General features: G+C 46.5%; 1 protein-coding gene across 2 annotated transcripts; it reads right to left on the minus strand.

Annotated features, from left to right (window-relative positions):
- Positions 1-17,653: 17,653 nt before the first annotated feature.
- PYGO2 (pygopus family PHD finger 2) lies at positions 17,654-38,151 on the minus strand. Of its 2 annotated transcripts, none has more exons than XM_078647543.1 (3): positions 37,964-38,151; positions 25,454-25,530; positions 17,654-21,659 (listed from the first exon to the last, which is right to left on the minus strand). In XM_078647543.1, the coding sequence occupies exons 1-3, from the start codon at positions 38,019-38,021 to the stop codon at positions 20,607-20,609; spliced, it is 1,188 nt and encodes a 395-aa protein (XP_078503669.1). In that variant the 5' UTR covers positions 38,022-38,151; the 3' UTR covers positions 17,654-20,606. The 2 variants fall into 2 exon arrangements, with proteins under 2 accessions (XP_078503669.1, XP_078503670.1); XM_078647544.1 differs by having other exon boundaries at positions 25,481-25,530; positions 37,964-38,150.
- Positions 38,152-72,089: the final 33,938 nt, after the last annotated feature.

Below are 72,089 nucleotides of genomic sequence, written 5' to 3' on the forward strand. Positions count from 1 at the left end.
CTGCCAGTAGGTAATATATATATATATATATATATATATTATATATATATATACACACACACACACATATATATATATATATATACTCACGAAAAACAGCAAGCATTAGCATAGCCAATTGGTCTTACCTTTGGGACTTTATAAGTGTTTAGCCAGAGCTATTGGCTTTGGCAATGTTTGTAAGCAATGTTGTAGAGCACATTGTGGCTGCTGTGCAGCATGTTGAAAAGTTATAATAAAAAAGTGTTATAAGAATTTTGCAACCCTATATATAACCAAGAAGACATTATGTACTAACGAGCGGCCCTTTACATAAAAATGTCTTCTCTTTTTTTGGTACTTGCAATGCTGGTAACTTTTTCCTGCCTGTTCAAAATAGATATACAATACCCCCACGGATAAGAAGAGACTCCCATCTCACATAACCATATACAAATGTAAAAATGCCCCACCCCAAACATATCTGCACAAACTCTGGGTTGCTGGCAACTCAGAGCGGGGAACACTGATGCAGGACTCAGCCTTTGAATGCAAAGAGACCTTTGTGAAACAACAATGCTTGGACCGCTCAATAAGTACTTAAGAAAAGATAATCGACAAGTCCATCCCCAGAACTGAGGAAACAACTCACTAGAAGTAGAGAAAGAGTGATTAAATACTTTGTTCGCATCCAAAGCAGAAGACCATTTTTTTAATAAAAAATGATGCCATTATGATTTGTAGTGTTAAGTTTTAATGGGATAACCCACTTAAAACTTCCCAACCTGGGTCATTATGCAGTACAATGATAGGATGGTCGCGGTAGCAATAGCTTAAACAAAAGAATATATATACCACTGTGCATTGGGGAAATACCGAGCTCAATTACGTTTTTTTAGTCACGGTTGTCGAAAAATTAGGTGACAAAATCCTCTCATATACGGGAATGAATCCTGACCGTATCTCATAGACGGCCTAGCGGCTCTAAAGTATTTGAGCCGCCAGGCCGTCTATGAGATAGGATAGGTCAGGATTCATTCCTGTATATGAGAGGATTTTTCACCTCATTTTTCGACAACCGTGACTAAAAACTGTCATTGAGCTCCATATTTCCCCAATGCACAGCCTCTGCGCTGTTCCCCAAGTGCTCTCCTTCAGCCTTGTCCTGAAGAAGACCCCCAACGTGAGAACCAAATTCACCCTCAAACCATAGGGGTCGAAACGTTGATACCATACCACCTTTATACAAGCTCTCACAAAAAAGACAATTAATTTGTACCTTCGAGCTATGAATACTATCAGGAACAATTGACCTGTGTTAGGCTGAAAAGGTTTTTTCTGATGAAGAAATTATGTGTGTATGTCACTACACCTTTTCCTTGTCCCTCATTCACAGATCCATCACCACTTACCCAACGTTCCTCTTTTTCACCCCTCACTCAAAGAGCACTGTAAATAATGTATGTATTTCACTGCAATTGTGATTAGAGCAACTGTGTTGCCAACCAAGTAATTTTTTGGATTTAAAAAGCATTCGATGCCTCTCAATCTTTTGAAATGAAATTAGATTTGAGCATCACAGAAAAGAAAAAGTGGTGTATATATTCTTTTGTTTACGCTATTGCTACTGCGGCCATCCTATCATTATGATTTGGAGAGCTGGTGTGACGAGCGATAGTAGGTTACGCTGTATTTACTCTCATATATGTCATGTAATAGTGATAAATGCAAAACGTTCATTTATGAGATCTTGTTCTGAATTGTTTCCTTGAAACCGTACTTGATCAGATATTACTATTAGTATATTGTATAGGATTATTAAATACCAATAAAGAGCGTTGCACAAAAAAGAAAAATTTTAACGTCTCATGCCAATATTTACAGAAAGTGGTATCTGGAGCGTCCCAAGACATGCTGACAGGCGGTAGTACTTGTAGCATCCCCAGACACCCAATATTAGAAAGTGGCAATGATATCATCCCAAGACCACCAATGTCAGGAATTGGCAAACATAGCATCCAGTATCAGTAAGTAGCGCAGGTAGTATCCCCAGACACTGTCAGCAAATAGAAATGTGAACACCCCAAAGCATTCACAGTCAAATAGTCCCACTTGTAATACACCCAGATACTCATTGTTGTAAGTTGAACGTATAACACCCCACATCCTCTACTGCCAGAAACAGGTGCTTGTAATATCACTTGGCATTAGCTGTCTGAAACAGGCACTAGTGATATCCCAGGTTGACAAACTATCAGAAAATGGCATGTGTAATATTGCGATACTAAAATCCAGAGGTTGGCACTTGTAACATTCCATGAAACAATGCCACATGCTACTGGACCAGGCACAAGTAAGTAGATGAGGGAAGGCTGGAAGAGAGAGTTCACAGCTATTGATTAGAAATAGCAGAAACTGGCACACACAGAGGGACTGGCATGTGCTGCTAGAGGCAAATGACCTTATTGTGGGGACACTGGTAGTGGGAATGAACAGGCATTGGGGGTTCGGACTTGGGTGGGTATAGATAGGAAACATCACAAAAAATTAAGTCACAGGCATGGAACTAAGGCACGGGGTACATGCATTGTAGGAGGCACAGCTCAAAAGGCAGGGGACAAGAAAGCATGAACTTGGAGCTCATGCAAATTTGGTGTGTTTTGCTAAGCTAGGTAGGAGTCAGACTTTCATGCAGTCAGGTTGCTCGGCCAGGAGCACTGGCAGGGGAGGACAGTAATCACCCAAACGGCTCAGGCAGTGTTTCGGGCAAAGGGCGCATGGAGGGGACTCCTTTTCGGTTTGGGGCAGGGGTGCAGCTGCCAAGTGCCTATTTGGAGGACTCCACTTTGAAGCTGCCGCATCCAACCGGTGAATCTTGCGAAAGACGATCCCGTTCACGAAGGGCATAGAGGACAGCTTGTCTCGCTCTATAATATGAAGTGTGGCAGTTGTGAGGCAGCACCATGCTGCTTTCTTCAAGCCCTCTGCTAGTCAACCCCCAAAGCAGAGGATGACTGAAGCCCTACATGGCTGCCACTCCAGTGTTTAAAAAAGCAGTGTCTGTAGGCAATAAAAGGACTCAAACTGCTATCATGGTTATGCAACACTGCTTAAACAACTGCAGCTTCTGCACTTTATAAGAAAAGAAAGGTGCGGCAGCTTGCCATGATGTTTAAAACAAGTAGGGTGGGAGGAAAGTGCACAGAACAGGCACCCTTCAAACGCCTCGGATGAGAAGCAGGAAACAAATGCTGTGTCTGTTAGCTGGGAAGCGAAAAAGTGTACCTGCAACAGCAGATAGGAGAAACTCATTTAAGAAAATAGTGCTCAGACTGTAAATGAAACATACTGAGTAACAACACAATTAAAAGGGCCAGTCCTTACGGGAGGTTGCAAAAACACAAAAGGTGGCACTACACTCCTAAGCCTATTCACGAATCAAAAGCAACCATTTAGAATGGACAGTAACAGAAGCCAATTGAAAAGATGGGTAAAAAATGGGAGGAGCGTCAAGTCCATACCAGAAAACATCATGTCTCGAAGAGACAGCGCAAGCGCTGCCTAAGCAAGACCTAAAAAACAGTTAAATGTAAAGTTTACTTGGGGAGCACAAAACAAAAAAGCTCATCAAAACTCATTGTGACCCCCACCATGAGTTTTGCTTTATGGAGACAGCTTTTCCCCTCTGTGCTATCAGCTAAGGAGTGTACAGTGTGGGTGTGGCGGGGGGTTAGGGCAGGCTGGGGGGAATGAGTTATGAAATCCACAGATACCCCCTGGTCAGCTTGACACTGTGTGCTACTCCACCATTGAGCCCCAGTGGTGCCCAAACATTTTATTTCATGTTGAATTTTAAGGAATGATAAACTAGGCGTACACATTTCAGGTAAAATAGAAAATAAAAGCAGAGGTTCACATTTGCGAGACTGAGGTATGAGAAAAGATAAAGAGGGAATGCCTAAGAAAATCAAACTGTACAACAGGGCAAAGGGACACGACAGAAAAGAAATGCATCAAATTAATAGAGTGATGCAATTGAATAAATCCAAACTCAGAACACAAAAATATATGGGTTAGGAATATGGATCAAGATTTGGGGATGTGTTTTGGAGGTGTGCTGGGGAATGGTGCAGCAACAGAAAACGTTGTCCATGACAAGGTAACCAATCTCTGCAGAGACAATAACATTTTGGTCTGAAATTATGTCAATTGAGACCACAAAGCAGACATATTCAGCGCAGCGATTTAGAATTTTTGATTATATATGCGTCCTGGACACCTGTGCCCAACACTGAGGATAGTCTATTTGTTTCTGGTGCATGCGAATGAAAGATGGATTAAAAAAAACTAGGAATACCATGAAAGGTGCAGTTACATCGCACAAAGGACATGGAAAATGGGCCCCGAGATCTTGTGGAGTTTTCTCACTGCAGATATTTCTGTGGGTTTTAGGTCTTTACACAATTGATATATTTATGATTTTATCTCACATCCATTTTTGGCTATACAACTGTTGTGTTCCCTACCCTTTTTACCCCCACCTCTATGCCGCATTTGGTACAGTCTGGAGTGTTATGAGGCAATTGACAGTGATTATTCTGGATGTGCTCCCCATGCATTTATATTTTAATAAAGATTACCGGTTATCAATCGTGTGTTGTTAGACTATTTCAGATATCTTTGAAACATTAGTTTACTTTCTTCCTCTTCCATATAGCCCTACAAGGGAAGTTTGGTGTTGGAATTATTTTGATGCATGTAATATAGTAATATTTTGCTGATGTGTTGGCTTATTATGTCTTGCCGATGCTAGTTTACATTGGTCTTCACCTGAATTGCTCCATCAATTTGGTGTTTAGGTAATAAGGGACAATATTGTGCTGCGTTAAGCTCATTTAGTAACTATGGCTCCTGACCACTAAAGACATGTTCCGAAGGAGGGAAAACAGGACAACACTTACACACATGGCTGTGACCATCCTGTCTCCTGCTGAGGCGGTCGCTCCCCACGCTCCCCGACATCGTAGCGCTGGACTGCTACATTGCCTGCTTTAACTGTGCCAGATTGGTATCGTAGCGCAGCGCAGCGCTGCGCTGCACTGTTACATTGCCTGCATTGTCTATTGGGCCACATTGGTATCGTAGCGCTAGATCGCATTGCCCGAGTGTTCGCATCGCCGGGTTTCGCTTTTATTTCTGCTGCCATTTTGTTGTTTGTTTGCCTCCCAGCCCGTCCCTCCACCCCGCTCCCGCCTCCCAGCTGCTCCTCCCTCGCCCCACCCCCCTCCACTATCCACTTATGACAGATGCTTTTGCGCGCAGCGTTCACGCGCAGCGGACGCGCCAAAGGTAAGCCAGTCTTCGCCCGTCCGCGACAGGACCGCGCCCAGCACCAGACCCCCTGGCTCCCGCAAACTCCTCTCCACCCGCATAACGTATGACTCCGCCACCCTCTCAGCACTCAACTCCGGGCGTCCCCTAGACTGCTACCAAGCCGCCCCAGGACACACCCATGGACCCTTCACCTGCCACTCCTGCAAGTTCGACTGCATCAGGACCCACACCAAATCCACATACTCCAATCAGACCACCGACACCAACCACTTGAAGTGCATCCTACTCAACACGCGCTCGATCCACAGACACGCCATTGAACTTTGGAACCTACTCGACACCACATCGCCGGACGTCGCCTTCCTTACAGAAACCTGGATGAACGCCTCATCAGCACCCGACATCGCCATTGCCATCCCGAACAGCTACAAGATCATCCGAAAGGACCGCATCAACCAAATAGGAGGAGGAATCGCCATCGTTCACAAGAACACCATCCGCATCACGACCAGTTCCAATGACAACCTCAGAACCGCCGAACACCTTCACTTCCAGATTCACACCGACCCTAAGACCACACTCAGGGGCACCCTCATCTATAAACCACCCGGACCCTGCTCACAATTCAGCGAAGACATCACTGACTTCATCAGCCCCCACGCCCTCTCCTCCGAGGACTACATCCTACTGGGAGACCAACTTCCACCTGCAAAAGAACAACGACAGCAACACCACCACCCTTTTGGACAACCTCGCCAATCTCGGACTCAAACAACTTGTTGACACCCCCACCCACTCTGCCGGGCACACGCTTGACCCAATCTTCACCTCCAACAAGCACATTTCCTTTAATCACACCACAGCTCTCCATTGGACGGACCACAGCTGCGTTCACTTCAACTACAAAAAAACTACGTCCCACAACCAATCCACCGGAGAAACTGGAAAAATTACCACCGACCAGCTCCTCACATCGCTCCACCAAAACCCTCCTGCAACATCATCGGACCCAAACGAAGCAGCCACCAACCTCACACAATGGATCACCCACAGCGCGGACGAATTAGCACCCTTGAAAAACCATTAAATCAAGCAAGTCAGCAAAAAAGCCCCCTGGTTTAATGACGACCTTAAGAAATCCAAGAAGATCTGTCGCACCCTCGAGAAAGCCTGGCGAAAAAACCCAACCACTGACAACATGACCACCTTCAAAAACGCCACCCGCAAACACCACCAACTGATCTGATCCAACCAGGAAATCAGCATTCAAGGATCGACTCGACAACAACGCCAACAACAGCAAAGAACTATTCAACATCGTCAAAGAATTTACCAACCCCACAGCCGGCACCAACGACATCATTCCATCCCAAGACCTCTGCGACTCTCTAGCCTCGTTCTTCCACAACAAAATCGCTGACATACATAACAGCTTTGGAGACCAGCCCACCCCACCTACATCCGAACTTATAATCCCCTCCAACAATCTTTACGCCTGGAACCCAATCACCACTAAAGACACCATCCGCCTGATGAACACCATTCACTCAGGATCGCCAACCGACCCATGTCCCCACCACATTTTCAACAAAGCAGACTCCATTATCGCACCCCATCTCCGAGACGTCATCAACTGCTCCTTCAACTCTACCTTCCCAGAAAGCTGGAAACACGCCGAACTCCGTGCCCTCCTGAAGAAACCTACAGCAGACCCCACTGAACTTAAGAACTACCGCCCCATTTCACTCCTCCCATACCCTGCCAAAGTCATTGAGAAAGCCGTCAACAGTCAACTCGCCGCCTTCCTTGAATCCAACAAATCCCTCGACCCTTCACAATCCGGCTTCCGAGCCAAACACAGCACCGAGACTGCCCTCATCGCAGCAACAGACGACATTCGAACTCTACTGGACAACGGTGAAACCGCTGCCCTCATCCTTCTCGACCTCTCCGCAGCCTTCGACACTGTCTGTTATAACACCCTTATACAACGCCTCAGCAACGTCGGAATACAAGGAAAAGCATTGGACTGGATAATCTCGTTCCTCGCCGGTAGAACCCAGAGAGTCCGCCTCCCCCTTTTAGATCAGATGCCACCGAAGTCATCTGCGGCGTACCCCAAGGATCTTCACTCAGTCCCACCCTCTTCAACGTATACATGAGTCCCCTCGCATCCATTGCGCGCCAACACAACCTCAACATAATCTCCTACGCAGACGACACTCAGCTGATCCTATCCCTCACCAAAGACCCAAACACCACCAAAACCAACCTACACGAAGGGATGAAAGAAGTAGCCGAGTGGATGAAGAACAGCCGTTTAAAACTTAACTCTGACAAAACAGAAGTCCTCATCCTAGGATCTTCCCCCTCCGCCTGGGACGACTCATGGTGGCCACCGGCCCTGGGAACCGCACCCATACCAACGGACCACGCACGTAACCTGGGCTTCATCCTGGACTCCTCCCTCTCGATGACCAGACAAGTCAACGCAGTCTCATCCTCATGCTTCAACATCCTACGTATGCTCAACAAAACCTTCCGTTGGATCCCCACCGAAACAAGAAAGACGGTCACCCATGCACTGATCACAAGCAGACTAGACTACGGAAACACCCTTTACGCCGGAACCACAACCAAACTTCAGCAAAAACTCCAACGCATCCAAAACGCCTCAGCCAGACTCATCCTAGACATCCCCCGCCAAGCTCACATTTCCGGTCACCTGAAAGACCTCCACTGGCTCCCCGTCAAGGAGAGAATAACGTTCCGCCTCCTCACCCACGCACACAAAGCCCTCTATGACTTAGGACCCGAATACCTAAACACGCGCCTGTCCTTCTACACCCCCACCCGCCAACTTCGATCGTCCAATCAAGCCCTCGCCGCAATTCCACGCATCCAAAGATCCACCATGGGAGGAAGATCCTTCTCCTACTTAGCGGCCAAGACCTGGAATTCCCTTCCCACCCACCTCCGCCTTACACAGAACCACCTCTCCTTCAGAAAACAACTAAAAACTTGGATATTTAATAAGTAAAGCTCCCCCCCTCCCTCAAGCGCCTTGAGACCCTCTGGGTGAGTAGTGCGCTATACAAATTTAAAGTTGACTTGACTCAGACTGCAGCATGATGTTGAACATAAATGCTGAGTAGGAGGAAAGAGTGCTAACACATACGATACTCCTCACTAAATCCGAATAAAATAGGATGTGGCTCATCTGTATTTAATTTGTACTGCCTTTACTTCCCTGTACATTTACTTATCTTACCTATCCTTGGCACTGAAATGGTTTTTATTTCACTCTCCATACCTTGTCTTACCATTTTTTTGTGCTCTTTCCAACCCTTTTGATAATGTTGACGTTTCTTTTATAACATTTTACAATTTAATTAGTTTAATTAATAACAACTTTTAGCTAAACTCAAAACATACATTTAGTTATATTAATTAAAATAAGTTACTTATTCTAGCTCTCGCCTCACACATATTATACCAACAGAAATAACTGTCAACTAAATATTAATTCACAACAGACTAATTTTTCCTCCATTTATGTACATTAAAATAAACAACCTCATTGCAAACCCAATGATAGTTTAGTCTAAACCAAATTATATTTAAACATATTCCATTAATTCTCACCCAAACTCCACATTACAATAAATGAAAATAACCATAAACCTTATTCTAACCCTAGCCTCATGTTTTATTGAATTTTGATATTACTTCCCTTAAAAGATTTTTCTTGAAAATTGAAGCGGATGTAACTCAGGATCTACACGTACAAAATAGGCAGTCAAAGAAATTGCAGGGTTGTAAATGTCAGTAGGATGATAGTGAAGGGTGTGAACGCCTTAAGAGACTTTTGGAAGGATTAGATGTTACATCAAAGCATATGTTAATCAGGGCAGCTCTGCCTCACTACCTGGTCTACAGTCAGACTGTGAGTCACCCATCACCTACTTAAATTCAATATGAACGTGCAGTTGTGTGTTTGCTATCTGGAAAACTGATGCTGTACTGAAAACGTGGCAGCAAAATGAAATCTTGTATTAGGGTCAAGTCAAACTTTAAAAAATATTATCTTTTTATTCGATTTTTGTGTAAACCAAAACATAAATACATAATGAAAACAGTAACTGCCAGAGTACATTTTGAACATTGGTGAAGTTTCCTTCATCCTTATTATGGTTTGTTCAATAATTTTAGTGGTGAACAAGTCATGTCTCCGAACCTATGTGCAATACATCCACCACCCCATGCTCCATGTATTAACCAATGTTTTAACATTCACATGATTTGTAACCCTACTATTACTTTTCACATCAATAGTTCGTTATGAATTTTAAAAAAAAACTCAGTTTAATGTGATACATTTACCATTTTAAGGGTGCCATGCTTCCCAATATAGCTTGGCATTGTCTGCTTCGATTTAAAAATCTACGCACCTTTCAAGCACTGTGTTGCATTGGTGAGAATTCCGACACACGTTGATGAAGCAGATCACATGGTTGATTAGGCATATTGATAGACGCACATTTATTTTGGGTGACCTTACCTGAATTTTAATATCTGTACGTGGACATTTCCGTATGTGAGACGGTAGATTCAAGCCCTTTGCCACTGCTTTCATTTGCCCTGATGAAGTTCCCAGTATGGGAATGAAACGCGTTGGCTGGAGTATCTATGTTTGATGTTTTTAACACGAATCAAAATAAAGAACCTTTATTTTATCATCTACAACTGACTATTGGACTTTGTGAGTTGCGCACCTCCATTGGACATAAATAATTCAGGAGGGTGTTAAAGTGCATGAACATATTTGCAGTTCATGTTTACAGTGTCGTAATTTACATTTGGTAAACGTTACTAGAGTTGGTGTAGCATTAAGAGTGACAAGAGTACATTTCTGATTTCATAATTAGAGTTGTCATTGCATTTAGATTGGCCACTAGGAATAGAATCGGGGATATTCAACAGGTGATAACGTGATACAGAGGAGTGCTGGAAATCAAAAGGAGAAGGTGCTGGCTAGCGTTCTTAAAGGTTGGAGGTTAAATTCTAGGAGGCGGTTGGGGAAGTGTATAGGTGTTGGAAATGTTGGATAATAGTCTATTTTTCACGATGCCTAGATGGAGACAGCAGTGCCTCAGGATCTAGCCCTCTAATTCATAAGTAGATGATGGAGTTCACTCCCAGCAATCCATCATTTACTGAATAGTGTCTTAGGCTAGTTGATTATTTCTTCTCCTGCTTCCTTTGAAATCTACAGCTCTTTCTTCGAAGTGACACCCACCACCTGTTGCCCAGCCAGCATGTTTCACCCTCAGATGTAAGGAAAGTACCTGGAAGGTTTGGTAGCTTCCCCTTTGCATGTCTGTTGCACGATGCACCCAGAACTCACTGTCAAATTGACACTTATGCTCTCATGTAGGCTTTGTCTTCAGTAAAAAAAACACAATGTGTGGTGGGTTTAGTGGCATGCTGATGCTTTCAGGTCTATTAAACCTACATGAAGTACCTCACAATTTTGGTATGGTATCTTAGAGTTTAAAAGGAGTAGGGAATCTATAGATGTAATATTATGCGGGCAGGCGGAGGAAGGTTCTTTGCTTTCAGTTTGTTGAAGTAGCTAGATGCTGCTTATTTGTAGAACTGAGAAATGACTCACTAATAATGCCCACCGTAGTACCAAGAACTCAAGTCCAAAAGTCCATCCTCCTGTCAAGTCAAACTTTGGGCAGTTGATCCTGAATACAACCAGAAGGCAGCTCACAAGTAAACCAAAACAGACCTAAGTAAATTATGTAAAAAGTCCTACCAGGATTAATTTCTCTTTCTTGGAAGCCAGATTGGCCCACTTTGTCTAAGAACATCAACATGGAAAATATCTTTGAAGAATCTCCTCTGGCGTGGCCAAGATGGCAAACGAGGGGACATCTCTCTGGCAGCACCACCGAACATCGCAGCCATCCTGGGCTTTTTGCACTCCCATCATGTCAGCGCAGACAGTGGAGTCGGGAGTCAGCACGCCCTGCTTCTGATGCGGATTCCGCCTCTGCTAGGCGCCAAGAATTCAGCAGCAGAGCTGGCACCTGGCCGCATTGGAGCGGCCTAGAACGGCTGGGAGGGAGGAAGCAGCGACACACACACAAGGCGACGGGCTCAGCTACAAGAGTCAGCACTAGCCAGAGTACGTCAGAACTGGAGTGCCCACAACTAGTTGAGCACAGAGCCTATTGGTCCATATTGGTGGCCTCCATCTATGCCCAAAAGAAGAGCAGGAGGCATTTCTGCAAACAGCACTAGCAGAAGATTGTCTTCCAAAGATAGACGAGTCCTTATAGGCGGGCCTTTAATCTGGTTCTCCACAATGTCCTCGATAGGTCCACATCTAGATATGGGAAGACGGGTGCTCGGTCACAGGCGGGACATCGGGAGCTCAGCGATACAGGTCTCCAAGACATCTCAAGGACATGTCACCCTCAGAATCGTGAATATTCCTACCACTCACATGCACACAAAACAGGAGTAATTTGACCTTTTCTTAGGTACAAAGGAAATTCTTTAACTCTCATCAGATGCAGAAATCCTCCCCCCTGCTCTGTCGGACCAATCCAGTCTTAATGACACTCAATCCTGCGCACACACAATGGCATACATGATCCTGGCGGTTATGTGACACACTACTGCAGCAAAGTGAAACGGATAGGGCAGGCCATCACTGACTATTTGGCACTGAATTACACCCCTGAGGTCTCAATTGCTATACCATAGGAGGCCTTGAAAGCCGGGGGGGGGGGGATTTATTGCCATTTTAGTGGCAGATAATAAGGCTCGCAAGGAAAAGAGGGACCTCTTGACTAGCCGGGTGAAAGAATTTGAAAGTATCCATCAACGCACAGGAGCTCCAAGGAAATGGAGAGAGCTGCGCATGCACAGCTAGCAAGCATAGATCTGGACAAAGCCGAAAATGCGGTGCTTTGGTTAAGTTACACCTTCTATGAAGGGGGGCGAGGGGGGATAAAGGAGGTCGTTTGTTAGCCAACAAGCTGCGGACGAGACAACAAAACACAGTACACTCAATCCAGTTCCCCACAGGCGTGAGCATTGCGGATGACCCCTCAATCGAAGAATCATTCAGAGACTTGTATGCAGGCGTAAACTCTAATAAACATTTAGACCCGGAAGCTAGCTCCTCATATCTAAAAGGTCCCACACCCATCTCTCACTGCAGATCCATCAGAAGGATTGGAGCACAACATTAGAATAGAGGGGGTCATTATAACAATCTCCCGGCAAAGGTAAGCCAAATCCCTGGTTCCCGATGGCTTTACGCCCCTCTTCTAGAAGACGTTCTGCACTAAGCTGGCACCGATCCTAAAACGATTATATAACTCCTTTTCGACCCCTGGAATGATCCCCCGATGCTGACCGCCACAGTATAGGTCATTCCCAAACCTGGGAAAGACAAATAGCTGTGCAGCTCGTACAATCAATCAATCAATCAAGGACATTTATAGAGCGCACTACCTACCCGGAGGGTCTCAAGGCGTACAACTCAATATCTTTCTTAAATGTTGATCTTAAACTATTTACTAGTATACTGGTTGCTAGACTAGGTCCACTTTGTGCCATAGAGCCGGACCAAATGGGCTTCACCCCCCAGTGTCAAACGAGTGACAACACAAAATGGGTATTACACATTATAGAAAAGGCTTTCCATACATACAGTATATGCATATAGCTATTAACGCCGAAAAGGCCTTTGATAGGGTCCATTGGCCCTTCCTAGAACAAGTGTTAATTCACTTTGGGGTGCCTGCTATCATCTCCCCACAGCATCAGTGAGAGTGAATGGAAGCATATCCACTCCATTCTCCATTCACCGAGGCACTTGCCAGGGATTCCCTCTGTCCCCACTACTGTTCGCCCTATTTATGGAGCCATTCGCCCAGAGAGTGCGAGATACCCCGGAGATTGCGGGCATTTTCTTCGGCAGAGAACATCATAAGATTAGCCTGTACGCCAATGAACCGGTCACAGCTTTGCCAGCCTTTCTCTCCGAGATAGAGGAATTCGACCGAGTTTTGGGCTTTCAAACAAATGTCTGTCACCAAATCACAAGCTCCGGGTCTTGCCTTATCCCTCGAGATTGCCTCCCAACTCACAATGCAATACCCCATGATATGGGTGAAAGACGCAGTGCCATATCTGGGGATAAGCTTGGCGCCCTCACTACACAAGTTATCTATAATCACCTACCGATCTTTATACAGCCACGTCACACTAGAACTGGGGCGATGGTGGGCACTTCCCGATCTCATGGCTCGGGAGAACCACAGCCATTAAAATGACCATTTCACCCAAAATCCTCTACCTATTTCAAACGCTCCCCCTGGGTAACAACAAGCTGCAAACCTAATTAGACCGCTTTGTGTGGGTAGGGAAGAAATCACAAATGCAGAGAGAACTGAGCATCCCAAACCTCCAACTCAATTTCCAGACTTCCCAGCTACAATATTTAGCTGAGTGGAGCAAGGAAGGATCAGAAAAACACTGGCTTTTCCAAAACCGTGCAGTAGCGGCAACCTAGCTATGTAAGATCCCCTTTATAACGAAGACACATAGGCCCCAGAGCTTAAACCTATCACCAAGACAACCATGAATGACTGGGACCAATGCAGCACTCGCTGTGGTCATACATCCTTCCCCTCGCCACTAGCACCCTTGTTCGACAATTCAGAGTTTACACCCGGGAATCATCCTGGAGCATTCCCCAAGTGGCATCAGACTAAATGCCGCTCTAAGGGGCACATGACAGATGAAGGGATAATCCCTTTTACAGAACTGCAAGTGCTTTGACCTCCCGAGAAAGAACACTTACAGTATTTACAACTCTGACACTGGCTTTTCAACCCAGACAAAGCAGACACTCAGAGACACCTTACCCACTACGAGAAGTGGTTGATCACAAAAACCTCGAACAAAAGAGTGATCTCTGTACTGTATACCTTTCTGCTTCAGCCCATGAGACATACTCATAAGATTAACCAACCAAGATATTTTATTGGATTTACCCAACCCTCTCACGTACCCCCATAAGTCCTTGCGAGGTAGGCAAACCGATATCACTTTGGTGGCAGCTTTACAAAATATACTCTTGTACTGGGGGACAACACACACATCTACTCAGCTGGGGTGGTTCCATCGCCTGTGGTATGTCCTCGGGATGGAGAAGATTACACTTGCCTTTAACAATAGTGGAGCATCATACGGGGACCTTTGGAAAACTTACCTCTTTCTTTTGTCTCAAGAGTTTCGGGAATGGACATATCCCAAATATCTGCTAGCTCTGCAGCTCTCGGACCTGATTGCCTCCTGCGGTTCAGGGGCACAATCAAAGTTGTATAGAATTGTGAAGAATAACGTAACAGATTCAACTGAGTGTTGAGGAAGGGGGAGGGAAGGGAGGTGTTTTCATTGTTTTGTCCTGATTTACAAAACTGCTCCTTGCTAAACAGCTGAAACTCTGAATAAGAAATGGCATTCATCTTAAAAGTTGGCACAAAAGAATAAAAAGATTTAAACCATAAAGAATCTCCTAATGTGTCCGAGGTTAGTTTGTCCATAGGAAACCCCTTGCATCGATCCTCGCACCCTCTTATAATCTTCAATAGGAAATTAGCACACTGACTATCAACTGTACTACCCTACCTGAGTTATGTGAAACAAATTGTGCTGAACACTTCTGCATGAAGGGCATGCTCTGCAGCTACAGCAAGGAGGACAAAGATAACAGGGTTTCGCCCGTAACATCTCCCTGCGATTCCAAAAACGTCTGTAGTACCTACAGAGAGAAGTCCCTGAATTCACTCATGGTGGTTGCCTGTATTTCTTGCACTGGAGACTTAGAATTAAAACAGAGTTATACAGAGAGATGAGAATGAAGGCATCACTAAACATGTCATTTGACCCCCGGAGCCCTACTCTGGAAGAATACCTTTAGAAAGCCACTGCTGAATTTTATCTGACAACACCCGACACACCTTAATGGAGTGGAGCAACTAACCCATCCCACTCGCCGCCTAGCAAAGCACAATGAACAGACATTTCCTACTTTATAAAGCACAATGTCAAACAAGCAAGGCATATGGTGTCTTGTGTGTGAATATTAAATGCAGACATCCAGTAACTACCATGTTCGACAGATTGACCAAGCAAACTTTACTTGGTCTGGGGTGGTTCTAGATCCGGCAAATTACTAAGACAGGAGCACGTTGATTAGTGACCTCTCTAGCCTCCGCGCTCACTGGCCTTGCTTAAGGCACAGAAACAAAGGCTGATCAAGGATGCCTACACATGCTAAATATCACATTTGTGCCCAACAAGGTGGTAACTTTTAAAGAGATAGTGTGCCCGTGTAGACATGCCAGAAAAGTAATTACATGAGACTTTCCTATATCTGAAGGCAGGACCCCTCCTGGAACATCTCAAAATATGCTGCAGGAGGACGGTTTGATGCTTCTTATGGGTAAGATGCCATGTGGGTTGGTTGGGGTCGTGCAGCAGACATAGCACCTGATGAAATAGAAACATGCAGTCCAACTTGTTAATGTGAAGTACAATTATTCTCTCTTTACGAGGGTATGAATAAGCTGAAAGGGACAGGACAGACTGATTTGCATTAAAATGGTTGGATCTAGTGAGTAGCCTTCGACATAAATGTGTGCTTTTAGCAGTTGAATACACCCCCACTGACTGCAGCCAATGGTTTCTTCCATATGGCTGATGTCTGCATAGTAACATATCCATAGGTATCCCTTATGCTGCATATATGACAGATCTCTTGCCAATGCCAGTCAGTAGGTTAAGTGCTTACTGCATATGTACGAGTGAGACATTGAGGTCAATGATTCAAATGTCAACAGCAGCCATCTCATCCTTTCATTGTTTTCACGTCAATAAAGTACCATTAAATTGGGTGATAGTAATACATGTCATGCAGTGCTATGAAAGTGCATTAACTGCATTAGCAAATGCAATATAAATATGTACAAAACGTTGATAAATAATGGGTATTGCTATTTCTTAACTCCATGGTAGTCATATTATTGCCCCAAAAAGAGGAAAAATAGAGGCAGCTTAGCCTCTATTATACTGGCTATCTGCGACTCGTACACAAATCTGTATATTAGGCAGGCAACATACTGACCCATCTTAATCCTTCTTGCCTTTCAATAGCCCACTGGATGAAACCAAGCCTTACTTCCTTCATCAGCCCCAATAATCAAGTCCTGTTCCTTTTGGAATAGACTTTAATTAATTTTTTGTATGGTAATCGGATTTAAACTTCTTTAACCTTCACTGCTTTTGGTTCACTCTTCTTTCCATGTGCATTAAATCAGAGGTAGCAATAAAGACTCCCCAATGATTGGTAACAGATATTCTTCCCTTCTATTAAAACTTCAGATTTCTTCTGGTCCATGCTATACCAGTTGATACAGTTATATCAGACCATAATAGCTGATACCATGGCCACATACAATGTCATAGCCACTTTAGTTTACTGCAATTCAAAACTAGGAAAACTGTAAAAGAACAAATTACATTTCAATCCATTATGAAAGAAGGGCACTGAAGCTTCTCTGGTAAAATTCGAATACGGTACTAAGCTGTTGTGGCCTAGGTGGTGTGGAGAGCTTTTAGGTGACAGTATAGCTGCCTTTCATGGAGGTGCCAGTGCACCTTTCATTCATCAGGCGGTTCCATAGTGGAGACTTCGACTGGCTGCGCACATTCTGTTGAGTGCACTCGCACAATGGCACCTCTGCTGGCGTGAACATGCTGGAGACTGTCCTTCCACCAAAACAATGTTACTACTTTGAGTTTAATTCGGATTCCAGTGAAACCCAATTACATTAATCAAACTGTCTGCAAAGAAATGTAATAAAACGCTTAGAAGGAAAGAAAGATGTGTTTCCCAAGTCCAACAGAGAAGGTGGACTTATCAACCAAAGTGCTGCTGGAAATCTTGGATGAAGTGCATAAGATCTTGTAAACAATAGAATCAGCTCTCATGGCAATGAAAACAAAACTGAAAAGTCAAAACATTAGCAAACAAGTAACTTGCTGAATCCAAACTGCAGAATCATGCACGTGACTTAGCTCGTCAAATGAAAGAACTGCACTATTTCCTCACTTATATAACTAGTTCAGAGATGAACACCTTGATAATGTGGCTAAATAAGAACACTTCTGATAATCTCTTGGATTATCAGGACTGAAGTTCTAAAGAATGTTGAGACTCAGTACTGAGAGTTCAGGAGGCAAAACGTCCGAGAGGACAGCATGATTTTTAATCTAGGAAAGCCTGACAGCAAGTGGAGAGGTCTTCAGAAGCAGCCAGGAAGCAGAGGCATAATTAAAAGGTAACAACATTTTGATCTTGATTGCTTTGTGACAACTCAGTGGAACCGGCATGAACTAAGGCATATTTAAATACGGTCAACTCAAGCATCACAGAAATGTTAACAATACTGTGTATATTAGTTAGACTGACTGCGGCTTACAGCAAGAGTGCCTCATGTTCACCAAAATTGATGCTGGTGATCTTTATTAAACTCTGGGAAAGAAAAAAAACATGTCCACGAATTATTCCCTTATACACTCGTGAGACACGGCTCAAGTGATGGAACTTTGCTATGGGAGTCCTATGTTCGCCATGGTCAAGGAGAGAAAAAAGGCTTAAAACGTGACCATTTCTACGGACAACAGAGCAGTGAAATCCAACCGTCAAGTTGCTTTTCAAGCATTGTCATAGTCTGACCATTTCAGCCTTGTATTGGTGGTAGGAAATTTGATTAGGTTGATTTTGGTGACGTTTCTCAATTTAAAGAAAAAAATAACTGCCTATTGTAAGATTCTGGCTACATAGCTTGGCTTACACTTCTGAACTTGTGAGTTACAGCCTACTGATGTGACAGAGCAGCTGCATACTAACAAAGATAAAAAATGTTTGGCCTAGTTTATTGGTCAAAACAGGTTGTACATTCTAGACAATCATTACAGGACTGGGAAGTTTTCAATCTAAATTACATTTGCAACAAAAACGAATAACTGGCTGTGTTTTCAGTGGAATGAGTCTGTCTTTATAACATATGCAATTGTCATGGTACCTGCCATGATCTTCCCTCCAAATCTCCTCAGCTCCCCCCACCAACTAAAATCAAGCAGCCAATTTACATAGACAGACACCAACTACAAGCAAAAAACAATTCCAATTTGTCTTACTCTGGAAATACAGCCACTTAGGGCCTAGGTCTCGAGTGCAATTGTTTAAAAGGGGTCTTTTTACATAAACTCTTACAGAAGGTACTGAACTCCACTTTGCCTCTGGAGTTGAATATTAATTTATCAAGACCGAAGGTCCACCTCGTGAATTTCATACATATTCTTACTTTTCAAAATGACACAGATCTGCTCTCCTAGAATTTATCACAGCTCTACCTGAATTGGAAACAATACACAATCCATGTTGCAGACTTTACCCCCTCCCACAATAAACAATAAAATAAATGACCACTCCTGTTCTCTTACTCATTAAATACGGTCAGCTCTCTCTTATACTGAGATGCCACACACATCCCCACCAAGCTACACCAGTAACCCTCAAGAATTACCCCCTTCTCTTGCTCTTCTCTTTACATACACCACTGCCAAACCACTCTCCATCGTCGACAATGTGCTCTAGTTCAGAAGCTGGCGGCAACAAGAGATTAGTGTCCGACTACTTTCACCTATTTTGGCGCAGGAGCATCCCACACATTCAGTCCCAGATTGTGCTTATGCACCATCGCTCATCTGTATACAGCAATGAGGAGAGACCTAAATGAAAAGGCAAAGGTGACTGGCAAAACACACACACAAAAGGAACACCCTCATGCCAATCCGTTCTTTTTTTGTGCTACTGTTTTATAAATGCTTACGCCGAACACTCCATAACATGGCTGTTTATCATATAAAATGTCCACTGCATGATTCCATAGAGCTGCTGCAGCTCATCAATTCAAGACGGACCTAGATATTTGAGTGATTCAATAGCAAACCGGCCCAAAAAATAGATGTCTGTTTAGAATCAGTAAATAATTAAAAATCATTTGAAAAAAGAGACCTTATTGCTGCCATTCACAGCAAGGACAAATGATTCAAAACAGGACTGCAAACATGACTTAGGGGAGAATGGGGTGGGTATGGTCTCAATCTGTAGTCCACTCAATCCACTGCACTTTGCAATTCTAAATACAGAGCAAGTCCATATTCGACTTCATCAGTGAAGCTCTAAAGAGATATAGGTGGCATCTGCGATAAGGAACTGGACACACAAATCGCAACACCAGACAATGACACACAACACCAAGCAAGTGCATCTCCCTTAACCAATGACATGTTCTCAATGACTTAAAAGAAATTGGATCTTTCAAACGCTAAACGCCAGTCCTAAATAATTTCATCAGCATTCAGTCTATTAGTGATTCTTTAAGGGAGGCAGTTTTCCCACAAAATTAACATGTAGTCATTCTGAAATGGAGAAGTAGCAACTGAAGTAAATTTTAGAAGCTTAACAAGTCCAGTCCCCTTTTTTTCTTCTTCTAGAAGTGCAATAGTATTTTTCAAAAGTAATATTTTATAAAAGCATAGAGTATACAAGGTTTGCAGATAGCACTATATTATGGTTTTGAAAAATAAGTTTTGAGTACTACCTCTTTAAAACGGGATATCCATGCCGGGGCAGAACAGCAGTAGCTACGTTCAACCAAGTGAACCATTCTGTTCTATTAACCAGTGTACAGGAAAGGCAAAGAGGAGCGTATAAAGAGAAAATGTCATATCACTGCCTCCCAAAAGACTTTACTAACTGGAGACAATAGACAATATTATCCGGGGGAGGCTGAGGGGTTGTTTTTAATTTACCAGGAACATGGGTTGGCAATAAAATTAAACAAATCCAAAAACATCTTTTACAAATTATTTCTGGCTGCTAAATATAACCTCAAAGTTCTGTGCCTTTCCATGATAAAGAACACCCCAAATATCATCACTACATACATGTCAACTTGCAAGAGTGCTGTTAAAAAAGTTCAATTTATCAGACATAGCATTGTACTTTAACAAGTTAAATTCTCGCGTGAAAAAGATGCAGCAGCTTACAGCCCTTCCCCTTCTGGGGTTCGCCCCTCCCTTAACAATTCCCCATGCAATCTGTTCCAATATAAAATTCTGCAGTCATGTCAGCCATCGTTGGCTGCCACCAGCTGCCCCATGCTCTCTCGGATATACACAGATTGGATCTCTTTGGTCTTCAGGCAGTAGTCACAGGCCCAGACGGCCGAGGATTCTGTGGTGAGCAGTCCGTAAGCACTTTCAGTCATACCAGTACACTCCCGGTGGAACCACTTTTGACAAGAAGCTTCACAGAGGATGGCATCCTGGTCATCGTTCACTTCGTTTCGACAGGCGCCACAGGGGTACACCAAGCCAGGCGGTGGCTGGTGTCCTGAGGTACCCGGTGGTTTGCTGGTCGGAGGGAGGCTGTTGACTTCAGGAGTGCCGCTGTTCCTGCTGCCACTATTAGGGGCAAAGTTTGACTGGTTGCCGTTGACAGCGGCAGGGGATCCCACATGCTGCTCCTGGTTGAATGCATTGGCAGGAGGATTAAGATTCTTTCCATTGTCCTCCCCCCTATCTGAAAAACTTTGGTCTGCCCCAGCAAAGGGACTGTTGTTCTGTGGCAGGTTAGGCCGCTGCATTGGAGAAGGGCCAAATGGGTTCCCAGGTCCCCCAAACCTTTGCATCATGTTTGGTCCACCTGGAGTGTTTAAAGATGGTCCCATGTCACCACGAGGAGGTTGACCCATGGTAGGTGACATAATGGGCCCAAAGCCTCCAACGGGTCCCTGCATCATCTGCCCTGCCGGAGGGCTGAAGCTTGGTCCCATCACTTGGTTAAAAGGCTGGTTTGAAAAACTGATGTTGCCTTGCTGCACATAGTTTGGATTCTGAGGCATGTTGAACCCAGGCCCCATCTGATTTGGTGGGAAAGGTGGTGGCTGCCTTCTCATGGACTGTGGACCCCCACCATAACCTGGAGGAACCTGAGATGGCATGCCACCCTGCATGCGAAAGTTTCCAAACATTGCTGGGTTATTGAGGAAAGGGGCCCCTGAACCAGTTCCAACTTTTGGTGGCCCAAAATCATCTTCAAAAGGATTGGAAGCCACAAGGTGGTCCACCATCGGAGTTGGAGGAGGAGCAAACTCGGAGAGGTGTGAATAGGCAGGACCCTAGAAAAGAAAATGCACAAGCAATCACAGGGTATTAAAGTTAGGTCACATTTATAAACCTATTTTGCGTAAAAAACTAGTAACATCACAAAATGCAGCCAGTAAAGTAACGATCACATTTTTGTTTGGATAGATATTGCTTTACAGAAAATAAAAACAATCTGCAAATCTAAAGACTACATCTAGCATCACACCCGAGGATTAAAGCACTGACACCATAATCCAGAAAGAGCAGTCACCAATGAGGTGAGGTGGCAACTGCCACCCACAACTTGCATTCCAAATGAGCTATCATAAGAAATTGCCCTTCCCAAAACGTTTCTTTTTGCATCATGTTGTGCTAGTGGTTCTCCAGCATTCAGGTGTATCCACCACAATGTCTTCAAACCTATTGGCTACTTGAACAGCGCACACCCCAACCGCTATCACTGTACTGGGGTCAGTGGTAGCCTTTATGATTGGTTTACTGTGAGAAAGTTAAGTCACATTACCTGTGAGTGGTTATTTTATACTGACTGAAAATCTCTTTCTATCTATACATACACACATACACTTGTTATTAGTTTCTACAAAAAACATTCAGTTATTACAATTCAGTTTTTACACATTTGTTTTTGGAAAGGGTTTTAACATGAGCATTTTGATTCGTATACACTTTACTGCTGCATATCGCCCATCAGGTTTTCTTTCCTGCTTACACATTGTGCTGATACTCTCATTTTTAACTAATATGAAAAGAACAAATAGTCAAATGACAACTTTAACCAATCAAAAAGTATTGGTGGAGATAATATGCCGGGAGTTATTTCTTAACTGCGCCATACTAGATATTCCTTCGGATCATTCTAAGCTTATTTGGACAATGATGAATATTATTTCATATGCCCCAGGGTCTCGGCAGTCCTGTTATCGTCATCTACCCAAGACCTATTATTTCCTTGTTTCTGGGTAGGTGGTGCATGGTGGGTCTATCACTTTGCCTGTGATACTGTTAATGCCTATTATCTCCCTATGTAGGGAGTGCCCTTATTTTAAACTCCTAGATACTACTTCTTTGTCGATCTATTTAGAGGGAGTCATTGTCAATCTGTTTCAACGCTTCTACTAACGTATCCCAAGCCACTGGTATCTATTCTCTGCTTTTATCTTTCAAATGCCATATGTGGTACCAAGCTTTCCAGTTAGGCCCAAATTATCAACTTGCTTAGCCATGTTCTTCTAGCGGGGACACAGGAAGATTTCCATGCTTCCGCTATAAATTGTTCGGCCAGTATCAATCCTTTAAGTCAATTAATTTTATTTTGATATTTTATTAGATCCAACACCCAGGTTAACAGGCATATTTTGGAGCTAAATAATTATTCTCTGTCACTTACTCCGTAATTTCCACTGATGCTTCCAAATAATTAGTAATAATTGGGCATAACCACATTACTGTGCTGAAAATCTGCTTACCTTTCTCCACAACATGGCCATGCATTTGAGGCACCCAGGAAATTCCTACTAATCATCTCCGGAGTTAGATACGTTCAGTGCAATACATTACCAAGAATGTGTGCTACTATCAATTATCGCTGCTTTAAATTGTCTATGGAAATGTGTCCTTTGAAGTTGAGAGCACATGAACCTCAATTATTAATTTCTCCCTAGGCACGGACCTTTCTACAATTTGTTTAATTATTAGTCAGCTGCTCACGTGATTTCGTAATTAACCAACATGCGCATCTGTACGACTTACAGGATTCTCAGGAACATTCCTATGTTTTCTGCAGTAGGGTTAGAACATCCGTTTAGTATGCTGAACACCGGCTAACAAAATACTCTGTACACTTGCTCTTACTGATTATTAATCCTTTTCAGGAAGCACACCTCCCTGGGTTGGCATGCACATCACACTTACCACATCATTCTACTGTCATACCACAAAAGTGCTGGATCTGCTCTGTAACTTCAGTAGAGTCTCAAAGTCAACTCCATGGTCAGTGCAGTGTGACAAATAGGACTCAAATAAACACTGAGACGGGAATCACATTGTTCTTAAGGAAGGTAGTGTCTTTGATGTGCAAAGCATTTTTGGTTTCCAAAACAAAGATAATTTGGACACGACAGCCTCTGCTTTGATGGTAGGTCATGAAGAACAAGCAGGGAGCTTCCTAGCGTCTGGCTAACTAGTGGAAAGGCCAAAAGTATCCCTATGTTACACTGATTATGAGGACTTCTGAGCCAATCAGATGAATGTGAACTGGAAAATGCTTTCTGGCCATGTTTACCACAGAACGGTTATCGTCCTAGAGTTACTACACATTATACAGCCTTTCAACACTATATTTTATGTGGGATTTCTTTTACTTTCAGCTCTCTATTTGACCTCTCCCTGCTTGATCAGAAGGTAACATTTTAAAAATACCAAGAAAAACTGCTAGTACAAATATATGAACACTATGGACGGGCAAACTGATTTTACAATTGATATAGTGCCCGTCCTGCACTTGCCAACTACCTGCATGACCCTATTCTTAAGACCCATTTCAAAAGTATTTTATGTTCGCATAAACTTTGAGTACTTATTCATATATAACGTTATCACAAGTTATCCAATTCTACTGGTAATAAGTTACCTCGGGTTAAGCGATACCATACACTTTGCCAGCTGTCCCACAGCAGCAAAGTTTTGGTGAAGTCTCGCTATACTAGCCACACTAATGCAAACTATTCGATTTGTGCTGCATTAAAACAAAATTGCAGATACTTGGCAGTTTTAGTGTTAAATTCTACTGCCAGGTTATAGGGAGTCTTCATGTGTATAGAATGTTTGCACTACTCAAGGCAGTCATCAGACATATCCTAAACTCCTAGTCCACCAATACACAGCAGACAAACTCTCTAAATGGCTATGTCATTGCTCTGTAAAGTTGCAGGATCTCTGTTAAATGTGCTTACAAGCCACAGCAAACTGGGCCAAATGAAAAGGAAAGAGTGGAGTATTCAAGATTTTTTTCTCAAGTATTTTCAAGACACTCTAGTCCTGAAATAATGAGACCAGTCTCTTTAGACAGAGTTAGAAGTCCATGTGCACCTGACTCGCCAGGCCCTGATTCTGCCCAGTGCGGGGACACTCCCTTGGAGTAACCAGGCGCTTTATAAATCTAAAATTCATTCATTTTGAACTCATAATGTTACTGTAAGACATGCGTAAAGAGGTCCCACGTACAGGCAGGAGGGCAGCATAGAACACACAATGGAACATCAGGACAAGAATAAACAAGGAGTGAAAGAAGACGAACAAATGAAAGAGGGTATAAGAAAAGTTTGTGGTAAACAGTTATAGTCTGCTTGAACATTATAATCAGGCAGTGGAATTATGCGATTCTGGGGCTGCAGCGTTTTTTCTTTATAATTATGGATTTCTGTAGAATTTACAGATTAACAAAAAATTGTTTCTAGGTCGAACAGATCAAGTTACTAAAAATGCAGCCACACGTGTTAGCGGCTCAGTGTCTGGCACTTTCCTGCACAGTGAAAAGTCATCTTTCTTTTGCTGACTGCTGCATTTAGGTGTTAAGCTGAAACTCATGGTGCAACCTTTGCCCATAAAATGATAATACTGGAAAATGACAAAATAGCAAACACTGCCAAAAATATGGCCATAATGTCACATAACTCGCTTTTCCTTGCCATATAATTTGTCCCTTCACCCCGCAAATTTCCAGTGGCCCTAATTAGAATACATAAAAATCCCTATTTCATACCCACCCCACCCTCCAAGCCTCCCCTGGAGAGCTCCATTACCGTACCCCATCTGCCCCCTTTGTTCTCCACACCTGAGTGTTTGACTTGCGACGTTTCTTCTCAGGGCTCTTCATCTGCAATCCTAGAAAAGACAGAAACAGACAGTATTAGCAAAACAAAGTTAGACCAGATCTCAACCGATGAGCAATTCAAGAATAGAGGTAGGAGTTATTCCCAAATAGAGAGGGACCTTTGGTTCGTAAAACTATAATAGGAGAGAGGAGAACCAGAGATATTTGTGAATTCAAGAGTCTCAAACCTAAGGCAAAAATAGAAATTCGCAAACATAGGTTCATTAAAATTATATTTGATCATTTGTTCAGCAATGCCTATCTATAGTAAAGAAAGATGTGCTACAAGAGTACAGCTGGTCAGAACAATCAATGAAAGCTGTGTTGTTACTAATTCTCAATAAAATGTCAATTTTAACTCCTAAGAATTATAACGACTATTTCACACAAGACTGGTTAAGTCAAAGTGCTCCAGGTAGCAGGATTTATAGGCCATCATTAGTACTACTTAATCAAAACCTGAACTTTACTGACCACAGAAAGACAATAGACAGAGGGATATCAGCAGTTACAACATTCAGCTTGCAGTAATGTGCATATTCAATAGTGAATGACTTTCAGGACAGTATAAATCTACCATACTTTAAATAGAGAAATCAGTACACTAGGGTTTGCAATCACCTGCACTGCACCAGAAACCTGCTCAATCGGCTGGTCCAGATCTGTGTAGGCTATAAAAGTAGGGGAAACGTTTACTGAAAAGGGTAGGTAAGATACTAATTATAGGTAAGACTGGAGGAGAGATATGGGTACTGTCCAAAATATTTGTTGATCATAGAAAAAACAGAGGCACAGATAAAAATAGTGAGGCTATCCACTCCTCACAAGTAACGCACACCCCCTGGGAAATCGGATGTGCAGCAAGCATTCATTCCTGACAGCGCAGCCTCGACTCAAGTTGTGCAGTGCTCTCTGTGGTAAGAAAGAAGGTATCAATCAATCACATCATTTGTAAAGCGCACTACTCACCCGTGAGGGTCTCCAGGCGCTGGGGGGTGGGAGGGAATGCTGCTACTGCTCGAAAAGCCAGTGTTGAGGAGATTTTCTGAGGGTCAGCAGGTCTTGGGTCTGCCGTAGGTGGTCAGCAGGTCTTGGTGGCGAGGAGGGAGAACGATTTGCCGCCGGAGGTCGCTCTTCGGAAGAGGGGGACTGTGGCAAGGGCGAGGTCGGCGGGGCAGAGCTGGCGGTGTAGAAGCTGAGTCATCTGTTGAGGTACGTTGGTCGGGTGTTGTGGAGTGCCTTGTGTGCATAGGTGAGGAGCTTGAAGGTTATCCTCTTGTTGACCGGGAGCCAGTGCAGGTCTCTCAGGTGGGGTGTGATGTGGCTGTGGCGAGGGATGTCGAGGATCAGGCGTGCAGAGACGTTCTGGATGCATTGGAGCAGTCTCAGGAGTTTGGCCGAGGTTTCTGCATAGAGGCCGTTTCCGTAGTCCAACCTGCTGCTGACGAGGGCCTGGGTGACCGTTCTTCTCGTTTCAGTGGGGATCCACTTGTAGATCCTGCGGAGCATGCGGAGGGTGTTGAAGCAGGAGGAGGAGACGGCGTCGACCTGTTTAGTCATGGAGAGGGTGGAGTCGAGGATGACCCCTAGGTTGCGCGAGTGGTTGGTGGGTGTTGGGGCGGTTCCCAGTGCAGTCGGCCACCAGGAGTTATCCCAGGCCGAAGGATGAGGACCTCCATCTTGTCCGAGTTAAGCTTCAGTCAGCTGTTTCTCATCCATTCAGCGACGGCCTTCATTCCTTCGTGAAGGTTGGTTTTGGTGGTGTGGGGGTCCTTGGTGAGGGAAGAGGATCAGCTGTGCCATTGGCGTAGGAGATGATGTTGAGGTCGTGCTGACGGGCGATGTCGGCGAGCAGTGCCATGTGGATGCTAAACAGAGTTGGGATGAGCCCTGGGGTACGCCGCAGATGATCTTGGTGGCTTCGGAGCGGAAGGAGGGGGGTGAGGGCGGGGAAAACGGACGCTCTGTGTTCTGCTGGAGAGGAAGGAGGTGGTCCAGTCCAGGGCCTTCTCTTTGAACCCGGCCTTATGGAGGCGTGTTCGTAGTGTGTGGTGGCAGACCGTGTCGGAGGAGGCTGACAGGTCCAGGAGGATGAGGGCCACCGTTTCTCCGCTGTCCAGCAGGGACTTGATGTCATCAGTGGCGGCAATGAGGGCAGTCTCGTGCTGTGGTTGCTGCAGAACCTGAAATGGGAAGGGTCCAGGATGTTGTTCTCCTCGAGGTAGCGGGTCAGTTGTTCGTTGACTGTCTTCTCGATTATCTTTGCCGGGAATGGGAGCAGGGAGAAGGGCCTGACGTTCTTGATGGGCTGGACGTTCTTGGGGTCTGCCTTGGGTTTCTTGAGTAAGGCGTTGATCGCAGCGTGCTTCCAGCTCTCCGGGAAGGTTGCTGTCTCGAAGGAGGTGTTGATGACTTATTGGAGATGGGGTGCAATGGCTGTGCTGGCTTTGTTGAAGATGTGGTGTGGGCATGGGTCTGACGGAGATCCGGAGTGGATGGTGTTCATGATCCCGATGGTGTCGTCGTCGTTGATGTTGGTCCAGGAGAGCAGGCGGTTGGTGGTCGTGGGGGCAGAGGTCTCCGTGGTTGTCCGGGGGGTCGTGGCGTTGAAGCTGTCGTGGATGTCTGCGATCTTGTGGTGGAAGTAGGTGGCCAGCGAGTCGCACAGGTCTTGCGAGGGTGGGACGTCGTTGGTGTTGGAGAGTTCCTTCATGATGTTGAAGAGTTTTTTGCTGTTGTGCGCGTCGTTGTTTAGGAGGTCTTTGAAGGAGGCCCTTTTGGCAGATCAGCTGAGGTAAGGGTGTCTGTGGGTAGCGTTCTTGTGGGCTGCGCGGCTGTCCGGTGTTCGTTCACGGAGCCAGATCTTCTCCAGCTTTTGTCAGGTTGGCTTGGAGGACCGGAGGTCTTCAGTGAACCACCTGGCTTTCTAGGTGGTATGACTGCTGGAGGGTGTCTTGATCGGGGCAAGGGTGTTGGCGCAGTCGTTAATCCATTGTCTGAGGTTGCGGGTGGCGGTGTCGGGGTCGGCGGGTGGGCTCTGGGCGAGGGTTGTGGTTAGCTGGTCTTTGGCGACTTTGCTCCAGCAGCAGCGAGGCATCCGTTTGGTGCGGTGGTGCGTGGTGGGATTCTTGAAGGTGAAGTGGATGCAGCGATGGTCGGTCCAGTGGAGTTCGGTGGTGTGGTTGAAGGAGACGTGGGGGCTTGAGGAGAAGATGGGGTCAATCTTGTGACCGGCGGAGTGGGTGGGTGTTGTGACGAGTTATCTGAGTCCGAGGTTGGCTAGGTTGTCGATCAGGGTGGTGGAGTTGGTGTTGTTGTTGTTCTTGAGGTGGAACTTCAGGTCCCCGAGGAGGATGTAGTCTGTGGAGGCGGGGGCATGTGTGCTGATGAAGTCGGCAATGGAGTCGCTGAACTGGGGTCGGGGTCCTGCAGTTCGGGCAGGTGAAAGCTCCGTGGGTGCGCTTCGCGCGGCCAGGAAGCAGGTGTGTGTGTGTGTGTGATCGTCCGGTGTTGAGTGCGTGGATGGTTCTAGCATCGTCGTGGCGTTTGAAGGGTCCTGGCACTGGGCGCGGTCCGGGCGCAGACGGGCTTGCCTTTGGTGCCCCAGCGGTGCAGCCTCCATATGAGGGGATGTGGGAGGGAAGAGCAGATGGGAGAGGGGCGGCGAATGGGATTGCAGCTGGGCCACAGCAGCGGGGAAAAACGGGTAGGGGCCGTGGGAGAACTGGGCACAGGAAGGAAAAACAAGTTTAGACAAGAAAACAAGTACAGGCACAGAGGAATAAAAACAAGTCGGGGCAAGAAAGAAAGTACAGGCACTGTACAGGTACTGCCAATCAATCGATTTGACTTCTCCATTTGTAGGTGCCAAGATAGTATAGTATGGGGCTCAAACTACCCAGAAGGATACATCTTCAATATAATACCAAGAAGCACCAGACAGATCCACCTAAAATATACCAGGCACTATCACTGTTCCACTCTGGAAATGAGGCCAAAGTTTCCAGGTAAGCCCATGGGCGTACCAATCAGCCTAGCCATGGTGAAAGGGAAGTTACTGCAAGATATGTACTTTCTCCAACAGAAAAGGGTAGAGGAAGCAATTAATTTTAAACTCTTAAGTGAGCTTCAGATGAGGGCATTTACCAAGAACAATTGTTACTACCTTTAGTACCAGACATTGAAATAAGCATGTCAGTGGGAATGTGCAGACCGTGGAATTTACAGGACTTGAGAAGCCCTCTACTCCTTAAGACTTTATTCCGCGAAAAGCAAGAAAGCCGGGTAGCCTCAATCTCTTTACTGGATGCACTCATGAAAGAGTTCTCACCCATACACACACACAACCTCTACATCGTCATTTCTAGAGACTACACTGTCCAATACATAGACCGGACACACAAAATATCAGATTAATGTGCAGTCATCGATTAATTCTCCTGGACCTGTATCCTTTACAGCCTAATAACACTGAAATCACCGGAGCTCATCACTATTCACTTTCCATTCTCAGCTCTTCTACTCATCAATGTCTCCATCACCCAAGGAACCTTCCCAGATGCCCTCAAAATAAGACATACCACCCACTGGCTAAAGCAAACAATTTTAACTGAAATAATATTGCAAATGTATGTCCCTCATTACACACATTTGCTTTATTGGAAAATCTGTCAAAAAAGCAGTATCCACACAGCTACAGATCTGCAAAAACAACCTGCTAGAAAGACTACCAATCTAGCTTCAGTGCATGTTGTAGCACTGGGACCAATATTTTTCATATATTCAACAATGTCCTCCCCATCAATGACAGTAACAACCTATGCATCCTGATCCTACTCTACCTCTCTGCTGCGTTCGACACAGCCTACCACCAAGCAATGATCCGAGGGGTGTGGAATTTTATAAAATAGCTGCTTGTCTGTGGGATGAGATGCTTCATAAATGAATTTGTCCTGCCAAAAAAAGAAAATCAACTTGTCCCTTTCAAGCCATGCAGTGATGTTATAAATTATGGCAGTGTTCTCATTGAATCAAAGCTCCTGAAAAGCCTCTGTTCATGCCAGGACTCATAATAGCAGAGTTTATAGTCTAGCAATGCCATGATTTTTCCATCTTCCTGCAGTTCTAGACACAGAAGCTCAAATTCTGTGCACACCTACAACCATGCAAGTTTAAGGTTTTTCACAAACTTTTCTCTAACCTCCTACCACACTGGGACACACTGGAAATTTACTCCTGACAAGGGCAGAAGTAAAACTTTTTTTAGGGAGGGGAAAAAAGGGCTGTACGAAAGTGAAATTGCAAACGCTGAGCAGATTCTTGTATGAGCAAACATACATATGCATATTTGCTCATATAACAAGCATTGCAAATGCAATAGGTCTCGCAGTAGAAAAGTTGGAGTTATTGGTCTTGTAAATGACATATTTTATTTATTTGTTGGTTTTTAAAATTGCTAAATTGATGGCTTTGTCATTTACAATGCCAATAGTTATAACTTTCGTGAATGTGACACCTATAGCATTTGGAATGCAACATGTTTTGTATTTACGTGACTTAGATGGCAGCTCTGGTCGTTAGGCCACATCTCTAGAGAGCAGGAGAGTGCAGCAGGGGAGAGAAGCACAGCAATGCAATAGGTCTCGCATTAGGAAAGTTTGAGCGATTGGTATTGTAAAGGACACATTTTTTATTTATGTGCTTGTTTTGAAAATAGCGAAATTAATAGCTTTGTTATTTACAATGCCAATAGTTTTATCTTTCGCAAATGTGACACCTATTGTAACACAATATGTGTTGTGAGGGTGGGTGAGGGGTTGAGGGTGAGGGTGAGTGAGGGGTTGAGGGTGAGTGAGGGGGTGAGGGGTTGAGGGTGGGTGAGGGGTTGAGGGTGAGTGAGGGGTTGAGGGTGAGTGAGGGGGTGAGGGGTTGAGGGTGAGTGAGGGTGAGGGGTTGAGGGTGGGTGAGTGAGGGTGGGTGAGGGGTTGAGGGTGAGTGAGGGTGAGGGGTTGAGGGTGGGTGAGTGTGAGGGTGGGTGAGGGGTTGAGGGTGAGTGAGGGTGAGGGGTTGAGGGTGGGTGAGTGTGAGGGTGGGTGAGGGGTTGAGTGTGAGTGAGGGTGAGGGGTTGAGGGTGGGTGAGTGTGAGTGAGGGTGAGGGGTTGTGGGTGAGTGTGAGGGTGGGTGAGGGGTTGAGGGTGAGTGAGGGTGAGGGGTTGAGGGTGGGTGAGGGTGAGTGAGGGTGAGGGGTTGAGGGTGGGTGAGGGTGAGTGAGGGTGAGGGGTTGAGGGTGGGTGAGTGTGAGGGTGAGGGGTTGAGGGTGGGTGAGTGTGAGGGTGAGTGAGGGTGAGTGTGAGGGTGAGTGAGGGTGAGGGGTTGAGGGTGAGTGAGGGTGAGGGTGGGTGAGGGGTTGAGGGTGAGTGAGGGTGAGGGGTTGAGGGTGAGTGAGGGTGAGGGTGGGTGAGTGAGGGTGAGGGGAGGGGAGGGTGAGGGTGGGTGAGGGGAGGGTGAGTGAGGGTGAGTGAGGGTGAGTGAGGGTGAGTGAGGGTGAGTGAGGGTGAGTGAGGGTGAGGGAGGGTGAGGGAGGGTGAGGGAGGGTGAGGGAGGGTGAGGGAGGGTGAGGGAGGGTGAGGGAGGGTGAGGGTGAGTGAGGGTGAGGGAGGGTGAGTGAGGGTGAGGGAGGGTGAGTGAGGGTGAGGGAGGGTGAGGGAGGGTGAGGGAGGGTGAGGGAGGGTGAGGGAGGGTGAGTGAGGGTGAGTGAGGGTGAGTGTAGGTGAGTGTGGGTGAGGGGTTGAGGGTGAGGGGTTGAGGGTGAGGGGTTGAGGGGTTGAGGGTGAGGGGTTGAGGGTGAGGGGGTGAGGGGTAGGGGTTGAGGGTGAGTGAGGGTGGATGTGAGGGTGGATGTGGTGGTGGATGTGGTGTGATTGCGGCTTGCAAGCTTATTCCGCTCACGTTATGCAGTTTCAAACATGATTGCCACTATTACTCTCAAATTCACTTGGCAGCAAACTGGTGAACTAATTAAAAGAAAGTCGTATTCAGCGTTATGGCTGGTACTTTATTCCAGCAAAGTGGCAAGCCAGTACACACCAATGAGCTAGTAAAGCTAAAAACACACCACATGGCACAATTGCTGGCTGAGCGAGCAGAAGTAAGCCAAACAGCTTTCCCGTAGCTAAGGAGAGCTGAGCTCTTTTTGTAGCAGCACGCATAAGAAAAGTCCCGTATTTTCACCAAAACACTCTGATAATGATCAGCCGAATTCAGAAGGCTTCCTGCCCTCATATATTCCCAAGAGAGCAGTAATCTTATAAGGAAATGCGGTCATCACACCTAAAGCTACGGATGAGGAGAGCTTGCTGGAAGACATTCAATTAATGAAAAAAAAGAAAAAGGAGACATGGCCGTCCGTCCGTGAAAAAGCCTTTGATGCCGCAGGGGGTAATTAGGGGAGGAGAATGGCTGGGCTGAGGCACAGCGCCAAGCCTTTGATGCAGCAGGGGGCGGAGCGGGAAGAGCTGCTGGCGGCACTAAGCTGACGATTTGATGCTGTGCACGCGCATTTTAACTAATTGCGCTTGCGCATTGAGTTAAAAGTGCACATGCACTTCATCAAATCGCCAGTGAATCGCCAGTGTAGGTAAGCTTTGTTTAAGCCCCCATATTCTCGCTCTGCTCAATGCGCATGCGCATTGACAGGCGAGACCTAAAAATGCAGTACATAGAGTAGTACGGTTTCCAGGGCTATTTCTGGAACTACTTCATTTAATTCACTGAAGTTGAAATCTGTACTAATGTAAGGACATACATACACAGTGAGTGTACTTTTGTGACTTTCTTTAATAATTGGGCTCCTAGTTACGTCTGGAGTTAGATAAGGCCTTTTGTTTTCTTAAAATTATATAACTTCACTGAGAGTGACAATGTTATGCTCTTTCACAAGGAGCATAATCGCACACAAAGGAGTTTCCGTCAGTTCAAGGGACTACAATGGAAATGTGTGCTTTTTGAGCCTAAAAACATTTTTGCTTTTAGCCAACGTTTTTGAAAATTGGTAAGGACCCGCCAGCTCCAACAACAATAAAGTTTTTAAAAAACGATATAAAAACAAAATACATATTGACAAAACCAAATAACTGACAACCGTCGCAGACTGATTGTATTTGCCAATGCTTGTTTATTTTCATATTTCCCATAAGCTCGCATAACCTATTGTACATTACTTTCAGGAGGGGGTGGGGGGAAACTAGCATGTATCAAACACACTTTACTAAAGAATAACATTGCACAGTTTAGCAAACCTTTTTATCTTTTAGTTGCTATTTTTTAATGTACATTTTATTTTGAAAGCAAAGAATCATCAGTCTTTCTTTCAGGCTTCTGCAAGTATTTGCATTTAATCAGAGCATTCGGGGAGCAGTATGGTAGGCTCAAATTGTGTGCGCATGTTTACAAAGTTTAACATTTTTATACCGGAGCTACAATCAGTGCAAGCAGAGCTCACAGCATTTCATTTTGTTACAGCACTCACCCTATTAATAAAGACTTTGCATTAATTAACTAAAGATACAAATTCGAGCACCATGATCATATGGATGCAAATCTTACCTCAACTGCATACAATGCTCTTTCAGTTTCATAATGCATTACAGTGAACTGACAGCTAATGGGTTTGTGTTCCAGGGGTTAGGCCTTGTGCAAAGGACAAAATAAATATGAAAACTTGATGGCCATGCCCCCAAACAAGACGTCATGGGTGTCGGGCAATAGGAATTCCACATCCCTGGGTCCGCACAATGAGGATGAACATGGGCTTCTGAGACAATTCTGAAATGATTTATCCTACCTCACCAACTCATACAGACAGGAATCTCAGAAACTTACCATCACCTACAGAGTGCCCCCGAGTTCCATCCTCCTCTCCATAGAACCACTCTGATCTGCCCGCCAGCAAATTCAAGATCAACCAATTTGCAAAAAGACAATCAAATCTATTCCCAGATCTCCTTAACCAATGGCACTCAGTGACTCAAACTTTCCCTAAGCAGATCAAGAAATGGAGGTCAAGTACATACTTGAACCTCAACCAAACAGACTAAATTGATTATTTTCGCCAACAAGTCCTAACAAACATACTCAAGCCTGACTCTCGGGGATAATCTTAAGTGGTTTCAACCCCTTCAGCAGACAGGTAAAGAAAAATGTGTTAGATTTACTGTCAGAACTGGCCTCACGTTCAAATAAATCAGTACAGCATGGTGTCAGCTTTTCTTCCTGTAGTGAAACCATTTCTTCCAGTAGCCCAATTCAGAGCAATGCACACCCAGGCTCTCTTCCATCTGGATGGAGGTTAAAGGACTCAAAAAGACTTCCAGACACAACTTGCACCCCACTTTAACCCAACAAACAGCAGCATGTTTCAGGGATATGAAGAAGTTAGTCCACATCACCACACTACTCATGGAACTACACTGACTTGGCCTTCATGCCTGTATCAAGTTCAACGCAACCTGGAACACCTCCAAGTCCAACAAAAAACACACCTAGACAAAGTGACAGAGAAACTAACCACCTCAGGTGGACAAAGTCTGTCAACAGCCTGAACACTGACAGATTGAAGAGAAAGCTGTGCGTGAAAATAATGAACCTAGACAGCAGGTCTTCTCTACCCACCCATCTTTCTCAAGGATGGAAAATATCACATCAAATTCAGAACAAAATTGAAGACTAATACACTGCAAGGATTTTACCCCTCAAATTCTAATTCCTATCCACTACATGGCCCTCTGTGAACAATTTCATTGGTATTCTTGGGTTCGCACACTTACTGCGCTCTATTACTTTCCACTAGGTTAGTGTCAAGACCATGATATTTCAGAACATCCACTATTGTTCTCTTTGCTGCAGAATAGGTTTTAGCATGTTTCCTAAGTTCAGAAGAAGTGATTCTCTTTTGGATGCAATGGCATGACGGTTCAATAGTTCTCTGTTAACACTAAGGAGACTTGCTTCTTCAGTGAAAAGCTTGGACTCCGTGTCAACTTTATGATAAAAGACTGATCTTGCTGTATAGTCAGCTTGTAACCATGGAAACCTAATTGCCACAAAACTTAGGTGACCTAGCAGTAAGTTTAACATGCACCAAAAAAAGTATTTGAAGATAACTCTCCTGAACAGCACGAGGGGACACAGGTAACTGAGACGGCAAATTGTGACAGAACGTGGCCAGCATAAACGCAACTGCCATAGTCCAAACAGGGCAGCACATACACGTCTGCCACAATTACTCCATTCTGAAAATCAGTGTACAGAAAAGTGTGCTGGAAAGAGTAAAAGCACAGTTCACCCATAATTTATGTATTGAACATCAGTTCTGAATCAATACTCAATCTAGGGTTATTTACAACTTGGATTGGCTATGGGCTAGGACTAGGCCAGAGCTGCACATCCTAGAGGCTGGGAAGCACTCTTCTTTAATTGGATTGAGTTTCAAAAAATTAGAAGTCATGCACTATTTGACCATTGAAATCCACACACCAAGAGATGTTTGCAGAAAAGGATGAGGGCAAAACCATAAAATTCAAACCGATGAGCACTGGCTGCATATAAACTGCTGTTATGGGAAATTAAGAAAATACTCCAAAAGAAAGTGCCGAGCTAGGATTACAGCCAAAAGCTCTACCCACCCGGCAACACAATCTACGCCTCAAGCTTTTCACCAGGGCAGAGCTCACCCTGCCCAAGGATCTGACTACTCGGGCACTACACTGCCGGGTCCCATGCACTGGCAACCCTCTGCTGAGTCCCAGGATCTGAACACCTGGGCAGAATTTTCCAAAGCTCTGTCTCTCGAGCTGCACTGTCCTAGCCCCAGGCTTTGTCTCGTAGACAGAAAGCTCTGTCCCCGAGAATATATCCACTGTCCCAAAGCTACACTCTGAGATGCAGACTTAACACCTGAACTGCTTCTCCTCCACAGCTTAATGTCCCGCTAGACTGCACCCTTCGCAGAGGTATGTACCTAAAGTTCATACAACTACCACAAGTTTTGTTCCCCGGCTTACACCCCCATTTTAAGGCCTGTCCCCTGGTTACACCGTGACCACAGGGTCCGTCCCATGAATTAAGCTACCACCATAGGATATACCCACTGAGTATCCGCGCCTCTGGTTCAGGCACCTGAATTACACTCTCACCATAAAGAATTTCACCCTTAATCCAGAGATCCTGCTTCATAAATTACACTCCAGCTCCATGTTCTGCTGAATTTACTAACCCTTCAATGTTCGTCTCCCTAAATTACGCGTCAATCACGTCTCTTCCCTTCTCAGATGGAACTACACCACAGGCTATGCCACCAGCATGAAACACACAACCCAGCATTCTACGTCCGAGTTACACCCTGACCCTATGCTCTGAAACTAGACAATATTGACATTCAAATTGCATTTCCAACTCGGTTGCTATCCCCAAATTACACCCTCCCTTCACGAACTAGCCACTGATTTACACCCTGGCTTTAGGCTCTGTCCGCAGAAGTGCATCTCAACTCTGTCCTCGAATTACACATTCTTGACTGTCTAATGAATTTCTCCCTCTCGCTCCAACCTCTGCTCATTGAATTGTATATTCGCCCTTCTGAATGAGACCCTCGCTCCACACTCTCCAGTCTGAATTAGCCCTTCAACCTAGGCTCTGCAGCCTGCATTAGAGCCTCCTACCTGACTCTGCAGCCTGCAATTAAGCCTCCTAAATGGCTCTGCAGCCTGCAATTGAGCCTCCTAAATGGCTCTTCAGGCTTCATTAGTGCCTCCTGCCTGGCTCTGCAGCCTTCATTAGTGCCTCCGGCCTGGCTCTGCAGCCTGCATTAGTGCCTCCTTCCTGGCTCTGCAGCCTGCATTAGTGCCTCCTTCCTGGCTCTGCAGCCTGCATTAGTGCCTCCTGCCTGGCTCTGCAGCCTGCATTAGTGCCTCCTGCCTGGCTCTGCAGCCGGCATTAGTGCCTCCTACCTGATCCTGCATTAGTGCCTCCTACCTGATCCTGCATTAGACACAGCTACCTGGCTCTGCGTCCTTAATTATAACCGCCGACCAGGTCCTGCATTTTGAATCAGATCTTCGCACCGACCTCTGTCCCCTGGTTTTCGGTCCCATGAATTACACTGTTGCACCTGGTGGTGCCCCCCGAATTCGACTCTACACCCAGGCGCAGTCAGTCCCTTGAATAACATTCTCAGCCCTCGACTTGCTGAATTTACACCCTTGCCTTTGATTCTGTTCCTTCAATGCCCCCTCTCGCAGGCCCTGTCCCCTGAATTGCTCTATCACCCCTGGCTGTTGTGCCCTCGCTCTGCCAGCACCCCTCTCGCTCTCCCGTTGTCTCCTTCCATCCGGGCCCGGCCCCAGGTCTCCCTCTCCCGGCCCTCCCAGGCTGCTCTCCTCCCCGCACCTGCTTTGGCCCTGCGGCCGGGCGCGCTGACCCCTTCCAGCTTGTCTTCGGCGGCCATGGGACAGGGGGCTAGGGTCAGTGGGGGCCGCAGCAGCCCCTTCGCCTCATCTCCATCCTCCTGCCGCGGCTCGTCGCAGGAAGCGGAAGTGACGCCATCACGTCACCGCACCGTTGCGGCCAGACACTATTCAACAAACTTTATTGAACTACAGGTATGGAGCAAAAGCAACTGGATCTGTACGTTATTAACTCGTTAGAGGGGCACTTCCTATGTTTAGACAAAAGAAACCTTACGATTAATGTCTTCAGAATTTTAAACATTTATCTCGATATATTTCACAGGCATAATAGTAGAGGCTGCTAACCTTGAGTCTGCGTACGAGTGAAATGTCCATAGCTGCGATATGCGCAAGTGTGACATTTCCATACATGAAAACATTTTAGAAGAGGTAAGAGGGAGATAAAAACAAAAATCGGGAGACTATTACCCCCCATCGTCTTCTATGAAACCGAGGTAATTTCAGACGGAAAACAGCCAAAATAAAAATATTCTTGGCTTAAAAATTCGGGAGTCCGAATCGGGTTGTATGTATTTCCATATTTTATGTGTGAGATTTCGAGTGACCCTTTTAACATAGTGGTCGAGTCCTAGAATTAGAAAGCCCTGTACCTAGTAGCAATGAACAAGCAGAGGCTTTCCCGACAGTAATACTACCCAGTAGAAATTGTTCTAAGTCATAATCGAGTACAGTTTAGTTACTGCAGTATGGGAGCATTTGTATGTATGCAGTTTCTCATCCACATACACCACCACGCCTGATTACGGTAGGAAACTCCCATTTTTTAATTAAAAGAAAGTATGCTAATCTGGCTTTCTCTCGCCACCCCCCCACACACACACACACAAATCTATTTCACTTCAATGTAAGGTCATGGGGAATTATTCCACCCCCGATATTTTTGTACAAATCTCAGCCCTAGGTGTTCTTAATATTAGCATGTATGCCCAGTGCAACAATCTACATTGGAGAATTTCATCCTGGTCCTTGCCTACTATTCAAATCAGCTACCTCTAGCACTTCCACCCACAGGTGGAACTTAATTTGTAAGATAAATAAATACATAAATAGCCCCACTTTTGTTCATAAGAGTTTGCCACCAGAACTTCTGAATTCAGCTTGTTGAATACCAAAGCTGCCTAGTGTGGATTTCACCTCATACCTCGGTCTTTCACTACCTTACATTTCCTCTATCTTTATTTCACTCTTGCAGGTTCTTTTTTCCTTCCTGCTTACTCCATTTGGCACTATTTTCCTATCTTTCTCTTACCTTTCTAGTCTTTCTCTCTGTTATTATGGTTTAAAGTCAGATGATGAAAAAGAAATGCAGGGCCCCATAAATGAAGGGCAGGGGTGCCCACAAACTGCACCCACCTGCATGGATTAAACACTGCCAACTGGCACATGGTTCCTACAGCACGCTTGCTGTGTAATTCTGAGCGCTGGAGTGCACGTCACTTGTTTTAGGCTATGGCAGCAGTTCACACATTCTAGCGTCATGCAACGCTCCCTCCTTATCTCACAGGTGTGTGTAGCTATGCCTCTGTTCCAGCAGATATTTCCCTCCATGCCCCTTAAGCATTTTCTTTCCTTTAAGCTTCTACATTTCTTCTTTTGTTCTAGGCCTCCGTAGCCAGTGTTTCCCTCCCCTCGTGAACCTTGATTCAGGGTCTTCCATTAATCTGTTTAAAGTTATTGCAGTGCTTCCCTCCCTCCTGGATCCTGAATCACTTCCGTTCCAGCACCTGCTGCACGTCCCTCCCTCTGCATTGCTGTACCACTTCCTGCCTCCATGATCCTGCACAACATACCTCCATACATCTTCTGTATTATTCTCCCTCCCCCCAGATTCCTACGGAGCATTCCTGCCTCTAGATACCTACTGCTAATCCCTCCATGTTCCTGCTGCTCTTTCCTCCATCCTAGATCCTGCATTAATGTTATTTGACCAGTAGGGCTTTCCTCCATTCAGCATCTTGCAGCACTACCGGCTCTTGTGTTGCTTGCAGGTTTAGATACTTCAGTGGCACTAAGAAGCAAGACACGTAACAGGCTTATTTAGTAAGGCTTGTGACTGGACATGATAGAGAAAGTATTCCCCTCACCCCATATTCATGGTGCCATGATGAATCACAACCAAGATATCCTTGTTGATGATGCTGAGTGGGGTCAAACAAACCACCAATTTTAATGCCCATTGGCACGAATGGAACACCTACTATTGACAGTGGCACTAATGGTGCTTTGGTCTTACCTCATCACCTACCACTCAGTTGGCAAGTAGGACAGGTTCTACATAACCTCTTTTTAGTTCTGCATATCCCTGGTCCATCGAACAAAGAGTCCACCATTGTTCAGGACTCCTCATAGTAGGACATTCCAGTATACTTGGATAATCACAAGCCTCTTACTGGCTCCTGGCCTAGGATTCACAGGCTCACTATATGGTAGCCTACCCCCGCAGCCAACATAATGTCTTCAGCCTATTCTCTTGCTGGCCTGTTCCTGGGCTCCCTTCCAAAGTCCCACAAGCTTAGGACACTAAACTTGTGCCTGGCAGAACTCCTCGTAGGCAGGTCCTCTAGCAGCTAACACACATTGCAGTTCTGGCAGTGATCAAGACTTTTTAATACCTGGTATACTTTGGGTTTCTCATCCACCTCTCCCCTTGGAGCAGAGGCGATGCCTTTTCAGAGTTGCCTTCATCCACTGACTATCTTTCTTTGGTTCTTGCAAATCTGTGCTGGTCCTTGACTTTTCCTGAGGTATGCATCCTCCGCTGTGGGTACCACAGCTGCTGTGGTCTAAGCCATTTAGGCTTCTGGTTCTAAACTAGGGAAAATCAAATCATTACCCAACAGACACCCAGCTCCTTGATTCTCTCCAACACTTACAGTAATTATAGCCACTTTGCCACTGATTTTGAACTCAGCTTGGGATAGCGGGATCTCCATGTCATTCCATCTGGATACCAGGCCTGTGCCATTGGCAACAGGGAAAACCTCATTGGGTTTGATATACTTTCTCTTAACCATAGTCCTCTAATCACCTGTATCCCTCAAGAGAAGAATACGATTCTAACACAAAACCCATGGCATTTGAATGGATGTGCTTAAGAGCCTTGGCAGGAATTCCTGCTGAATTTAAATTATCTTTCCCACATGTAGCTGACTCTTCTGCCACCCAGAGCTTTTCCTTCTCTAACATAATCCTCCCCCTCTCTCCAATTTTCTTTTTTGTGCCTTTCTTTTTCTTGCCTTTCCTGTTCCCTCCCTTCTCTTACCCTTCTTTCTTCTCAAACCCATTCTTTCTGTTTCTCCTGACTCCTCTTGTTCCTGATGAGCTAATCTAAACATCTCAAACTCCCCAGCCTTCACCTCTACCTCATCCTTAGCTTTCGGGAAAGCCAACTGCAACTTTAGTCAGTCAGTCAGTCAGATCTAAACTACTGTAGGGGTTGACTTCTGGAGTCAGTAACAGCGGTGCCCTTAAAATCAAGAAATGGAGTAGAATCTCTCAGGTAAGCCATGGATAGCAAATGTGAAGATGCAGTTGGAGTGCTAAGGGGCTAACTCCATCAGTTACTCCCTGGGTTCTTCACATGGTTATCTTCTACAGTCCATCACAATTTCTTTCCTACTGCCAAGTCTCTCCAACTAGTCCTACCCAGACCTATACATTTTCGTTATCTTTGTTTCTGGGAGCCCTACTGTCTCTCTCCTAACACAGATCCCTTAACTGAGCTAAGAACAGGGTGCCAAAGTCTACTCCCACCAACCTTATATCTGCTTTTTTTATTGCATATCTAATTGCGTATTTCGTGTTTTAGCTGCGCTCATTGTTCTGTTCAAAAGAATTGGAACTGTAACTTGCAGATCCTAAGCCGCTTGTTGCGAATTGTCAGACCTCATTTAGGGGGCCACAGGGCACTGGATCCCAACCTTGGTGGTTGACCACTGATGTCCTGTGGCCTTATTTACTATGGCTCTGCAAACTGGGCCACGTACAGCTATTTACGCAGTTAATGATCAGGGTAGCGCGGGCAAGCAATCCAAGTCTTCTCATGGAGACAGTGTGCGAAAGAAAAGCTCAGAACTCAACAACCAACCAGCAACCATTATAATGTATTGTCCAGCCCAGTCCTATTTTAAAAAAAAAATGTAACATAAGGTATATAATTCTCACAGCAAAACTAAATACAACACAGATGAATAGGAATGCAATATAGGGTTATAACCTAACTCATTTATCAGTGAGGTGCTACAGCCCACCCTCCCAACCCAAGGTATTCTGTCCCCACTATCATTGGTATATCATGATTAGAGCTCCAAGTCACTACGTGCCTAGGCATTTGTTAGAAACAGATGCAGATGGTGTCACATGGTTTCACTGGTCATCTGCACAATTCAGTCCAATGGCTTTCACCCCTTGCATTTAGTGGCTAAAGTTTCATGGGGGGAGGATGTGGCCTAACAGCTAGGGCGGTCAACCTCAAATCTGGGGAACCATGTTCGAGTCTCGGCAACGATACTCAACATTCTGTGATTCTGGGCAAATCACTTAATCTCCCTGTGCCTAACAACAATGAATGTGTCCTTTTGCAATGCAACTGGTGCTCATGTAAAGCGCTCTGATATCTGATACCTTTGGGTCAAGTTTGTGCTATATAAAACTCCGGGAAAAAAAAGTTTACGATGCATGTTTACATGCATGTGTTAAACTCTTTTTCTGGGTGCAGGCTAAGATCCGTGCTTACTTGCTGGTAATCGTTGTGGCCCTAGCAGTGCAGTGGTGGGGTTTGTGCTCTCAACTTCATGGTGACGAGTACTCTTCTACAGGGGCTATGATGTCAGCCTTGCATTGAACCAAAGACCGTGGGCTACAGTTTGCGGGGCAGGCCTGCGCAGCAACACTCATCCAAAGCTCTGGTGGCATTTTCAGACAGGTGCAAGCAGTTGATCAGATTGCGCAGTTGCAGCTGGTGGGTGGTGTGTCTATGGCTGTTGTGGCCTCCTGGCTGTGCAGGGCCACCTGCTTCAGTGGCAACACAGTTTCACTTTCCAACGTCGGCAGCAGCTCTAGTCTCTCAAGCCCCCTGTGGATTGCCAGGCAGTACAATCTTCTTTTTTTCTTTTCTTTTAAGTTTTTATTAAGCGCGATAGCTACCCGCAGGCGTCCTAGTGCTAATGATTAACAGGTGTGTATGAGGAAAGAGACTGTGTTTATCTGCTGAACAGGAGAGTTTTAAATTTTTTCCGGAAAGGGAGAAACTATTCAGAAATACCTGTGAAGAGGGGGACCGCTTCACAGCACAGGCCCCAACTGGCTTCATTCTCTGTGATATACCTCCAGAACATGCTGTGCTTTTCCTCCTAGGCAGTACATCTTTCTGCAGTGCCAGGAATGCAGGCAGGTAGGCTTCTAGGCACTCCAAAACAATAGGGGAAGTACAGAGGAAATGATAGAATCACCCTCCTTGCAGATCCAATTAAACAAAAAGATTCTATCAATGTGTGTTGGTGATAAATTTTAATTTTTTAGGTTTTTGCAAATTTAGCTGTTAGCTGGCTACCAGGTCGACATGTTTCACAGGCAGTCCCCTACTGCCTGCTCATCAGGACCTCTGATGGTCCCTACTAAATGATACTCGGTTCTAAACATGTCGACCTGGTAGCCAGCTAATAGCTCTACCACACAACCCCTTTTTTAACATTCCCAGCCAGAGAAGCGAATAAATTATATTTTTTCTACTAGCCAGGGAACTTTTAACTTTTTACTCACATAATTAGGTCCCTACACTTCACTGACATCACCAACACATAGCCTTCTGTCACAAAAATAGTGCTCCCACGTAAATCGTAGGTCGTAGCACGCCCCGCCCCGTAGAGGGACGGGAAGACCCCATGACACTAAGGGATTCTTAGTGTGTGAGGGGTATTTTAAAAGCACATAGTGCCCTCGTCTCACCAATCTGAGAGAGAGCCCAACACCGCACTTATAAATTTGCAAAAACCCAAAAAATTAAAATGTATCACCAACACACATTGATAGAATCTTTTTGTTTAATTTAGGCTTCTAGGCACTCCAGGCAGACCGTGAGCTCCTCCAGCAACAAGTGTAGACTCCAGGTCATGCAAGACTGAGACTGACTGTCAGGCAGAAACCAGCGCTTGTTATACAGCAATACTTCGAGCACTTCAAGTACTCTGAGGAGCACTCCCTTCCTTGGTCAAGAATAACTTGGAACTGGAACTAAGTGGGGCACCTTCAATCCCACCTATATACACATTTGATAGAGATGGGAGCTACTGTCTAATGTTTCCGAACAGGTTTGGGTTGGTTCTCTTTTAAATGTCATTTTCTGGCAGCTTCTCAGGCACAGCCTTTTTGCACGGTGACAGATCTCACAGCAGCTGCACTGAGGCTGACTACAAGGAGGAGTATCCAACACTAGGGTACAATCAAGTGTGAGATCTCTGCACCTGGCTATCACCAGCCTTTCAAAAGCAGTAATCAGACATAAACAAAAGGGCATCCCCTCCCAAGAAAATTCTTCACCTTGAACAACATAACTGCAGTCCCAGCTCTTGCCCCTATCATCTACCAATTGGCAGTGATCAGGAAGAACAAAGTCCTCATTGAATTTCTGAAGGTAGCCCTGTCTCCATCCTCCATTACTTAAGTATCTGAGTCTTCACAGTCCAGCTACAGGAATGCAGGCAACGCATTATACAATACATTCCACTGACTGGGAGAATCTCTTGATTCTCTTCTCACTCTTAATCGTATGCCATGCTAAACCAGAGGTATTCAAAACGGATGCCACCCGAACCAGTACTCAGACTCACACAACACACAGAGTCCTGCTACCATACATCCACAGATATGCTACACGCTCACTGCATATACTCGTACTCAATATGCACACAGGATGTCAGCACACTGTTCTGGGTTTCAGAGCTTTACATGAGATGGGCAAGTAGGCTTGCCTCTTCTTAACACAGATAACCATGTCTGCCTCCTTTACTCTACAGAGAACCCCTTCAATAGATCTCTGCTTTGTTAGGTCAAATTAAAACTGCCTAGATATTTATTAAACTGGATCGCCAAGGCACCTACAGAGGAAGGGATGAGTGTGAGACTGCCTTTAACATAACACCAGGAGTGGACATTTGAGTATTTTGGCATATGCTATTTTGGCAGCCATCAAGCACCTGTTCCACATCTTTTGTGATATACTGGATTCATAAATTGTTATTTACCTCAGTGACATCTCAGTATTCTCAGAAAAGAAAAACAGCATTAACTCCTTCATGACATATCACTGAGAAAAAGATCTCAATACTAGATAATAAAATGGACCAAAATATCTTCATTAAATAGGTAAACATATTAATTTTAAAATATTAAACATTATCTCAACTTAAAAAAATGTATTCCCTTAAAAATATTATTATCATGCTTGCAAAGGCACTTCGGTACTGAATGCAGTCTCAGGCAGCACGCCTCCCGATTTCAAGGTTCATGTTCTTGCCAGTATGCTATCATGTCCAAGTAATAATCAGCATGCACTAAAGATAGAAGAATGCTTTCAATCCAAGTGGATGATAATGGTAAATTGTAGCAATAACATATTTGAATATTTCCAGAACAATAGTGATATAAGAAGAAAGTAGATTCCAAGTGGAATTTTTTTTTCTCCATATATCTCTTAAGGATTCATAGCTCAAGAAAATACCAATACAATATCTAGCCCAAGCGGGCGTAAAAATTATTATTATAATATGGTACTTGTAACGATGCAATTCTCGGCCCCAATGTCAGAGATAATTCATAATGCCTGAAGATAAAGGATGAAACAGATTAATCATACACGTTCCACCCGGTGTCATATCTCCATTAAAATAATCAATAGTAAAACTGACAATAAAAACCGGTTGAGAAAGTAATTCTGGAGCAATTAATTTAAGATGGTTTTGTTTCATATACCCAAGCTAATGAAGTATCCCTTTTCAAGTTGGAATAAATGTAAGTACTCTTCCCACCTCGAGGGTTCGTGGTAACTGTCAATGCCATAGTAAAACAAATGTTTGCAATCACTTCGATGGATCTCTTGACTGGATAGGATTGACCATTATTGATTATTGCTCTTAAGTGCTCTGAAATGTATTTCTTGATAAGAACACTGTCCCACCCATTACAATTTCTTACCAAGACATTCCAATACATAGACAATGCACGGTGTAGTACACGTAATTAACTTGTTCATCCTCCTAATCTCTTTGTTGTCCTGGATTTTTTAACTAGTCTATTTGATCCATTTAAGTAGGCCTACATTTAGAGAACCTGTGAAAGCCAGAGATCTCATGCAAAAAAGTCTTATGGGCCATTTGTTTCCTGGCGGATGGCCCGTTGTTCCGCCAGGGTGACAAAGTAAATTACTCCTTCGTCCTAGTGGAGGGCTAAGCTGGCAGTCATTTATAAAGTGTTATCAGCAACCGCAGTCATCGCGGTTCCTGTCAATTCATTTAGCTGTTTGGGTCATGACTCCGTCCACATGACAAAGCCTTGCACCAAATAGTATTCTCTTTTTTATATATTTTTTTAAAAACGTTATTTTTCACTTTACAAAATGCTAATACAAAAAGAAAACAATTTGGCATCGAATCAGCATATGAAAGCATATCATTGACAACATTAATGGTGTACAGGGCAAGAGGTAGCATCCGGGAGGGAAAGATACAATGGGAAAAGGAGAAAATCATTCGTATTCATATCATAGTGAGGAAGAACTCCGGGCCCTTTACTGAAGATCAAAGCGTACATTATCAGGGTCAACCTTCCCCCTCCCTGTCATGATTGGGTCCACTGCCTATATCCAAATCACTCTCCTTGCTGTCTGTTACATTTTGCGTAGAAAATTCCCCCTCTGCCAACCCAGAGACACACATGGCCCACCAGGCTAATAGATCTTCTTGCAACTTCTGGTCCCTTCTGGTGAGTTTCATGTGGACATCCTCAGCTAGGGACCACTCACACACGTCTTTGAGCCAGATGGGCACTTCTGGGGCCCTCTGCCCCATCCAAGTCATAGCTACCCTACGCCTAGCTAACACTAGCATTAATTGTAGCAGTTTATACTGGAGCTTCTTTTTCTTAGGTTTTCGTACAATTGCCAGCAAGCGATACAAGGGTTCAGATGTCATCGGAAGGCCAGTAACTGCCAAAGTCCTACCCACCACCTCCAACCAGAACTGCCGGACCAGTGGACAGTCCCATGCCAAGTGTAGGAAGCCCGCGTTCTCAGTAGCACATCTAGGGCAGCCATCTCCCCTGACACCAGAGATGCGTTTCAGGGACACCGGGGTCAAATAAGTGCAGTGTAGAAAGTTAAAATGCGTCAACTTAAACCTGGCGTTGCATGAGACTGAGCGTGTGAGGGAGCCTATGCGTGTCCATTGTGTCTCTTCTAGTTGGGTTGCAAGGTCCCTCTCTCAGGCTCTCCGAGACGGCGGTACCGGGGGGGGATAAGTCCTGTTTCATCGCCTTGTACAAGAGTGAAATCAATTTGCGTCCGGCACCGCAGGTGAGTATGACATCTAAAGTGTTCGTCAGTGGTGGGATGTCTGGGTACTGAGGCCAGGTGACCTTCACCACATCCTGAATTCCCTGGAAGTGTAGGAATTGGCCCTGTCCAAGGCCAAAGTTTCACTCCGCCTGCTCGTAAGTGATGAAGGTCTCGTTGAGAAAGAGATCGGCAAGAACTTCACCCCCTCCCTCAAAATTTGAAATGACATGTGTTTTCCCTTATCTATGAAGGGGGCTAGTATCCAGATCGGGAGCTCCCTATGAAAGGGTCCCCTTGTTAGGAATATGCTACTTACCAGTATGCATCTGTTCTTGGCATGTAGGGCTGCTGACATTCATATCTTGTGCATAGATAGCCGCCTAGTGTTGGGTCCGGATGATTGCACTTTGTTGTCTTGGAAGAGTCTTCGAAGTATCACGAGATAGGTGACCCTCCCCTGGACTACAGTGCGCATGGGCATCTACTCCATCCTCAGATTGTTTTTCGCCATTGTGGCAAAGATGGAGTATAGTAAGAGATGGCCGTGCAAAAGAGAATCCTGCAGCTGCAACAGGCACCGGGGAGGAGTGTGGGCGATATGAATGTCAGCAGCCCTACATGCCAAGAACAGATGCATACTTTTAAGTAGCATATTCCGTTCGAGGCATGTGGGCTGCTGAATTCATATCTTCTGCATAGACTGTATAGCAGTATCTCCTCTAGCGGTGGTCACCTGTACCAGCTGCAGCAGTCTGAAAAAGAGTTTTAAGGACAGCCTGGCCTACCGCAGCTTGCTGCTTTGACTGCACGTCTACACAATAGTGTTTAGTGAAAGTGTGTATGGTAGGCCATGTAGCTGCCCTACATATGTCTTCAAGGGGAATATTCCCTAGGAAAGCCATGGATGCCCCCATTTTACGCATAGAGTGTGCTTCTGGGGGAACTGTTAAAGTGCGTTTAGCTTTTTGATAGCATATTTGGATGCATTTACCTATCCTCCTGGCTATTCCTGATTTTGAGATGGGATTACCTTTATGTTGTGGGGAAAAAGCAACAAACAGTTGCTTTGTTTTACTAAATGATTTAGTCCTGTCCACATAATATAGCAGAGCCCTCCTTACATCTAGTGTGTGTAGGGCTCTTTCAGCCACTGACTATGGGGTTTGAAAGAAAACTGGCAATTCTATGGATTGATTGATATAGAAAGTGGATATGATTTTTGGCATGAACTTAGGGTTAGTCCGAAGTACTACCTTATTTGCATGGAAGGTTCTTGAATAGTTAGTGCCTGTAGCTCACGTTCTCGCCTGAGGGAGGTAATGGCAATCAAAAATGCCACCTTCCATGTTAGAAATTGTAATTCACATGAATGGAGTGGTTCGAAAGGAGGTCCCATACGTCTGGTAAGTACTATATTTAAGTTCCAGACTGGTGAAGGTGGGTGCTTTGGAGGGATTATTCTTTTAAGACCTTCCATAAAAGCTTTGATTGGGGGTACTCTAAACAGGGACATGTGTTGTCTGTTCTGAAGATATGCTGCTATAGCAGCAAGATGTAGCCTTATAGAAGAGTATGCTAGATTGCATCTTTGAAGGTGCAAGAGGTAACAGATAATGTTTTGGATGGAAGCATCTAATGGATTGATTTGGTTATTGTTGCATTAAATTACATATCTTTTCCATTTAGCTGCATAGCATGCTCTAGTAGTTGGCCGTCTTGCCTCCTTGATAATGTTCATGCAATCAGGAGGTAAGTTAAGGTATCCGAACTCTAAGACCTCAGGAGCCAGATCGCTAGGTTCATCTGATTGGGATCTGGGTGCCTGATTTCTCCATGGTTCTGAGTTAAAAGATGGGGCGAGAGGCGCAGTCTTTGGTGGGGAACTACTGAAAGTTCCAGGAACGTTGTGTACCATGGCTGTCTTGCCCATGTGGGAGCAACCAGGATCATTGTGAGTGACTGCTGACGTAGTTTGCGTGCCACCAGCGGAATCAGTGGAGCTGGTGGAAAAGCGTACGCAAATCTGCCTGACCAGTTCATCCATATCACGTTGCCCTGTGACAACGGATGTGGGAACCTGGCGGCAAAGTACTGGCATTTTGAGTTTTCGTTTGTGGCAAATAGATCTATCTCTGGATGCCCCCATTTTTGGAAGAATGGTTGGAGAACTTGAGGGTGAATCTCCCATTCGTGTAGCTGTTGACTGTGTCTGCTTAACAGATCCGCTACTTGATTGTCTTTTCCTGGCAGGTGTTCTGCTAGGAGAAAAATGTTTCTTGGAATTGCCCACGTCCATATGTTCTGTGCTAAGTGGGACAGTTGTGGAGAGTGTGTCCCTCCTTGTTTCTGAATATAGTACATGGCTGTCATGTTGTCCGTCCGGATCAACACAGCCTTGTTGCACAGGTATTTCTGGAATGCTTTTGGTGCCAGAAATATTGCTAGTAACTCTAGTTGGTTGATATGCAGTCTCCTTTGTTTGATTGTCCAGAGCCCTTGGACTGTGTATTGAAGTAAATGGGCTCCTCAACCTGTCAGTGATGCGTCCGCTGTTAGTACTACTTGTGGAACCGGCTCTTGAAACAGTCGCCCCTTGGAAAGGTTTTGTGGGTTCCACAACTGCAGAGAGTTGTAAGCGCAACTGTCTACCAACACTAGGTCTTTAAGTTGTCCCTGAGCTTGGTTCCACTGCCGTGCTAGGCATTCCTGTAGTGGACGCATTTGAAGTCGGGCATGAGGGACAATGAATATACAGGCCATCATGCCTATGAGCTGCATGAATACTCAAGCTGGCAAAGAGTGTTGTGGCTGAAATTTCTGGATGAAAGTCTGCATGTTGGCTATCCTTGCTTGATTTGGATATGCTTTTGCTACAGAGGTATTTATTGTAGCCCCCAGATATTGTTGTATGTGGGAGGGCTGCAGATGTGATTTTGGGTAGTTTATGGAAAAACCCAGGCTGTGTAGCAGCTGGAGTGTCTGAGACGTATGGCTTGCACACTGCGCGTACGAGTTTGCCTTTATGAGCCAATCGTCCAGGTATGTTGTTGTTATTGTTAACAGATTTCTTGAGCGCCTGGCTGCCCGTGAGCGTCCCCGCGCTGAATAGGTACAGATAGAATCTGAGAGGAAGAGTTTATGGGAACAGCCAGGTTTTCAGAGATTTTCGAAATGTCAACAGGTTGGGCTGTGCGCGGATGTCAGGAGGGAGGGAGTTCCACAATCTGGAGGCGTTGTATGAGAAACGCCGCCCTCCTGATCGTGATCTCTTGATCTTGGGTGTTAGCGTTAGGTGGGCGTTAGAGGATCGAAGTGATCTGGAGGTGGTATAGGGAGTCACCAGGTCTCTGAAGATAGGAGGGGCTTTCCCGTTGAGGATTTTGTGTGTTAAACAGAGCGCCTTGAACTGCACTCTTTCCAGGATGGGCAGCCAGTGAAGCGCTTTGATGGCTGGCTTGGCCGAACAACGGCTTCTGGTGTTGGTAAGGATCCGTGCTGCCACATTCTGTACTACCTGTAGATTAGTAGTTACTTTCTTCGGGGCGCCCAGATACAGTGCATTACCGTAGTCCAGTCGTGACAAAATGAGGCCCTGGATCAGGAGTTTTCTTGAAAGGAGGGGGAGGAGAGGTAAAATTTTCCGGGCGGACCGCATAAGCCCATAGCAGGCTCCGGTCGTTTTCCTTGCCTGGGTATGCATCGTGAGGTCTTGGTCCAGCCATACTCCGAGGCTTTTGATCTCGGATTTGGGAGTGGGGGGTTTACCCATGCATGGGGGCCATAGAGAGTCCGGACAGAAGTGGGATTGATTCCCCATCACCAGTATTTCGGTCTTATCACTATTTAGCTTCAAGTGAGATCTGTCCATCCAGCTAACTATGTCTCTCAGACAGGAGTGAAGGTCGGTGGTATGATTCTCCTGCTGGGAGAGCGAGACGACCAGCTGTGTGTCATCCGCGTAGGTTAAGAGTTTAATACCATGGGGGGTGACTATGTTTTCCAGAGGGGACATATATACGTTGAAGAGCGTAGGGCTCAAGGAGGAGCCCTGTGGTACTCCGCAATGTATAGGGGTCTCTTTAGATGTATAACTACCCTCTATAACCTGAAAGGAACGGTCCTGCAGAAATGATATTAGCCAGGACAGGGCAACATCAGTGATCCCAAGGTCTCTGAGTCGCTGGGCCATGATGTGATGGTTGACCGTGTCGAAGGCCGCACTCAGGTCCAGGAGGATCACTGCCACTGATCCTCCTGCGTCTATGATCTTCCTAGCCTCCTCGACCACCGTCACCATAGCTGTTTCCGTGCCCTGACCAGGGCGGAAACCTGTCTGGGATGCTTTGAGTAGTTCATTGGTTTCGAGGTAGTTTGACAGTTGGGCATTTATGAATTTTTCTGTCATCTTACTGATGCAGGGGAGAAGGGAGATGGGCCTGAAGTTGGCTAAGTTGAGGGGGTCTAGGTTAGGCTTTTTAAGTAAAGCTCTACCCTTCGCCTTTTTCCAGCTAGGTATGGAAACACGTGGATGTGTTGCCTTCTGAGGTGTGCAGCTACTACCGCTAAACATTTTGTGAACACTCTTGGGGCTGTGGTTAACCCGAAGGAGAGAACCTTGAACTGATAATGTTGACCTTCTATTGTGAACCGGAGGTATTTCCTGTGAGCTGGATGTATAGGTATGTGAAAATATGCGAACTTGAGGTCTAATGTTGCTAGGAAGTCGCCTTGCTGGAGTAACAGGAGTACTTGTTGTAGAGTGATCATATGGAAGTGCTCCGAGAGTATGTATTGGTTTAGAGGTCTGAGGTCCAATATTGGTCTGAGGGACCCGTCCTTTTTGGGAATAAGGAAGTATAGTGAGTATACTCCTGTTCCTTGGTGTTGAAAAGGGACTGGTTCTATGGCTCCTTTTTCCAGAATGGATTTGACCTCTTGTTGTAGCAGGGTGATGTGTTCTTTGGACATAGGACGGTGTTTGAGAGGTATGTTGGGTGGAGTAGAAGTGAGTTCCAGGTAATAACCATACTGGATAATTTGTCTCACCCACCTGTCTGTGGTAATTGCATTCCAGACTGGTAGGAACTGTTTGACTCTGCCTCCGACTGGTGTTAGATGGTCTGGAGGGAGTGTGATGAAGTCACTGTTTGGCGGCAGTGGAGGCTGTGGTGTTATTGCCACCACGTCCTCTGCCTTTGTTATTATTGCCCCTGTAACCTCCCCTGTTGGAGCCCTTATTAAAGGAGCTTTGGGTGTTGCTTTAGTATGTAGAGGAAGTCTGTGAAGTGTTGCCTCGTGTGGTGCCTCTGTAGAAGGACCGACGAAAGGAACCTCTATGTTGTTGAAACTGCAGTGCGCCCATAGATTTTGCAGTTTCAGTATCTTTCTTCATTTTGTCTAAAATGGTATCTACTGCAGGACCAAACAGGAAGTCTTGATTAACTGGTTGGTCGAGGATGGTGGATTGCACCTCGTTCTTAAAACCAGAGATGCGTAGCCACGCGTGTCTGCTTAGTAACACGCTAGTGTTAACTGACTTGGCTGCTGTGTCGGCTGCGTCAAGTGCACATTTAATGGAAGCATTAGTTGTAAATTTGCCTTCCTGTATGAGGTCGCTAACCTGAGCTTTGAAAGGTTCTGGCAGGTGTTGCAGTAAACCTTCAAGCTGGTCGTAGTGCGCTCTATCATAGCGAGCTAGGAGAGCCTGTGTGTTTGCGATCCTCCATGAATTAGCAGCCTGTGAGGCCACTCTTTTGCCTGAGGCTTCCAATATTTTAGACTCCTCGTCAGGAGGTGGAGCGTCTCCTGTTGTTTGCGAGTTGGCTCTTTTGCGAGCATTTGCTACTACCAGTGAGTCTAGGCAACTGGGATTTAATGTAAGTAGGGTCTGTAGGGGCCGCCTTATATTTCTTTTCAATCCTGGGATTGAGCACCCGTGCCCTGGCTGGATCTTTGAATATGTCTGGCGCGTGTTTTAGTACCCATTTTAGCATAGGAAGTGTCCTGACATTTTTCTCGGAGGTTGGGAAAGTATCAAATAGAAAATCTTCTTCTATTGGGTCAGTGTGCATGTCGACCTTGTGGTATTTTGCTGCCCTATCTAGCAGTTGGTTAAAAACAATGGTGTCGTTGGTAGGCGATGGCTTTGTAGGGTATGGGGAGGTGTCAGGGATGGGTTGTGTGTCATATGGATCATTCTGATCCTCCCATGTGTCATCCTGAGCCTGTGGATCCTCTGGGTCATTAAAATCCTCCTGAGGATCTTCCCCCATGTTATCCTCATCATTGTAGTCTGAGTGTGTAGGACAGCAGGGCACAAAAGGCATATTAGGATAGAAAGGAGGAGGAGTAAAAGGCCTAGAGGGAGATGTCCCTAAGTCCTTTTTCTTCGGTGGTACAGGGCAAGTAGTGTCCATGTCCAATGGTCTCTTTTTCCGGTAATAGATGGTAACTTTGCCGGTTTCAGGGTTTAAATACAGTTTGGATTGTTCCTACGATTCTGGATCAGGATGGAAGAGTTCCTCCTCCACTGACCGTGGCTTTGGCGCCGATGTTTTTGGGTTACTGACTTGCTTGTGACCTTTTGGCTCGAGGGCCTTTGGTTCGGGAGTCTTTTTCGGCTCGACTGTCGGTTTGGGGTAGTAACCTTTTTTTGTTCTACGTCCTTTATTGGTTTGGCAGTCTTTTTTGGTTCGGCGACTTTGTTTGGGTCGACGACCTGTTTCTGATCGATCCTCTTTTTGTGCTCGACGCCTTTTTTAGGGTCAGTGTTTTTGCTCGAGTCGATGACCTTTTTCGGTTCAACTGGCTTTGGCTTATTTGCACTCTTTTTAGGATCGGGTACTGTTTTCGGATTGACGACCTGATTAGGTTCGAGGCTTTTCTTTGGCTCGATAGCTTTTGACTCGATAACCTTTTTGGGTTGGACGACCTTCTTTGGTTCGACCACCTTCTTCGGCTCGACGCCCTTTGGCTGGTCGACCTTCTTTTGTTTGACAACCTTTGGCTCGACGGCCTTCTTCGGTTCGGCGACTTTTGGCTCGACGGCGTTTTTTGGTTCGACGACCTTCGGTTCGACAACCCTCTTGGGTTCGAGAACCTTTTTGGGGGGAACGTTACTTGGTCCTGGGCTCTCGGAAGGCTTTGTTTTGGTCTTCAGAGCCGAGCCGGAAGGCGGGGCTTCTGAAGGGGTTTTTTGATCTCGGCTAAGGCATTTAGGCGATGCTTCGACCGGAGCCTTCGGTTTTGGGATGAGCGGTGTTTGGGGCTGTGTACTCACTGTTTGCCCCGGCGGGATCTGGTCATCGGAGTCCGACTGGTCCTCAACGGTGGCGATTTCTAGATCCGAGTCCGCCGCTTCTGGGAGGTCGTGTTCATCGTCGAAGATGTTGTATGGTTCCGGTGCAGGTCGCTGCATCTCTTGCCTAGCGGCCCGTCGAATCCAGATGGTCTTCTTCGAACGGAATTGGGCACACGCTGGGCAATTTTCTTCGTTGTGCTCTGGTGATAAGCACTTGTTGCATACTGTATGCTTGTCAGTATGCGGGAATTTGGAGTGGCATTGTGGGCACTTTTTGACCGGGCTCCTTTCCATCGACAGCAGGCGCACGCGGCGTCGAAAGGCCCAACGGCCCGCGTCGACGACCGGATCAAGATGGAAAGGTTGGTCGAGTCAAGAAGTACCGAACGAGAACGATACTGTCGAAGTCGAAGGCCTGTTGGCCTTTAAAGTAGTTTAGTTTCGGTTTCCGAAGTTGGAGTAAAGGAATAACATCCAAACCCAATGGCGGAAAAAAACAATCTGAGGATGGAGAAGATGCCATGCGCACTGTAGTCCAGGGGAGGAGTCACCTATCTCGTGATACTTCGAAGACTCTTCCAAGACAACAAAGTGCAATCAGCCAGACCCATCACTAGGCGGCGATCTATGCACAAGATATGAATTCAGCAGCCCACATGCCTCGAACAGACCCTTTCCACAAACCGCTGCCATATACCAGTTGTGTGTCCTACGACACAGGGAAGAGAAACGTCTGACCCCCTGCCCTGCATAAGTGCTTCTCTGAGCACCTGAGTGTCTACCCTTCCAGAGAGGAGGCTTTTCTCCCAATTGTCCGCGTCTGAAAACCAAAGTGCCGCAGGTTGTAGCAGTGCCGCGTAATAGTTCAAGTCGAAGCGTGGAGCTTCCAGACCACCCTCTTCATAGCTACGAACGATAGTGTTGAGCGCAACCCTATTGCGCCGGCCCGCCCAAAGCAGAGACGTAAGTAAGGTGTTAAGAGTTTTAAAAACTCATGGCGACAATGGACATAATGAATTCTGAAGAACGTTCAGTGTCCTAGGAAGCATCACCATCTTAGAGGTGGCCAACCTGCCCATCAATGAAAGTGGCAGGGTATTCCAAAAGGACACAGACTGCCGTAATGAAGCAATTATGCGCTCTACATTCTGGGCCATCGTCTGTATGTCCGTCGGTGCCACCTGAATCCCAAGGTAGCGAAACCCCTTCCATTCCCAACACAACCCGAGGTCTGGGAGATCCTCCTGGGGCACTGAGGCCAGCCCCGCCAGCGGGAAGATCAGGGACTTACTGCGATTAAGTCGCAGTCCCGAGACCTCTCCAAACCGTTCTAGCTGGTGCAACAGTACCGGCAGGGCTACCCGAGGAGAAGCCAAATAGAACAGGGCGTCATCAGCATATAGGGAAACAATATGACGCGTGTTCCCTACTCTAATTCCCCAGTCTTCTATAATAGCCCAGACCTGAACCGCAAAGGGCTCTATGGCCAGGGCTAACTGTAAGGGCGAAAGAGGACACTCTTGACGTGTGCCTCTTCCCAATTGCCATTCCTCTGATCTCGTGCCCCCTAGTTTTACCCTTGCGCGGGGAGCCGTAGATCTCTTTTTTATATTTTATATTTAAACAGAAAACCTCAAAACAGGATTTTCGTTTTGAAAATAAAAAAGATAAGCCCCCCACCACCACCATAGGAGTAATCTCCCATGGTGAAGGGCGCATTATTTCTTTTTTTTAGTATACCTCACCGCCACGGTTTGCATGGCAGTGATGGACTATAAAAAACGGCTATAGGTCCGCCCATCCTAAATGGGCGGATGGACATGTAGCCAATTCTCAGACGGCCCTTACTCTATCATGCCATCAGAGCAGTTTGGCGTTGCAACAGAGTATGCTCACCACCAACTTTTAAATTAGCCCCATAGTCTTGTGTGAGGGGCGCTGGGCAAATAGCTCCAATTAATCTTTAATCGATTTGGCTTTCCTGAAAGATAGAGAAGGTGAATGCCCTATCTCGTATTGGTAAGGTTAGTGTCTCCAGCTAATAAATGCCAATGTCGCTTCAGTATCATCCTGATTTGAGTTGCTTGCATACTAACAGTAGTAATAAAATGTGTAGTGACTTGCCCTTCTAGTCTAGTTCTTGGAGTTAATAACTCCACCCTGTCAACTCTGTCATTCTTCCTCAAAGCATCTAAGAATACATGTCCTGGATAACCTCGTTCCCTAAAATGATATGACTACTTTCTGTTCCCTAAGGAAATCTACATGGTTGGTACAATGTCTCCAAGTTCAAATCACCTCACCACAAGGAATGCTCCATTTTAATTTTAAAGGATGGCAACTGTGAGTATGAAGTAACATGTTGTCTGTTGTAGGTTTACAATGCATACTTTTAACCAATCTGTTTTGCATTACAGATACTGTGACATCCAGATATGTCACTTGATGCTTGTTAAATACAACTTAATCACATTGTGATGCAGTTGTCTCACAGATCCCTTAGCTGTGTCCAATTTGCCATTCCAGATGACAAACAGATCACCAATGTATTATCAGTGAATCTGCAAATGGCATCTGTTAACTACCACGTGCAGTTCTATGACAGAATATCATATTGTGACACCAGAATATAATATAAATACCATCTACAAAAATATTGAGTTTACATACTTTGCATATAAACTACCAAAATATCAAGTCAACTATATCATGGAACAGATTATCTAAAAAGATGCAAATATATATATATATCTATATATATATATATCTATATATATATAGATATATATATATATCTCAACTCACTTCTCCCTCGTATCGGCAGAAAATACTCGGACACCCTTGCAAGCTTCAAAAAGTTGTTTAAATGGATCCAAACGATGCGTTTCAGTTTCGCATTGATCACGCTGAGTAACGAAGTCAATTTGACAATCATATGATCAATGAGGGGGAAGAGTTGAAGCCTTTTTGTTGTCAAACACTTATGCTATGTCTTGATAACACAAAGGTAAGTCAGGTACAAGTGATTCGGCAGTCACAGCAATCTCCTTCTGGCTTTCTGTCCTTCATGTACAATGAGTGTCACAAAAATCAGAAAGAAAAGAGAGAGTATGATTCCTCCAGTTAATATCTGGATTGTGCTTCACAAGTCACAGTATTCTAAGTATGGTCTGGAACTGAGGTGATTGAATCAAGTCAAACGGGCCCATTCCCTATGAGACTCTTGCATAATGAGACAGAGATCACCAGTGGCGTGAGTGATGGGACCTGACTTTATAGTACTAGCATAAATGGTTTTCTCTTAACCTATATACTCTTTACTCACAAAAGGAATGTTCATTTGTTTGGCCCACTGTAAGTCCATTAAAGTAGCTATAGCTCCGGAATCTCTCATGATCTGGACTTCTGTTGAATGCGCACCACATATAATGTGGGTGCACACAAAGAAATTATGCTGAAGAGACAAGTATGTGTCTTGTGCTAAGGTTTGTGAGACTATTAAACCGGAACGAGCCGAAACGCTTGTCTCAACAGGCTTCGGGCACTCTAGTTTCCTGAGTCTCCTCCTTTCTTGGGTTTCACAAGACAGCCTTGTAGAAAATGTCCCTGTTTACCACAATATAAACATAATTTCTTGTCACGGCATCTCCGATGCCCTTTATCACTTAAGGGCCCAAGAACACTACCAATCTGCATTGGTTCTGGATCTTCTGATGTCCTTTCAGTCTCAGTCCTTTTCTGTTTATATAGGAGTACTCGTTGTCTGAACGCCCTTTCTCTCTACGTCATGCCCTTAATCTGTGATCCAGTTTTACTACTAGGTCAATGAGAGCACTACAAGTTTTACAAGATTCGGGAGGGTCTACACCTTGAGCTAATAAATCTTTTAGGTCATCTTTAAGTCCTCTATAAAATAAAGCACTGCATTTGACTTCTGGCCAGCCCGCTCCTGTGACTAGTCTGTTGAAACTAGAAGTGTTAGCCATGAGGTCATTAATATTTACCCGAGTTTTATATAGCGCAAACTTGACCCGGAGGTATCGGGTATCAGAGCGCTTTACACGAGCACCAGTTGCGTTGCATGAGGACACATTCAATTTCGTTAGGCACTGGGAGATTAGGGGCCAGATGTACAACCCTTTTTTGCAGCCGCAAATGGGAGATCATCCCTTTTGAGACCGCAAAAAAGGTCCAGGCATGTACAAATGCTATTTCGTGAGTCACTAACTCGCAAAAAAGCATTGGCGACTCTCGCTATTAGGAAGGGCCGTCCCTTCCTAATAGCGATTCACCGTGCCATGTACTGTTGCTTAGCGACCGCATTTACAGCCGCAAAACACTTGCACTTTACCCCTTTATGAATGGGTGCGTAAATATGTTTTAAGAGCGGGCAGTGGACCCAGGGACCACTGTCCGCCCTTAAAAAATGAAACTGAGAAGTTTAATCTTTCTTTTTTAAATGCATCCTGTTTTCCTTTATGGAAAACGGGCTGCATTTTTAAAAAAAAACTGCCTGGGACATGGTAGTGTGCTGACCCCAGCAGGCTACTATCCCTGGGAGTGCTAGCCATTCCCAATTGGGTCGCAAATTGTAACAGCCTCATTAATATTCATGAGGCATGCAATTTGCGACCCGATTGGGAATCGCAAACAGTGTCTGAGACACTGTTGTCCATTAAGTTTAGCGAGTCGCAAATTGCTGAGACTCGAACCCGGTTCCCCAAATTTGATGTCGACTGCCCTACCCGTTAGTTCAACAACTTCGAATCCACAGACTACATAAAAGAATATCAGTCAAAAAGTCTCCTCAACTCATCTGTAAAGGCAGGGTAATCGTATAACAAAGGATCATTACGTTCAACTAGGGGAATAGACCATGTAGCTGCAGATCCACCTAAGTACGTGTCAGGTATGCAGGAGGGGGGGGGGGGTTTGAAAAGGAAGAAACTCAAGAAGAACTCGTGCGTGTTCACTGGTGGTGCTTTTTATTAGCAGCCAGTCAAAGAAAAACAACCCTCATTACTAGAGGGGAATCACGACTCAAAGATAAATAGTCTCTTTCAATTGGGACGTTACAAAAGGAATCAAAACAATATTCAAGGTCCGAAGTCCTTCTCGGGTCTTGCGTCGTGCTTTCAGGGATGGGGTCAGCGACCAGCAGGTATTCCGCAATTAGGCCATGTGAAAAGAAAAGAAGAAAACCCCCGAGGTTACTGTTGGTTCCGGGGTCCTGGGCATGATAGAGGGGGGTACGGGGAGTGAGGGAATCACCAGGGACTGTCACCAGTTGTGTAGGCAATACCGGTAGGGCTGTGTGTGTGCTCAGGGAAACGAAAGAACAGGAATGCACACAGACTCGGTCCCGTGACCTCCCTCAAACCACCCCTAACCCTTCCCAGCCCGTGATGTAAACAGTCCCTTTAACCGGCCCCGTACCTTGTCCAGCCACACTTCTCCTGAAGGGTGGCGGGGCGGCTCGTGATGACGTTGGCCTCCTGGCGTCTCCGTTCCGCTGGGCTCTCTGTCCTCTTCCTCCTCTCGATGGCGTACCTTCTCCTTGATGTAGCTGCTTGGCTTCGGCGTCTCCTCACTCGTTCTCCGTCCGGCTCTCGCGCCATCAACTTCCTGGAGGCAGTCTATGAGCGCCGCCTCGGATCCCGATTAGTGAAAAGCCGATGACGTCACGCCTGGGGTTTCCTCCTCTGGGAATGTTAAAGGGACCGCACGAGTCCTGTTCACGGGCGGAAATGGAGAAGGGTTAAAGTCCCCGTCCTGCCCTGCAACCCCGTGACAGATCCCACCCCCGGGATTTCCCCGATCGGGGGAAAGAGGGAATCGAAACAAAAAGTCAGCGTTACCCTGGTACAAGCCCTTCCGATGACGGACCTCCATTTGGAAGGGCTGGAGTGCCAGGAACCAGCGGAGTATACGATCGTTGTGGCCACGGTTTCTTTGGAGCCAGGTCAATGGGGCATGGTCCGTATACAATATGAAGGATCTACCCTCTAGGTAATACCTAAGCTTGTCCACCCCCCCAACGAACCGCTAGGCATTCCTTTTCGATGGTGGAGTAGGCCACTTCTCTCGGAAATAACTTCCTACTGATGTAGAGGATAGGTTTCTTAATACCATCACCATGCTCCTGTGAGAGAACAGCCCAAATCCCTACCCTGGAGGCGTCCGTTTGAAGGATAAAAGGTTTGCTGAAATCCGGTGACACCAATACCGGGGCGGAAGTGAGGATGGTTTTTAAAGTATGAAACGCCGCCGTTTCCTTGTCAGTGGGGGCAGGCAATTTGGATGAGGTATGGGACTTCTTTAGTAGATCTGTGAGGGGACCGGCTATGTCAGCAAACTGGGCGATAAACCGTCTGTAATATCCCAGCAGGCCTAAAAACGCTCTCAGGTCTCTTTTGGTTTTGGGATATGTAACGCCCAAAATGGCTTTTACTTTTTCCGACTGGGGCTCTATTAGACCGTCCCCTAATACATAGCCAAGATACTTCACTTTTCAGAATGCAACCCTTGATTTTTTTGCATTTATGTGGAATCCAGTGTCCCTACGACTAGTGAGAATGTTCTCAAGGTGGTGGGTGTGTTCTTCCCACGTCTTGCTAAAGACGACGATATCGTCCAAGTAAGCGGAGGAATATTGGTGGTGCATAGATAATACCGTATCCATGGCCCTTTGGAACGTCGCAGGGGCGCCGTGTAATCCAAACGGGAGTACGGTAAAGTGGAAGTGCCCATAGGGAGTAGAGAAGGCCGTCTTCTCTTGGTCCTCAGGGGCTAGGGGGAATTGCCAATACCCCTTGGTGAGTTTGATAGTAGTGATATAACGAGCCTCACCAAGGCGCTCTAGCAACTCATCCACTCTGGGTAGTGGGTATGCGTCTTGTTTGGAGACTCTGTTCACAGCACGAAAGTCGATGCAAAACCGGTTGCTGCCATCCGGTTTTGGTACCAAAACCACTAGTGAACATCAATTGCTGTGTGAGGGGACTATCACCCCGGATCTTAACATCTGGTCAAGTTCATCCCAAAAGGCAAGTCGCCTAGCTTCGGGTATACGAAAGGGTTTTTGCTTAACCACAAGCCCGGGGGAGGTGGGTATGGTATGTACCGCTATCTGTGTCTTTCCTGGCTGGTCTGAGAAAACGTCCGTATATTTGAGTAGGATGGAAAGGACTTCTTCTCTTTCTTGTTTAGGGAGGTCAGAGTTGATAGGAGTATCGTGCACCGTGTGAGCAACGGTAGTGATGGTGTGAACGGGTTGTGGGGGTTTACCTAGCCATTTTTTAGCAGATTGATGTTAAACATTTGAGTCCTGGTTCTGGTCATTTGTAGGATATAGGTGGTTCTACCAATTTTCCTGATTATCTTAAAGGGGCCCTGCCACTCTTTTTTCAGTTTGTGAGTGGATGTGGGTAGTAGGACTAAGGCCCACTCCCCGACATCCATCTCCCTCCACTTCTTGCCTTTATCATAAAAGGACTTTTGCTTTATCTGGGCTATGGCTAGATGGTCATGGGCCAAGGTTCTTAATTTATGTAGCCTGGTTTGTAGGTGTCGGGTGTAATCTAATAGGGCTTCAGCTTCTTGGGCTCCCTCTTTTTCCCAACTGTCCTTGGTTATTTCGAGTAGAGACCTCGGACTTCGTCCAAACAACAGCTCGAATGGAGAGGCACCCAGACTGGCTTGTTTCTGACTTTGAAGGACAAAAAGAGCCAGGGGTAACAACTGATCCTAATTCCTACCATCCCCAGACAGAAGTTTCTTTAGGGTGAGCTTTAGGCTCCCGTTATAACGCTCTACCAGCCCATCCGTCTGAGGGTGGTAGACTGAGGTTTTGATATGGGTGATCCACAGTTGGTGGCAGACCTGCTTCATCAACCGAGAGACGAAGGGTGTCCCTTGATCGGTAACGATCTCCCGCGGAAAACCCATTCGAGAAAAAACCTCCACTAGTCTTTGGGCTATGGCGGAGGAAGTAGCAGCCTGAAGGGGAAACGCCTCCGGGTAACGAGTGGCGTAGTCCACCAGAACCAACGCATACTGATGTCCCCTGGCCGACCTGGGCAAGGGACCGATCAAGTCCATCCCCATTCTATCGAATGGCTTTCCGATGATGGGAAGGGGATTCAGGGGTACGGCGGGAGGAACATAGGGATTGCGTCGTTGACAAATATGACATTCCTGGCAGTATCGTTGTACTTGTGCGTACACTCCAGGCCAGAAAAAGTGTTGAAGGATGGCCTGTCCTGTTTTCTCCGCACCCGAGTGTCCCGCTAGCAAATGTGCATGGGCAAAAAAAAGGATTTCGTCTCTGAAATCAGTTGGGACCAAGAGTTGGGGTACCCCATCGGCCTTTGCTAGTCGGTACAACAGCCCGTTTTGTTCGATGAATGTAGGATAAGACCTGGTTAAGGGATCCTGACCTGAACGGGCTGTTTGCCATGCATTGGTGAGGCTGGCATCGTTTAATTGGGCCGTTCTGAAATGTGTGTCCCTAGCCCATGGTTCTGAAGCAAGAAGGGTGTTGTTAGGGGTTTGTTTAACTGCGTCAGTCATAAGAGAAAGGAACCCCGGATTATCGGTTCCAATAATGACTGGTTCAGGAAGGTCATCTAACTCCCCTACCACTAGCTCCGTCTCCGTTCCTGAGGAACTGCAAAGGGTTATTCTGGCCAGAGGATACTCCCTAACGTCCCCATGGACACATCTTATGTGAACGGTTTTCCCAGGCAAAGTACAAGAAGGGGAGACAAGCTCTTTTCTTACTACTGAATGTTTACACCCAGAGTCAAGCAATGCTTTTACTGTCCTCCCATTGATGACTACACTCACATAAAAGACCGGTCCTGTTTCCTGGGCATACAGTAGAGAGCGGGGAGCATAGCTTACATCCATGGGTTCTTCTTCTTTATCCTTTTTCTTCCGACAATACCGCGCTATATGCCCCCACTCCCCACAATTGTAGCACTGGGGTCCTGAAGCCGGTGGAAACTCAGGACGAGGGAAACGAGGACGTGGGGCATCTACTGGAGTTTTTATTATTTTCTTGTCTTGTTTTCCCGGGATATTTCGGTTGGGTCTTTCTGGTTCTTTTATGGGGGGTCGTCCCTGGGCACGTGCATAACATGTGGCCATCTCTATAGCGTGTTCAAGGGTCAATCCAGCGTGCTGCTTTAGCCAACACTGGGTTCCGTATGGCAGGGCTTCCAGGAACTGTTCGAGGTATATCTTGTTTATGACCTCTTCCATACTCGAGTCTTGTGGTTTGAGCCACAAATCAGCTGCTGCTTTTAAACTATAAAAAAGCATTTTGGGGAGATCTCCGGGGGTCCCCCATTCTTGTCGGAATTTAAGCCTATGTGTTTCCTCGTCAACACCCAGCCGGTCTGGGATGTACTGCTTCACCAGGGCATAGACAACGGTGCCGTCTTTGTTTACCATTTGATATGCCGCTTGCGCCTCTCCTGTGAACAGAGGGGCAAGGTAGAATGGCATCTATCCCCAGGCCAGGCGCTGGCCCTGGCAGCCCTCTCAAAGTTCAGAAAGAAGGCCAATGGATCATCACCGGGAAAATATTTTTGTAGCGGTACGACAGTTCCTGGAGGAGGTGCGGTGGCCTTTCCCTGCCCAAGAACTGCCATGAGATGGGTTTGTCCTTCTGCCAATTTCAGTAGGCTGTCAGCTTGTTCTGTATTGCCGTGGAGAATGTGGCGCGATAAGCTTCGGCTTGGGTGGACTTTTGCCCGATGGCCCACTCTAGCTTTTCCTGGCCCTCCTTCATCTGTTGAATAAGGTTCTCCATCCTGTATCAGATGGTGGTTCTTCACCCCTAAACTCCTATCTGGCTTGCCACTTGTCAGGTATGCAGGAGGGGGGGGGTTGAAAAGGAAGAAACTCAAGAAGACCTCGTGCCTGTTCACTGGTGGTGCTTTTTATTAGCAGCCAGTCAAAGAAAAACAACCCTCATTACTAGAGGGGAATCACCACTCAAAGATAAATAGTCTCTTTCAATTGGGACGTTACAAAAGGAATCAAAACAATATTCAAGGTCCGAAGTCCTTCTCAGGTCTTGCGTCGTGCTTTCAGGGATGGGGTCAGCGACCAGCAGGTATTCCGCAATTAGGCCATGTGAAAAGAAAAGAAGAAAAACCCCGAGGTTACTTGTTGGTTCCGGGGTCCTGGGCATGATAGAGGGGGGTACGGGGAGTGAGGGAATCACCAGGGACTTTCACCAGTTGTGTAGGCAATACCGGTAGGGCTGTTTGTGTGCTCAGGGAAACGAAAGAACAGGAATGCACACAGACTCGGTCCCGTGACCTCCCTCAAACCACCCCTAACCCGTCCCAGCCCGTGATGTAAACAGTCCCTTTAACCGGCCCTGTACCTTGTCCAGCCACACTTCTCCTGAAGGGTGGCGGGGCGGCTCGTGATGACGTTGGCCTCCTGGTGTCTCCGTTCCGCTGGGCTCTCCGCCCTCTTCCTCCTCTCGATGGCGTACCTTCTCCTTGATGTAGCTGCTTGGCTCCGGCGTCTCCTCACTCGTTCTCCGTCCGGTTCTCGCGCCATCAACTTCCTGGAGGCAGTCTATGAGCACCGCCTCGGATCCCGATTGTTGAAAAGCCTATGACGTCACGCCTGGGGTTTCCTCCTCCGGGAACGCCCAGGCAACGTTAAAGGGACTGCACGAGTCCTGTTCACGGGGCGGAAATGGAGAAGGGTTAAAGTCCCCGTCCTGCCCTGCAACCCCGTGACAGAACGATAAGACAAAAGCTACCTTGGCCTCTTCAGTGGGGAAACCTGAAGCCTTGCACATAAAGTGCAATTGGCACTAGTTAATAAACAAAGCAAATTTTGTAGGATCCCCGGTGAACCATTGAGGAGTTGCTAAATGAATAGTAGTGACATGAATGACTGGAGTCCCTGTCCCAGAGGAAGAGGCCGGACAAAAGGAGTAGTTTCTGTCCTGTAACTCCAGTTCTGTAGTAGGGGTATCTCTGTTATAGTCATAATCTAGTGAATAGTCCCGCCCATGTGCGTGGACCCCGGAGCAATCAAAAATAATCTCTTAAATTGTCAAAACATGCAGAACTGCACAGACACTTAAGAGAGAATTTAAAGACAGATAATGCAGCCTATATCCACAGGCTACACTGTCCAGTACTTCAACTAGAAATTCCACCAAAATCCACAAACAGCACAGCCTGTCCAGATTTCTCCACAGAGAAAAACCTTGCCTTTAACAGCAAAACCCTCTGTAATGATAGAGAGGAATAAGTGGACAGACAAGCCCCATAGGCTGCCATTATGTGGCTCAGAACAGGATACTGTGCCTTTAAGAGAACTTTCCAGAAGTCTCACAGTATCCCAGAATGCACTGCAGGTCCCTTTTACTTTCAGTTCTTTTTGAAGGCGTAACATGCCAGACCTGTAGCATTTCTTACATGAATATCTCTCTCCACCGGGGAGGAGGGCGGGCGCTTATGACTATAACAGACATACCCCTACTACAGAACTGGAGTTACAGGACAGAAACTACTCCTTCTGTAGTAGGGGATCTCTGTGTATAGTCATGATCTAGTGAATAGAATGGCAAGCCCATCCCCACACGAAAGCAGCAGTGGAGAAAAAAGAAATAACACCACTGCTGTGCGAACAGATTTCGCAGCGAAGCCTGCCCAACCTGAGCGTCTGTCCTGGCATCAGTGTCCAGACAGTAATGCTTAGCAAAGGTATGGACCGACTTCCAAGTGGCCGCCTTGCAGATTTCTGCAATTGGAACATTACGTAGCAAAGCAGTCGTGGCAGCTTTGCCCCTAGTGGAATGAGCCTTAGGTTTACCCCCTAAGGTCTTATTAGCCTTTTGGTAACACAATTGTATACAGGACATAATCCACCTCGAGATGGACTGTTTTGAGGTAGCAAGACCGGTCCTGACTGATCCATAATTGATAAACAATTGGTCTGACCTACGAATATCCTTGGTTTTATCCAGATAAAATTCCAACACCCTCCTAACATCCAGGGAATGCAGCGACTTTTCCGCTGGAGATGAAGGATTCTGAAAAAACGTAGGTAAAGTTATGGTCTGGTTAACATGGAAATCAGATATAACCTTTGGAAGAAATTTAGGGTGAGTACGCATAACAACCTTAGCAGCATGAAATACAGTATAAGGTTCTGGGCAACACAACGCCTGAATTTCACTCACCCTGCGGGCCGATGTAATGGCCACGAGGAACGCCGCCTTCCAGGATAGGTGCTGCAACGAAGCCTTATGAATAGGTTCAAAAGGCTCCTTCATCAATCTGGAGAGCACCACGTTCAATTTTCCATGAAGGCGAAGGAAGCCGGACAGGAGGGAACACTTTCTTCAAGCCTTCCAAAAAATCTTTGATCACAGGGATCTGGAAGAAGGAAGTCTGTAAAGGGCATTTCCTGTAGGCAGTCAGCGCAGCGAGATGAACCTTTATGGAATGGACATTAAGGCCAGACTGCGCCAAATGCAGAAGCTACGGAAGGATAACATCTTCCTTACACGTCGTTGGGTCATAGTTCTTGGACTTGCACCAGATGCAAAATCTCTTCCACTTGTAAGCATAGGAAGTCCTAGTGGAAGGTCGCTTAGCCTCCTTCAGTATGTCCATACAATCTTCTGGTCGATTCAAATGGCCATATTGCACTATCTCAGGAGTCATGCTGCCAAACTCAAAGACGAGAGGTTGGGGTGCACCATCTGCCCCCCGAACTTCGTGAGAAGGTCCGGCCTGCACGGCAGCCGTATGTGAGGAAGGAGAGACCGGTGAAGCAGGTCCGTGAACCACCACTGCCTGGGCCATTCCGGGGCAATCAGGATCATCCGCGCCCTGGACCGGGACAGCTTGATGAGCACCGCCGGAATCAGGGGAATGGGTGGAAAAGCGTACAGAAAGCTGTTCGACTAGTTGATCCATAACGCATTCCCCAGAGTCCCCTACTGGTAGTACCTGGAGGCGAAGTCTCGGCATTTGCTGTTTTCGGCGGTGGCGAACAGATCTACGTCTGGAGTCCCCCACCATGCGAAGACTTCTCCTAGTACTTCGTCGTTTATGACCCATTCGTGGTTTTCCTGAATCAGTTTGCTCAGTGCGTCTGCCTGAACATTCTGCACACCTGGCAGATGGGTAGCCGTTATCGTCAGTCCTCTGGCTAGAAGCCAGTGCCAGATCGCCTGCGCCTCCTGCAACAGAGTGCGCAATCTCGAACCCCCCTGCTTGTTGAGGTAATACATCGTGGTCTTATTGTCTGTCTGTACAAGCAGAGAGTTGGTCTGGAAGGACGGATGAAAGGCCTTCAGTGCCAAGTGAACAGCTCTGAGTTCCAGGAAATTGATGTGATACGTGGACTCCGTCGGGGACCACGTTCCTTGTATCTGTAAGTCTCCGGAGTGCGCCCCCCAGCCGTGGAGAGACGCATCCGTCACATTAGTCTGTGTGGGAATGTCCTTGTGGAAGGGAACCCCTCTGAGGAGATTCTCTGCTGAACACCACCACTTCAGAGACTGAAGAGCATGCAGAGACAGTCGTAGCTTGTCGTCCCAAGATCCTTTCCTCTGATCCCACTGATCCTCCAAGCACTCCTGCAACTGTCTAATGTGCAGCCGTGCGTGTGGCGTGAGGAAGATATAAGAGGCCATCGACCCCAGTAGAGAAGACACCGTCCTCACTGTTGTAGATGGAGCGGTCATAAGAGCCTGAGCCTTCCGAAGGAGTGATAATCGTCTCTCCTCCGAAGGAGACACGCTTGCTGACAGCGTATTGATGGAGGCTCCCAAGTACTGTATGCACTGGACCGGAGTCGGGACAGACTTGTACATGTTGATGTGCATCCCCAGCTTGTTCAAGAGAACGCACATCTTCCTGAAGTGCGCTTGAGCTTCCGAGAAGGAGGAGGCCTTGATCAACCAATCATCCAGGTACGGGTAGACAAAAAATGTAAATTGATACTTGTATAGCGCACTACTCACCCGCAAGGGTCTCAAGGCGCTTGTACGAATACCGCTGTGGAACCCATCCTGGCTTTCCCTGTGAGGTGTCCACTCCTGGGCACCCCGAAGGTGGAGGCCAGGCATCCTTAGCGTTGTGGGGGCCGTTGTGGAGATTAAGCAAGCTATTGCCCAGAGTTGCAGAGTGGGACTCCATGATTGGAATAGGCACCGAGGCGAGAATTATCAGGTCCGTGGAATTTTGAGCCCAAGACCCGCCGAGGCGGGGAATTGAACCATGGTCCCGGGTTAGACCTCTGCATCAGGGTCTGCCGCTCTAACCATTGAGCCACACTTCTCCACCACCTTGTTCTTCCTCAGGTGTGCAGCAACCACTGCCATGCATTTCGAGAATGTCCTGGGCACTGACTTCAGCCCGAATGGTAGTACTGTGTACTGATAATGATTGGCGCCGACTTGGAATCGCAGGAACTTCCTGTGTTTGTGTGCAATGGGCACATGGAAGTACGCATCCTGTAGGTCTATAGCGCAGAGCCAGTCTCCCTGTTGCAGCTGAGGATAAATCTGATGCAACGACAGCATGGGAAACTTCTCTCTGCTAATCCACTTGTTTGCTTGTCGCAAATCCAGAATGGGCCTGAACTCGTTCTTGTCCTTCTTGCGAACCAGAAAGAACTGGGAGTACAGACCTCTTCCCCTTTGAGACAGAGGTACGTCTTCTATCGCCCTTTTCCTTAACAGGATATCGGCCTCCGCCTGGAGCTCGCGCAGCTGAAACGGCGAGCTGACCGGAGGAATTGCTGGAGGCTGGCTGGTGAACCGAAGACTGTATCCATTGCAAACAATATTCAGCACCCACTTGTCCTGAGTAATTTTTCTCCACTCTGCCAGAAAAAATTGAACGCTTCCCCCCACCGGAGCGGGTAACGGATGTAGGGGAAGTAACCGCTCAGGGTCGAGACCCAGCAGGGCCTTTGTTCGCTGCTGCGGACTGCTGGCCGCCCCTGCCCTTCTGGCGCTTCTGGAAGAGCCTTCAGAACTGCTGCTGCTGTTGTTGCTGCTGTCCTGAAGGCTTCCCACGCCCTCTGCCCTGTGCCCCAAACCGTCTCTGGAATGGGCGGTAGGTCTTCTTCTCCTTGGGCTGCTCCAACCCGACAGCCATCAGGGTCTCGGCCTCCGCCTTCATGCGGGCCATCTCGTCATCCGCATGCTTGCCAAACAGGGTTTCCCCCAAGAAAGGCAGATTGGCCACCCACTGCTGAGCCTCTGGCTTGAGTGATGTAAGGCGAAGCCAAGCGTGGCGTCTTTGGTTGACACCATGACAGTACCCATGTGCCGCCAGAAGAGACACATCAGCCGCCGCGCTGATGAGTTGGTTCGACACCAGCATCCCCTCCTTCAGAATCTCCTGAAAGTCCTCTTTCTTCTCTCGCGGAAGGAGCTCAGCGAATTGTTAGAGGGACTCCCATTGGGCTCGATCGTATCTCCCTAGCAAAGCCGTGGCACTATCCGCCTTCATCGCAGTAGATGCCGTCCCACAGACTTTTCTGCCTGCCGAGTCCATCCAGCGGCTCTCCTTATCAGGAGGTACCGTAGATGACGGAGCGGTGGCATGCTGCTTCCTAGCCGCCGTCACTATGACAGAGTCCGGTGTCGGATCCATCCGAAGGAAAGCCGGGTCAGAATCCGGGGCCCGGTACTTTTTAAGGAGCCTGGAGGGAGCAGCCTTCGTCACCGCGGGAGTGAGGAACAACTCCTCGGCGGGCTCTACCAATCCTGGTACTAGAGGCAGCAATGGCCGAGACAGGTGCTTTTTGTGGAGCGTCTCGAAGATCACGGACGTCGTGGGCGTAGGCACCGTATGCCCAACTTAGCTGCACCCCTCAGCAGAACATCTTGGAATGTGACGATTTCGTCTACGGGCGACACCCTCGTCCCAGGGGATTCCGACAAAGTCGGTGAGTAGTCCCTTGTCCTAGAAGAGTCTGTGTGGGACCGTGATCTGCGCCTCCTGTGGCGTCGTCTTGATCTTGTTGACGACCTGTGACGACTCCGCGATCTCCCCCTCCGAGCGGAGCGAGAGCGCGATCTCCTTGGCTTCGGACGCTCCATAGGCCTCACAGGAGTAGTCGACCTTGGCCTGACTGGGGGCCTCGGCTGAGGGGTCCCCTTAGGTGGAGTCGGGTACCGTAGCAGTGAAGCTGTCCTCGGAGGAACCGGAGGTGATCCGCCAGGTGGAAGCCGAGGAAGAGGCTGAGGCTGAGGTTGAGGTTGAGGCTGAGGCTGAGGATGAGGATGAGGTGGAGGCGGAGGTGGGGGTGGGGGAGTCCGCGGCGGAGGTTCCTTGGGCAAGGGAGGAGGAGGTGGGGTCGACCTCGGCTTAGGAGGCGTATACACCTCAGAGTACACCGAGCCCAGTGACTTTCCCTTCTTCCTAGGCTGAGGCGATGGAGAGTCCCCTATCGGCACATGCCCCTGGCCAGAATGACTCCTGGTGCCAGAACTCCTTCTGCGCCTCTTTGGCGTCGAAGAATGTCACCCCGACGGCGACCGTCGGTCCCTCGACGGCGAGCGCCTCTTTTTCGACGGCGACCGCCTCCTTTTCGGCGGCGAACGCCTCCTTCTCGACGGCGAATGCCTCCTCCTCGACGGCGAACGCCTTCGCCTCGACGGCGACCGTCTTCGCCTCGACGACGAGCGTCTCCTTGACGCCGAACGCCTGCGAGACTTTGACGTCAAGGATCCCCTTTATGACGACCTCTTCGCCGACGGCGAACGGCGGTGTGGCCTCGACGGCGAGCGCCGACGCCGGGCCACCTCTCGATGTCGATCACTCGACGACGACGCCGCCGCCGCCGACGATGAAATCATCACCGGAGATCTCGACGCCGGTCTATTCAGTTTCCTCGACGCCGAGCGCCGACGCCGCTTCGACCCAGAGCCCCGGGGAGACGGGGAACAGACTGCAGTCATCCCTCTCGACGCCGTCGTCGGTGCAATCGACGCCGACGGAGAATAGGGACGTTTGCTGGTCTTCCTGCTCCTGGGGAGCCCCCCAGAGGCCTCAGCATGGGCAGAGGAAGTCTGCCCAGACCCACCTTGTGCCTTCAGTCTTCTGTCTTCCAGGCCTTGGAGCCTGATCTTCATCCTATCTCTCAGGGTCCTGCTGGAGAAGACCTGGCAAATGTCACACTCCTCTGGGA

This window comes from Lissotriton helveticus, chromosome 6 (assembly GCF_964261635.1).
Source record: "Lissotriton helveticus chromosome 6, aLisHel1.1, whole genome shotgun sequence".
Lineage (NCBI taxonomy): Eukaryota > Metazoa > Chordata > Amphibia > Caudata > Salamandridae > Lissotriton > Lissotriton helveticus.

Bases quoted from the DNA above. Each gene is read 5' to 3' on its own strand.
- PYGO2 (XM_078647543.1), bottom strand. From the start codon at position 38,021: ATGGCCGCCGAAGACAAGCTGGAAGGGGTCAGCGCGCCCGGCCGCAGG. The intron at 25,531-37,963 runs GTGCGGGGAGGA...TGTCTTTTCTAG, and splicing joins CGGCCGCAGGGCCAAAGCAG to GATTGCAGATGAAGAGCCCT. The intron at 21,660-25,453 runs GTACGGTAATGG...TTTCTTTTCTAG, and splicing joins GAACAAAGGGGGCAGATGGG to GGTCCTGCCTATTCACACCT.